The sequence below is a fragment of the Dipodomys spectabilis genome, unplaced genomic scaffold (genome assembly GCF_019054845.1).
Source record: "Dipodomys spectabilis isolate Male_0828 unplaced genomic scaffold, ASM1905484v1 ptg000367l, whole genome shotgun sequence".
NCBI lineage: Eukaryota > Metazoa > Chordata > Mammalia > Rodentia > Heteromyidae > Dipodomys > Dipodomys spectabilis.
The window spans coordinates 9,839-81,927 of NW_024871044.1; the positions used below are offsets into that span (position 1 = coordinate 9,839).

Genomic DNA, 72,089 nt, shown 5'->3' on the forward strand with positions numbered 1-72,089 from the left:
TCAAGCTATCTCTCTCCCCAGTGCTCTGTTTTGACAGGAAGCCTTCATTTGTACCACCTCTCGTGGCCAGCCAAGTTACCTGCACTCATCCTGTCTTTGTTACACTATGTTCCAATGTGGAAACAAACTGCTACAATTAATTCAAGAGTCCTTCTGGCAGACAACTAGGGGCTGAACCTAATGAAAAGATTCCTAATTGGCAACAGTACCTCCCTAGGTTTCTGGAAGTTTGCTAAATCTAAACACTTGTGCAAAATCACAATGCTTCCTGTTTTCTAGGGCTGGTGAAGCTCAACAGATTTTGGAACCTTTGACCTCTCCTAGTTGGGCCCTGGGTGGCTAGGTTTTGGGGTTGAACACAAGGCCAGGGTAACGATCAAGAGCTCAGAGCTAAAGTCCAGTGCTTCACCATTTTGTGTCCCATCTTCACTTCTGTGTGTGTGTGTGTGTGTGTGTGTGTGTGTGTGTGTGTGCATACACCAGTCCTCGATCTTGAACTCAGGACCTGAACATAGTACCTGAGTTTCTTCTGTACAAGGATAGCACTCTACCACTTGAGCCACAGAGCCACTTCAGGCTTTTTTTCTAGGGATGTGGTACTAAGAAGTCAAACCCAGGGTTTCCTACATGCAAAGCACTCTACCCATAAGATACATTCCCAGCACTCGACTTCAGGTTTCCTTCTTTCTTTTTTTGTAAGTTGGAGGAGTTGAAGTCTGGGCCAAGTGCTGTCTCGGAGCTCTTCAGCTCAACTCTAGCGCACTACCACTTGAGCTACAGCGCCACTTCAGGCTTTCTAGTGGTTTATTGGACATAAGCATCTCAAGGAATCTCCTGCCCAGGCTGGCTTTGGATCTTGATCCTCAGCTTTCAGGCTGAGTAGCAAGGATGACAGGCATGAGTCACTGGTGCCTAGCTTCCACTTCAAGATTCTAAGTGGTAAAGAGGAGATAATAGTCTCATGGGACCTTTTGTATCTGGGATAGTTTGGAACCCAGATTCTCAGATCTCAGCTTCATGAGTAGGCAGAGAGACAGACCTCAGCTACAGATGCCTAGATCATAGCACTCTGTTTCAACAGGGTCCTTGGCTCCACGTGGTAGGGTGCTAGCCATGAGCCCAACAGGAAAGGGTCAGTGCTGAGACCCTGAATTCAAGAAAAATAAATCAAAACAATTGTCTGCAGGAGACAACTCACTAGAGTTCAGTATATACATCATTTTGGCCCTGACATGGGGACATATCTGAACCTCAACTTTCTCATCTGCACCATCATCTTACTTGTGGAGCTGTTACAAGGACCAGATGAAAGAATGAACCCCGTGAAGGACTCAGCACACAACACCTCATGAAGGACTCATCACAAAGCTGTATCCCACACACTGTCATTAGAATTAAGGTGCTTTTATCAGTATCACCATTCTTTCAGAAAAACATCACAAACTGCACAAAATTCACATCTAATGATTTAGAGGGGTGTTTTTTTGGGGGGTGGGGAGTCAGCCATAGCAAATGCACTGAAAGGTTAGGGGTACTGTTGTAAGATCTTTTCCTCAAGGCTAGAGCTCTACCACTGTGAGCCACAACTCAGAGTTTCGTAGACTTCTTGCCTGGGCTGGGTTGTAAGCCCACCAGTGTCAGATCTCAGCCCCCGAGTATCTTAGATGTCAGGGGTAAGCGAGCCAACAGCATCTGGTTCTGTGGAGCTGGGTTGCAATGGTTTACCTCTGGCTAAGTCAGGTTAGATGGCAGCTGTCAGCACCAAACACCCAGCTTGCTCTGTGATGAGGTATTTTCAGCCCTATCCTTATATAGTTGCATTCAGAACATTCTACCTTTTTAGTTTTTTTGGTGCCAGTCTCGGGCCTTGAGTAAGTTCTAGACACAGTCCCTAAGCTTTTATGCTCAAAGTTAGTGCTCAACTGCTTGAGCAACAGCACAACTTCTGGATTTTTCTGTGTTCATGTTAATGAGGAATCGAACCCAGGGCTTTGTATGTACTAGGCGAGCACTCTACCATTGAGCCCCAGGAGTGACAAGTGAATGAACAGATAAATGTGTAGAGTGATAGATAGATAAATAGATGTATATGTATAAAACAAGAGAGAAATGTCTGTATACTATGAAATTGCATATACAATATTACTACCGATTATTGGCAATTAAATTATTCCTTCATTTTAATTATCATGTTTGAATACATAATAAGATATTAATTGAAAATTAGTCAATGTAGTATAATTGTTGTGTATAATTTTATAATATAATCCTACACTAACTACTAATTTAATTGTTACTATTATAACATTCCATTCGTAGGGAGGTATATGGGAATGGGTTTCTTAGAATTTCTTTCCATTCATAAGTGGCAGTCCCGGGATTCCACCTTCAGGCCTAAGTTGCTGATTTTGGCTATGGCTTCCCTAATAGTCCTCCAAACATCAGCAGTGGAAGGTCATGTACACTTTCTGGGCCTTTTCATTTACACCCAGGATGGTCACAATATAAAGGAAAAAAAAAGTAAAACTACCTCCTTGAATTTCTTATTTTTATGCTTCTTCTTTTCATTGTTTTAATATTTATGCCTCCTCGGAGATTGGAATTCAGATACGAGGATTCAAGGGTCGGCTGTGGCATAGATGCCAAGAACTCAGTGTAAGCCCTGTGCTTGGCTAATAATAATAATAATAAGCCTCTGGCTTACAATTTGCACCATTTTTGTGGCAGACCTAGGATTTGAATTCGGGTCTGTGTAACTCTGTGGCACTGGGGATGAAAGGAAAAGGTCATCGTCCTTGAAGACAAGAAATGCAGACCAGGTCCTAGGGCCTGAATTGAAGCCCCAGCACTGGAAAAAATAATATACATATACGAGATCTATTTACATACATGGGTTTACTGCATATGACATTTATTACTCTCATTTATTTAGTATTACTATACATATAACATTTCTTTTATTACATCATATCACATAGTATATATTAGCATATGGATTATACATCATGCTGATACCAAGGACTTTAGCAAAGAAGGAAAAAAATCTGTCAAAATTGGCTTCTTACACCTCAGATAAATTTTTGGCCATCCCAGGATTTCAACTCATGGCCTACAATGACCAATCCATAAATGTGGTCACAGTCTGAGCAGTCCAACCTCCGGCAAACTGAGCAGGAAATTCTGAGGACCTGTGATGAAGTGAGGGACTGTGAAGTTATTCAATTATATATATATATATATATATATATATATATATAAAACCAATGATTAGTTATTAAATTATGCCTCCATTTAATGTAGTATCCTGGTTGAATATTTATAAAAGCATTAATTAAATAGTAATCAATATCCTTAATCATACCATGGTGCTAGAATGACCAATCATACCATGGTGTTAAAATGACCAATCTATAAGTGGGGTCACAGTCTGAGCAGACCAGCCTCAGGCAACTGAGCAGGAAGTTCTGAGGACCTGTGATCAAGAGAGGGACTGTGAGGATACTAAATCATATATACATATACATATATATATACTCATATATTACCAATTATTAGTTATTAAATTATGTCTCCATTTAATGAAGTATCCTGGTTGAATACTTACAAAAGCATTAATTAAATAGTAATTAATATCCTTAATCAAAACATGGTGCTAGAATGGAAGACAAAAATCCAATCATTTTTGTGTGGTATTCTAAAATAGAATCATGAATCAACTGCATATTTAATCATTACTTTTATAACATTCCATTAGGATTCACACAAATAGAAATGAGTTTGTCAGGATCTCCCTCCATTTGTGGGTGGCAGTCCTAGAATTGCAACTCCAGGCCTGGGTAGTTTAATTCGAATACAAATCATTGGAATGACACTGTGAAGATTTCAGTTTGTTACAATTTTAAAAAAAGAACAAGAAGAAAGCAAGGTGCCAGTGGCTCCTGCCTATATCCTAGCTCCTCAGGAGGCCTCAGCCTCCTGATGTAGAGCATGGCAATTTGAATTCATCCAGGGTGGGAAAGTCTGCTACACTCTTCTTTCTAAGAGATCACAGGAAAAAAAATACACATATGGGTCTGTGGCTCAAGGGCAGAGCACTACCCTTGAACAAAAGGAGCTCAGGGCCTAAGCTCATAGTACAACCCCAGACCTGCCAACAAATAAAAAGGAGGCAATAAATCCATGTATCTGTGTATGGATGATAGGCATTCAGCAGGTTGCCCATGCCCAGCCCCCCAACCTGGGCAGCCTGGCACAAGCCCTCAGAGAGTACTAAGTCTGAGCCAGCAGCTTGACCAAAGGCTCCTTCTCTGCCATTTAAGAACTGAAGCCTTATGTCCTGGCTGAGGTGTCCCATCAGGACACCTAGCAACCAGCCACTGCCTCCAGGGAGACTACAGTTCCTAGACTGTAGGAGTTGTGGAAGGCTCTGGCTCCATAGTCTCTATACCTCTGTAGGATGTGAGCCTAGACCTCTGGGGCCTGGTGGCTATCACTCATTTATCATTCCTCATTGCCGAATCACAGGGTGGTCCCAAATCTTGGCAAAGATATGAAATTTTCAGTAATTTCTATGCCAAAAGGGGTAAGCCAATAAACCTCACCCTCATAACTTCCATTAGAAGTGAGCCTTGAGCTGTGAATGTGGCTTATTGGTAGAATGCTTACATAGCACGCATGCATGAAGCCCTTGGTTCAATTCCTCAGTACAACAGAAACAGAAATTGCCAAATGTGGCACTGTAGCTTAAGTGATAGAATGCTACCCTTTAGCAAAAGAAGATCAGGAACATGCCCAGACCCTGAGTTCAAGCCCCAAGACTGGCAAAAAAAAAGTCAACCTGGTGAGATATATTGTTCTGGGAATCAGAGGACTGAGGTTATAGATAAGAGGTAGGGTAGCGGGAAGATGCAGGTGGTTCACCCATGTAATCTTAGCTACTTAGGAGGCTGAGATCTGAGGATCACAATTGCAAACAGGAAAGTCTATATGAGACATTTTTCTCCAATTAAACACGCAAAACGACAGAAGTAGAGCTGTGGTTCAAGTAGTAGAGTGCTAGCCTTGAGCACAAAAGTTTAGGGATAGGTTAGCATACACGCCATGAATTCAAACGCCAGGACTGGCCCACACATGCACACACACACACACACACACACACAGACCAATATAGAGTATTTACCAGTCAGCCTGCACAAGTTCCATCTCTAGCAACTCAATATAAAAAAAGAGGGAGAAAGGAAGGAAAGACTTGCTCCAGGAGGTGATATAACCAGTGCCAAAATTCCACAGGAGTTCTAAGATGTGGCTACAAGACAGAGAGCCTCAGGCAGAAGGAACACAGCATGTGCAAAGGTCCTGAGGTGTGGTCTAGTGAAGGTGGTGTGGGTGGAATTAAGGTTCTGTGCCTTCAGACAAGTCTGGGGCAACATTCAAGGCTGGGTCAAGGTTTGTACTTGAGTCACAGGTAGGGCTGAGGGTAGGGTCCTAGAATGGGGCGCAGGAGAAGATTAGTTTGTCTTTTCATCATGGACCCCAGCCATTTCCTGTGGCTGGAAGCCTGTTTTTCACAGCTGCTGACCCGGCCTCCTTTGCATGGAGGAATCAGGGAAAATGCAGTGAAGAATTCTTGCTTAAGAAAAGCTTCTACCCAATGCCACCAGTGGCTCAACCCCTGTAAATCCTAGATACTCAGGAGACTGAGATCAGAGAGCATGGGTCAAAGCCAGCTCAGGGTGGAGGAAAGTTAATTAGACTCCTTTGCCAATGAACGACCAAAAGCCAGAAATGAATATGTGGCTTAAGTGGTAGAGTGCCAGCCTTGAGGGAAAGTTAAGAGACCAGAGCCCAGAACCTGAGTCCAGGCCCCCGTACTCAGAGAGAAAAAATAAAGAAAAGGTTTCAGGAGCTCCCAGTCCACTGTGGAGAAAGGCCATTATCAGCTGGGCGCCGGTGGCTCAGGCCTGTCATCCTAGCTACTAAAGGCTGAGATCTGAGGATCGATTAAGTTTCAAAGCTACCTGGGCAGACTCTTATCTCCAATGAATCACCAAAAAGATGTGAAGTGGAGCTACTGTAGTTCAAGTGGTACAGCACCAACCTTGTGCAAACAAGCTAAAGGATAGCACCTAGGCTCTCAGTTCAAGTCCCAGTAAACACACACACACACACACACACACACACACACACACACACACACACACACACACACACACACACACACACACAAACATCCTTAGCAGGTGCCAGTGGTCCATCCTAGCAATCCTATCTTCTCAAGAAGCTGAGATCTCAGCATGGCAGCTTGAAGCCAGCCCAGGCAGGAAAGTACATGAGACTCTTATCTCCACTAACCTACTAAAAATATGAAAGTTATTCTTTTTATGCTTAATAAACTATTAATATGAATCAGCATCCTAGGATTATTGCAACCAATTTTAGACTAGACCAATGCAAGAACTACTATTTCAATTGGTATTCCTATGCATAGGAACGAGTCTCTTGTGATCTTCTGCCATTGGGAGGTGTCAGGATCGGGATTTCAACCCGATGTTGACAGGTTGACCTATGGTTTCCCTAATAGCCACCAGCCTTCAGCAATAGAAGGTCAGGTCTACTTGCAGCTGCGTCATTCTGACCCAGGATGGTCACCATGCAAAAAAGGCCCAAGTTACTCGACCTGATATGAAACTTTGGCAAAGTAGCAGGATACAACTGTAACATTATTATGGATGTTGTCTCTGGCATGGAATTCATTTCCTCTTTGATCTGACAAATGAATATGTGAAAGAACATAATTTCTTCAACTAAATATCAAGACCTAACTAAACATATAGTCAGAAAACCATCATGCAAGCCGTATTGCAAACTGGCATATAAGAAAAATCAGTCATGGGGCTGGGAAGTTGCCACAGTGGTAGCATGCTTACCTTGCATGCCTGAGGCCCTGGATTCAATTCCTCAGCACCATATAAGCAAAAAGAAAAAAACCAGAAGTGGTGCTGTGGCTCAAATGGTAGAGCTCTAGCATTGAGCTGAAGAGCTGAGGGACAGCGCCCAGGCCCAGAGTTCAGGCCCCACGACCGGACCCCCCCTAAAAAAAAGTAGAAAAATCAGTCATACAGATTCTGTACTTATTATAAAAGATGTTTCAATAATTTATTTCCTTCAGCTTGCATTTTTAAAACACTTTGTTAGATGGTGTATATCTTGGTAACTAAATTTGGATGACTCCTTAAATTTTGTCTTTCTAAATGAGCAAAACCTATTTCTCCTTTTACTTTATCTGGGAAAAACTGAACAAAAAGGGGAAATTAACATATGAACCTATAACAACTAGAGTGAATTTTTGTCTTTTTATTAGCTAATATTAATTTCACAAAGTATTTTATTATGTTATATACATATGTCCATATAATTTAGTTTGCTAAATTTTATTCATTTTATTAATTTCATTATCCTATTTTTATACTTTTATTATGCCATCATACTAAGTTATAAAGTATTTGAACATATATACTCCAAAATATTTCTCTTCATCTCCTCTCTTATTTTATACAAACTTAATCAGTTCCATCTTTTATACCGTGGTCATTCATTTTATTTTCTGGGTCTACAGTCTGCATGTGAGAAATCTAGAATTTATTTTTCACATTATGACATATTGCTTTATGCTGAATTTATGTGAGATATAGGATTCAAATAAAGGTTTTAGACCGTTAAGTTGGTAAATTGTTGTATATGTCCAGTTCGTGGAGTGTGATTTCAAGATCACATTTTGGTAGGTTTTATAACAAGTAAGTAGATGTTTCTAATCCAAAATCATAAGTAATGAAACAGCTACTCTGTTTCATAATCATTCAATCTTAGTACTCCAGACATTGTAATAAGTGGAAAAAATAATTGAAAATATGATGGGTCAGTAGTAAGTCTTTAGAAACTCCACATTTTCCACAAAATCTTCAGATGTACTCTTTGGATATTAATTACAAATATATTTATAAACATCAGATATAATATGATCTTATATATGTAAATATATTATACATTTAGTATATTTATGTATATCATAAATATTCATTTATATTTAAATGTAATTCATTGCATCATATATATGTGTGTGTGTGTGTATATATATATATATATATATTTTTTTTTTTTTTTTTTTTTTTTTTTTGGTCAGTAGTGGGGCTTGGACTCTGGGCATGGGTGCTGTCCCTGTGCTATTCAGCTCAAGACCAGCACTCTTCCGCTTGAGACATAGTGCCACTTCCAGTTTTCTGGTGGTTTATTGGAGATAAGAATCTCATGGAATTTCCTGCTCAGGCTGGTATTGAACTGTGAAGCTCAGATCTCAGCCTCCTGAGTAGCTCGGATTTCAGGCATGAACTACCGGTGCCTGGCTAAATATAATATCTGAGATTTGTTAGTGGAACAAAGGGTACAGAAATTATTATTCTTATCATAAAAGGACTTCAAATTCACAGGCATAATTACAAGAAGTAAAACGATTCACAGTGGCACAAAAATCCCTTAGGTGCCTAGCAAGACAACACGTTTTTCCAGACACCGCATGTGGTGTGAGCAGTTGGCAAACAAAGCTGCCATAGAATATATTGGAACCTAAACAAAACTGACAAGTGCATAAACTCAGCACTCTATGACAGATTTAGCAAGGCCTATCTTGGAGATTATTGTTAGGGACATGATGAAAAATTTAAAGTTTAGTTGTGATTACAGAACTCTTTTACACCTATCACTCACCCATTAACTATATTTAACATAGTTCCATTTGCTCTAACTTATATTATTTTGGCTCAGGAAACTCTTTTTTTGTGAAAATTTGGCTGTTCACAACATAGACATGGGTTTTTAAACCTTTTGAAATTGCTGTTCACATAGAGTTCTATGAGGTGAGCTTCTTTTTGACATATCATAGGAATAAACTTAACTCTGATTCAAACATGGACAGCAGCTAGCTTGTTCTCTCTCCTAGAAAACCATCTGTATAGACTTCTTTACATGTAAACAGATCCTGATTTACTTGTAAATGTCTGTCAGTGAGTGAAATCTAACTCACCCAAGTGAGGTGAATTCCTCTCCCATGCTTCCATTAAATTAAAAATAGTAAGAACTGTTCAACAATGTGCATACTTTTTAATGTGAAGAGTGACTCCTATTTTCATAATGTGAATCAAGCATAAGAATAAGGTTAAGATGTGAAAAAGCCTTTCAAAGAGTCTTTGGCCTTGAAAATAGTCCTGGGTATGAATTTTTGGGAAATATCCATTTTCAAAGACAAAGGACTCATTTTTTTTGGGGGGGGGGGTCTGGTCCTCGTGCCTGACTTCTGGGCTTGGACACTGTCCTCAGCTCTTCAGCTCAAGGCTAGCACTTTACCACTTGAGACACAGAGCCACTTCCGACTTTTTTCTTTTTGCTTATGTGGTGCTGAGGAATCGAACCCAGGGCCTCATGCATGCAAGGCAAGCGCTCTACCACTGAGCTACCTTCCCAGCCCTCATTTGTTTTTATATTGCGCTGGTACTGGGGTTTGAACTCCTGGCCTTGAGCTCTATCTGTGTAAGATCTACTCCTGGATGGCAAGCAGACTCTACCCTCCTCACAGCAAAGTCTCTGCCCAGTACCTGTGTTTCTTAGGCAACTGGCATACCTAGAAGAGGTCACATCTGCATCTGCTGACGTCACAACTGAATTTGATGGGGCTACACATTTCTCCACCCATACCCTAGATAAGGCCTAGCCCAGGACCAGATGATCTCTTTCCCAGGTCTTTCCCAGGCCTTTCCCAGATGCGTGGAGGGCCAACATGGCCTGGTGCCAGCCATAAAGATGAATAAACCTACCCCTTACCTCAATACCACGTGCATGGTGTGGCTTTTACTCGGCAACTTCTTTTTAAAAACCTAACATAAATGGTGCCGGTTGAACCCGGGAAGGGCTTAAAGTCAGGATAGGCAGTGGGATTCCTCTCATTTTTTTTCTTTGTTTTGTTTGTTTTTCCTTTTTTTTGCTCAGAGGAATACCACAGTTCTGATGGCCTTTTGGGAACCGGTCTGTCTGCTGTAGTCAGAGTGCATCAATTCTACTGCTGGCCTCTGTATCCACCATGCTTCTACACATTGGTGAGTGTACTACTCTCTAAGGCTTCTCTGTTGCTCAGTCTCTCTCCAGATATGGTACCACACCGGAGAACCTGCTAAGCCTTTAACTGAAAGGCTGGTCACCTCTGGAGCCAAGGACACTTGACTCTGATTGCTTGGCCACTCCTCCTAGAGGGCTAAATGGTAAGTTGGGGTGCCACTTCCATCTGATAAGCCCACCTTCACTCACTGATTTTCTTTCTCTCCTACGCCTTTAATGGAGAGCTGTGTGTCACTCCAGTGCTTTGAAACCACTCTGAAATGCCTCCTGCGCTCCCTGGAAAGACAGAGCACCTAATTTTTTATGCTCTTCTCAGTTTTAGACTATTTTTGCCTTTGCAATAGTAAATGGTCAGAAGTCTATTCACTTTCAGGTTCTTTTTGCTCTCTACTAATCATGTCCAACTTTCTCTATCTTTCCATTTCTTTTCAAGAACTTTTTTGATTGTGCCCTAATGTGTGTGAAGCAGCCTGGGTCCCAGGGACTACCTCTAGGTTTCCTACCAAAGGCTAGCCAAACTAGGCTTGATCTATTTGTTCAGGCTTTCTTGCATTTTTCAGAAATTCGACATCTTGAGTTTGCCATATTGACCTTAACCCACATGGTGGGTTAAGGGTTTGGCCCCATCTGACCCATACCCTTCCACCAAGTTTAATACTACTCCATCATCTGTTCTAACGCACCTTGCTAACAAGTTGCTCTTTTCACAGACCCTGGTAACTGAGGCCCAACCATCTGATGTGCTTTGTTAGCAAAGATGTCTAAACATTATTGTAAAAAATTTTAGGTTTTGAGTTTTGCCTTTTTTGTTTTATGTTGTATATTCTAATGCTGAGCACGTGATTCTAAAATATTGGGCATATCAATGCTAAAATTCTCACATCTAATGAGTTTTGTCATTACAGAATATTTCTTGGTCAATTCTTGATAACGACCAAGTAAGCTCTAACGACCAAGTAAGCTCTAATTATTCTATTTGATCTCCTTGTTGTTTAATTGGAAATAATATAATGTTTTTGTGACAAAGATTGCAATTCAAAGTCAGCCTGGGTTGAAAAATCCCTAAGACTTCACTCCCAACTAAACTGCAAAGAGTCAGGCTGGAAGCATGGCTCAAGACTCTTAACTCTAAGCAGTCAAACACTGGAAGTGGCACTGTAACTCAAAGTGGTAGAGCACCAGCCTTGAGCAGAAGTGCTCAGGGACAGTGCCTAGACCTTGAGTTTAAATCTCTATGAATACTAAATAATACAAGCATCCTAGCAATGAGCACCTAGACTCAGCCAGTCTGGGGAACAAGGGACCATGGAGAGAAGTAAGAGGAGATGATGTAATATCAGCCACATTATGCCTGCCCTTTCAAAATTAACCAGAGCCGGGAGGTCAATATATTAAGAAGCCTGCCCATCTAATGTCCATACTTGTCTACCTTTTAACTGGAAAACAATTTACATTCTTACCTGGAAAAGAATTTACATTCTTACCTTTGTTACCTGAATTCTCCTCTACCTAGTCACCAGATAGGGACATTTCTACCAACATTTTTCAGCCCCAAATCCTTCCTCTTGCCATTTATTTGCTCTCTAATATTTTTTCCAGACCCTCAATGCCTCATGAGACTTTCTCCAGACTTCATCCAAGAGACTTGTCTCCTCCAGACTTCATCTATGGACTCACGCCCACCAAGGGACAGCTGCAGCTCACTGCCTTCTCTGGGAGGGAACAAAATTCTAGCCTTTTACTCCTAATTTCCCACCCCTTGTTAGCAGGAAGTAGCCAGAGAGAATCCATGCCCTATTTCATGATTACTAAAAGGCTGGAATGTAAGGTCTGCTCCTGGATGGCAAGCAGACTCTACCCTCCTTGCAGCAAAGTCTCTACCTAGTACCTGCATTACCTAGGCAACTGGCACACCTGGAAGAGGTCACATCTGAATTTGATGTCACCATATCTTTTCCACCCATACCCTAGATAAGGCCTACCCCAGGCGTAGTTCCTTTCTTTCCCAGGTCTTGCCCAGGCCTTTCCCAGCTGTATGGAGGGCCAACATGGCTTGGTGCCAGCCGAAATGATGAATAAACCTAACCCTTACCTGAATACCACGTGCATGGTGTGGTTCTTACTCAAACTCTCTTTACAAACCTAACAATCTGGGCGTTAATTTTGAATGTTTACTCTATACCACCTAAGCCACACCTTCACTTCTTCCTTTTACTACAAGTGAAGAATCTCTTAGGTTTATCTACTTGGGATAGCGTCGAATTGCAATTGTCAAATTTGAACCTACCTAGTATCTAGCTGTAAGCCACTGGTGCTCTGCTAGAACTCACTTCTTAAGAATAAATATTCACAAAAAGAGGAGAAAACATATTTTTTCAATTACTTACGTGTTGTCAGATAAACCAAATCACTTGCTACTGGAAGAGAAAAAGAGAGAAGATAGGGATGAATATGGAGGAGAGACCCTCAAAGAAAGAAGAAGGGAGGGTAAATGAGGGGAGAGGAGGGGAAGGATGAAGAGGAAAGGAGGGGGGAGCTGAGTAGAATTTTCTACTCCTCACTAAGGTATTGTTGAACAATCAGTGCCTTTATATAAAATATATAATATGTAAAATACCAATTTACATGTAATAAAATACCAATTTACATGTATAAATTGGTATAAAATACCAATTTACATATAATAACCTGTTAGTGTGCTTACTCCTGCACGAAGGAAGCCACAGTTAGGTTTCTGTTACAGAGAAGGCAAGAGTACACAATTTAAGTGATTCTCAGAAACAATAACTGATATGCCAGGAATGCTACCTTACCCAAGCATTACTCTTGTTCCCTGCTCCAGTCTTCCTCTCAACAAGAATAGCAGAAACAGAAGAGGAAGGAGATATCTGAGTAACGATCATCTTTCTGTTTACCCTCATCAATTTACCCTCATCCTCTCAAACACTAAAGCCAAAGGAGACTTAACCTGAAGTAGTGAGGGAAATTGGAAGGGGGAAAGTTCATTCTAAATGTGAAAGAGTTTAAATAATTGCGACAGCATTCCAAATATTGAAATAAAACCTTTTCAATTATTAATAAAAAGTAATTCTAAATTTATTGAAAATTTAGAAGACTACAGGGCTCACTACATAGTGGAATCTGCATAATTTAAACTGACTCCTGCTTCTATCATCAAAAATTGAAAATCATCCCTAAACTTCCAATGCTAGGTAAATTACACTTAAACGATGTGGATATAATGCAAAAACATGACTTTAAATTTAGACTGTTGAAGTGATAAGTGATGGAAATTAATGATGGATAGCATAGTGTTGAGAGCATGGAAATTATTTTCCTTCCATCTACAGTGTGTAGAGAAGAAAAAAGCTCTATTGGATGGTCCTGAAGGTCCAATTCTAAATTTAGGACAGAAGGTGAATAGTAAAGGAGACCTGTCTCAGCCATTCATAGATTAGAAATATAGAGAAATATCCTCATTTATGTAGTTCAAACATGGAAGTGAGGATGTGGCAAGCACAAAGCCCAATGCCAAAGGCAGAGATATTTAACAAAATACCATGAAGTTGAAATAAGTCTTAAATAAGGAGCTGGGCTTAAAGGGAGTAGAGCAGAAGAATGGAGAAGGAAATGGTGGACTCATATACTCATATCACTCAATGTACATATGTGAGAATATAAGTAGGAAACTTGAAGGGATAGGTGGGGTTGGGGTAACGGAAGGAAGAAAATTGGAAAGATTGTCAATGATCCAGATGTATTGTACATTGAAATGTACATACCCTCTATTCCACACTGACATGATGGATCAAAGCCCATTTGCACAACTAGCTAAAGAGTAAAAAATTTTTGGTTTTAATATTAAGAGAACAGAAGCATAAACATTTAGAGATAAATAAAAGGATATCATTGACATATTGTTGAGGCTAGTGCACTTTTCAATATACAAATTGTCAAGCCTGCTGAAAATGAAATTTTCATTTTGCCAATTCTTTTTGCAAATTGCTTAAAATATAGAGAACCAAATTCCAACATCCCTTCACTTTCAATAAAAGTGTTATAGACCTTTAGGTTTCTCGGTTGTTTCTAAATTTCTTAATGTAATGCATTGGAACTAATTTCATTCCACATTTAAATTTAAATTTTAAATCACTGAAGTCTTTTTAAATCCTCACACTCAGGCACAAGTATGGATAGATAACTGATGTGTGCAGAATCAGAATTATTCAGAAGGCTGTAAATGGATACTTACCTAGTTTTTTCTCTGCTGTATCATAGAATACAGACTGTTCTAATTGGAAAAAGTTAGCTGTCCCAGGTTTTGTGCATATAAACACTCCATCAACATTTTGTTATTAGAGGATTATTCAAGTTTAGCTATATGTTGATTAGATAATGACTGAGAATGACAGAAAGGTGAGGGAAAACCATTTACACTTCAGTGAGGTGCTGACTTGTGTTTCACAAAGTGTTATGAAAGCTCTCCATGAGGAATCTAGCAGCTGCATTTCTAAAAAGTCCTTGGGTTGTTACACTTTCTGATGATGTATCAATTCAAGTACTTCTCGTTGGAGTTCCAAACTATTCAATGATGCTGAATTAGTTCTTTGTTACATTTTGCAGACCGGTCTTGGTGATGAAATGTGTGCTTTTCAATATTGCTCTCCCAATCCCATTCACAAAACACAGACAAAAACTATGTGAAAAAAGTTGTATTTGTTGACAGTGCATATGCTTTTATTTTTATTACAAACATAGAATATAGTAAAAATTTTCATAGCAATTACACTGCACTAGGTTGTGGGCAGATTCTAATGTTAGTAATATACTGTGTTCACTTGGAGAATTTGAGTATCCAAAGTTTTAATATGCCTGTGGTCCTAAAAGCAATACCTTACTGATATTGAGTGACAAATACAACTTCCTATAAGTACAGAAGTTTTCCTTGTATCTTTTTAATATACAGATGGGTTACAGTTACATAAGTAATGAGTACACTTCTTTTTTTTTCTTTATTGTCGGTCGTGGGGCTTGAACTCTGGGCCTCAGTGCTGTCTCTCAGCTCTTCAGCTCAAGGCTAGTGCTCTACTATTTGAGCTACAGCACCACTTCCGTTTTTCTGGTGGTTTATTGGAGATAAGAGTTTCACGGACGTTCTTGCCCGGGGTGGCTTTGAACTGCGACCCTCAGATCTCAGCCTCCTGAGTAGCTAGGATTACAGGCTTGAGCCACCGGCGCCTGGAATAAGTAAATTTCTAATTGAGCGTTTTTACCCCCTCCTTTGTTTTCCCCTTACTATCCCTTCTCTTCAGAACACCCCAACTCATCCCTCCACTCCCTCTCTGATAAAGTGTCTTGTACATCTCATTGTTACAAGGAGTCAAATTGTATCCTTTCCTTGTATCTTAAATGAAGAAATGCTAGCTTGATTTATACTGATTCTACTTGTGTAGACACACCTAAAATCACTCGCTAAGTTCAAGAGCATATAAATGAAATGCACATCATTTATTGTCAGTCGGTATAGTTGTGTTCTACACATTTATTGAGAGGTAACAAATTATTCTCAAACTTTACTACATTAAAAATATTTTCTTCATTTCTTATTTCCTTGGCCAGGAAATCAGCAAGATCTCAGTCAGCATTTCTCTCATAGGAGTTTTCACACAGGTTGGTGAAATGTTGACCTGAGCTCCAGTCTTCTGAGGACTCACTCATCTGCTGAGGAATTGATGCTGGCTGTTGGAAAAGAGTTCAAGGAAGGATGCCTTAAAGTCTTAATATTTTATTCTTTACCTGTCTTTAAGAGCAAGCATTCTGTGGGGAGCAGGGAGACACCATATGATTTTTACATACTGAGATTTCTGAGTGACTTGATATCCCTTGTACTGCATTTTGCAATTCGAATCTACCAGAACCTACCAGTTTTAAGAGATAAGAGGAGTGGTAAAGGAACTCTTAGAGACAAATGTATCTTCAACATAATTTGTTCCGAGCGTTCCATCTAAGGCATATTCGACAAATAGTGAAACTTGTGTTGCCTGTAACTATGTATCTTTCTTTATGTGTGCATGTATACATATGTTTACATATGTGTGTATTTCTGTGTATAGTAACATACATGTGTACATATATAAGGGCAAATGAAGACATATATGCATATATAAATATACATATATAAATATATGTACAAGAATATATATATATATATATATGTATATATATATATATATATATATATATATATATATATATATAAAGTGTTCAGTGATTTAATCTATAGTTCCCAGCACATTGTCATTCTCACAAAGTGTACATGATAAACTGCTCTGAGGATCTGTGCTCTATGATGGGCATCCTTTGTACTCACTTCCCCCATTACCTTGTTTTTCATCCCTGTGAACAACTTTGGTCTACTTTCCATAGGATAGCTTTGTTTTCATTACATGTAGTTACTTTTGCAGTCTCAACTCTCTAATAATGCTGCTTCAGCCTAGGGCTAAGATTTTAGGTGTGGACACTTAATATCCCTCCTGATTCAGACTGTACTTGATGTTTTCTTTAAATAAATATTTTGTTCTTCAATGAAAAAGGTTGTTTGTCAAAGAAAAAGAACTTTTAGGTCACAAGTTAAAATATCTTATCCATCCCAATGATTCTTATGAGATAAAATTTGTAATAGTATTAAAAATGAACAGGAATTCCAGATCTGTTGTTTTGCCATTTAGAATGGCAAAGAATAACATCACATCACTCTTATAATTCTTCAAGAATGCAAGGGAAACTGTTGGTCCCTATATGTTCCCACAAATTCAGTAGATCCTGAAGGATAATAGTAGACAGCAGAAATTCTAAGTAGCAGAGATGGAGAATGAAAGAGAAAGAGAGGAATGAGAGATTGTGAAAGAGAGAGAGAAATATCATAATACTGAAAGTACATAACAGATAAACAAGAGATGTATGAGAATATTCATACTGCTATCTTTAGATTCTACATGTATATTTGAAAGTATTTCATGTATGATAACCCATCAATATAAAATATAAAATGATTTTGATAAAAAAATAAAAATGATGCAGAAGATATTATAAATGCAAAAACAATCTTCACAGAAGCAAACTCTAAGAAATATCTCAAAACTTTGAAAAGGATAAAGTGGCTGAAAGTAGAATAAATTTAGAAGTATAACAATTCAAAAAAATATAAAAGATATCCATATATTTCAGTATATAACCCAAAGCAGAAAGCAAATGTTGTTTAGCTGATTTTTTTAAAACACAGTCTCTCAGGTGCTGGGAAGGTGGCTCAGTGGTACAGTGCTTGCCTTGCATGCATGAGGCCCTGAGTTTGATTCCTCAGCACCATGTAAGTAGAAAAAGACAGAAGTGGTGCTGTGGCTCAAGTGGTAGCGCTCTCCTTGAGCTCAGGGACAGCACTCAGGCCCCAGTGTTCAAGCCCCATGACCAACAAAATCAAAATAAAAAACAAACCAAAACAAAACACTGTTTCTCACTTTTGTGGCCTCAACTCTGTAATGATGCTGCTTCAGCTTAGGGCTAAGATTTTATGTGTGGATATTTAATATCCCTCCTGATTCAGACTGTACTTGATATGTTTTTAAATAAATATTTTGTTCTTCATTTTCTTTTTTGTAAATTCACATGCACCTATAAAAAATGATTTGGCCATCCCAGTAACCTTCTCTGTACCCCCTGATGACGACTTACAAAAAGTTGTATTATATTACAAGGGAAACAATGCTACAAGTAAGAAAAACAATATCTAAATATTAATGATTAATAAAATTAAAAAACCAAACAGTTACCAGTGTTTTCAGTATTTGAAGTGTACTACATAGCAGATTTTACTATTTTCTCATATTCCTGTACATTTAAAACTGGATAAGATTATGATGTTTAACAAGAGTTTTATAGGCTATAAATAGTCTTTAAAGTTATCCACTAAGATTATTTTATATGACTCATCTCAGCATTTGTATGTGGCTTATATCACCATTTGTTTCTCACTAACATATAAAGTAAGGAAGCCCTAAATTTAACAGAAACTGTGTAATTAACAAAGTTTTAACTCTTCACTCTGCTTCTTTACACAAATACTTTGCAACTTCTCATTAGTAATATTTCTTTTTTTGTTTGTTTGTTTGTTTTTGTTTTTGTTTGGTCCAGTCGTGGGGCCTGAACTCTGGGCCTGGGCGCTGTTCCTCAGCTCTTCAGCTCAAGGCTAGCGTTCTACCACTTGAGCCACAGCGCCACTTCCGGCTTTTTTCTTTTTGCTTATGTGGTGCTGAGGAATCGAACCCAGGGCCTCATGCATGCAAGGCAAGCGCTCTACCACTGAGACCACCTTCCCAGCCCTCAGTAGTAATATTTCTATAAACTGAAATGGACATACTTAGTTGCATATGTCTGCTACTATAAATCTTAAATACTTTATAGAAAAGTTTTATGACCTGCCAAACAGTCCTAATTTTGGCATATATAAGCAAATTCCCAAAATTAAATACTCTAAAACATTAAAACTTTTTAACAAACCTTAACACTTGCTGCAGTGTTCATTGTGACAGGTGCCTTGTATAGAATAATTGAATTCCTCCTCCTACACATCTCTTGAACAACAAATATCTGGAATTATTTTGTTTTTGACATGTGAATCTTGACTATTCTTAAATGTGTGCTTATGTAAGAAATACATTGTTCTAAAATTTCACAAGAATTCTTTTGAATTTACTTCTTTTGAAGTTTAAGAAAATCAGTTTAAGAAAATCAGTTCCAGTTTACATATAAAAATGTACTATGCTCAATTCAGCAGCACATTAAAAAAATGGAACAATACAGAGAAGATTAGCATGGCCTCTGCACAAGGTCGACATGCAAATTCGTGAAGCTTTTCATATTTTTACAACATCAGACGCTGGAGAGGATGTGGCCACAAGGGGACCCTATGGCATTCTTGGTGGGAGTGTAAACTTGTTCTACCATTTTGGAAAGCAGTATGGAGGCTCCTCAAAAGACTCCATATAAAGCTCCTCTGTGACCCAGCAATCCCACTTTTGGGGATTTACAAACAAGACCATACTAAAACTACCAGCACAACTATGTTTACTGCAGCATTATTTACCATAGCTAAGATATGGAGCCCACCCCGTTGGCCCTCCGTAAATAAATGGATCATGAAAATGTGGTATATATACACAATGGAATTCTATGCCTCCATCAGAAAGAATGACATGGCCCAATTTGTTAGGAATTGGAACGACTTGGAAAAAAAATTAAGTGAAGTAAATCAAGTCCAAAGAAACATACGTCCCATGGTTTCCCTTATTTTCAATACCTAATATATGTCTGGGATAAGCAGAAAAGATCAAAAGCTATGTGCATATGACCAGATAAGATGCTATTAAGTGAAATGAACCCCAAGATAGCGACACAAGTGTTTTTATTTTCTTTCTTGCTCTTGTTTCTAACATACTTATAATGTGAGATGTGATTTTACTGTTTCTCTTTATGTTCCCCCCCCTCACGCTATACCCCTGTTTTCACTGTATTTGGAGTTGGTACACCTACATCCTGTGTATACGTTTCTCTAATTTGGTGAGAGGAAGGGAAATACAAAATGCTTAAATAGGGTTACAGGTTGACCCCTTGTAACAATGAGATGTACAAGACACTCTGTTAAAAAATGAACTTAACAATTTAGGCAGGGGACGGGGGAGGGTAGTGTATTGTGGAGTTTGGAGGGAAGGGATGGTGGGGGAAAACAAAGGAGGAGGTAACAATGCTTGTTAGGAAATGTATTCATTATTTGCTCATGCAAATGTCCTCTGTACAGTATTTTTACAATAAAAAGTATGAAAACGTTCTTAGATGGAAGAGTTTATTTTCTCTATTTTACCCATATAATATCGTTAACAAAGAAATTAATGCAGAACACTGATATGAAGGTATTTTGAATAAATGTGCTGCTTGTGGAATTAAGTTATCTCAGAACAGCCACAAGGCACCACTGGGATGCAGAAGCTTGCTAAGTTTTGAGGCTAAGAGCAGGGCTAGGTCTCATCCCATTTACTACCAGCATTGATAACACACTCAGATTTACATTTACTTTGCCCTGATTGGCTTCCAACGGTTATCCACAGATCTCAGGCTCCTGAATAGATATCCAAAGTAGATAGGATTACAGGTGTGGCCAGCCAGCACAAGGCTTTCAGAATAAATTTAAAAGTAGAAGAAAATTTACTTTATCTTCTTTTGAAGCATTTTGGAGTGATTATATGTGAATTTATTTCGTTTGGGGATTCTTAAATGACATTATGTGAGGGTATTTAAAAGTTTTAGTACTTTTTTAAAAAAGGATACTGGAGCTGTGGGACAGAAGCCCCCTTTTAAAACCAAGAGTCCAGAGTCATTTTTGGAAAACAAGGTAAAATAGATAAAATAATTATTTTTTTTAAAAAAGCATAAAAACAGGTTTGCAAGTGTGGAGATTGCATCTGTCAGAGATAGTTACAAGACTAAGCCTTTTGTGTCTGTTTACAAAAATATCCCGTTAGTTAAAAAAAAAAAAAAGTAATTTTGGTAAATTGTCCTGGGCTAATGTCTAAACAGTCTTAAAATCCAAGGGTCCGAAGCCTGCCAAACCTATGCAATGTATCCTTAACCAGTCTGTGTAGGAATTTGCAGCCCAGCATGAGGTGAGACACTCCCTTGGACCCACTGAGAGATTCTGCTGCTGCTGCTGCTGCACACCCTAATGGGTAAAGTTTAAAGACAGCCTGACAGTCACCTGGAGGAAATCTACATTGTCACATAGACCACCCCCACCATGGTAAAAGAAGACTGACCTCCTGCCTGGCTCCATCACCTGAGACTGCATGCCAGTGGAAAACTCAGATCTTGTGGGACCTTCATTTTGGTGAAATCCAAAAACCCTCTCTATTCAGACAGTGGATATTGGGGGCAAAGATATCACTGTCTTGCTTGCCTCAGGCACTTCAGTGCATAGTGACTGGAAATCCACTCTATAGTCACAGCCTTGTTTGGCTCTGGCTTGGTAATACTCTGAGTGTGTTATCAATGCTGGTAGTAAAAGGAATGAGACCCAGCCCTGCTCTTAGCCTCAAAATCTAGCAAGCTTCTGCATCCCAGTGGTGCCTTGTGGCTGTTCTGAGATAACTTAGTTCCACAAGCAACAGGAAAAAATGGTCAGTGTTAAACTCTAGCCACAAACAAGCTCAAGGAATTGTAAAAAAGAGGAGGGTAATAAAGAAAGCTTTAGAAACAACTGGGAAAAATTGGTATCCTCTGGATTAAAAAAAATGTACGGGCCTTTCGTACTGTTAATTTTATTACTCATAATTGGATCTTGTAAAAAGAGATCAGGACAGTCCATTTTTGGTTCTGAGATCCCAATACCAAACCGTAAATATAAAAGACTGTGCCAATTAGGGGACCAAGATTGGTCCCCGATGCTCTAGAAGAGGAGGGAATGAAGAGCTAAAGTGACTCCATTTTAAGATTAACCCCACCAACTTGTAGCTGTGCTGCCCTCAGAATAACCCTGAATGAGGAACAGTTCTCAAAAAAAAAGCAGGTTACCATCAACCCTGCCCACCCTTAAGGAACAGAACAGTTGCCTAATTGTTCCATCATAAAAAGTTAAGTAGGATCAACCCACTGAACTTGTGAACTTGCTTGTGTGGAAACCCCCTAGACTTGTTTGTTTGATACCATAAAAGCTGTGCTACTTTTGTCCTAGGGGCCTCTTAGAGTCACCGGTTACAGAGTGCGTGGAGGACCAAGCTCAAGCTTTTAATAAACGTCTTTGCTGTTTGCATTGATTGTGATCTCTAGTGGTCTGTGAGAGGGCAACTGAAATCGGGTACTTCATTTCCACTGGAATTTCTTGAATGTCTTCACACTTTTTAAGGAATATTTTCTTATGTATAAAGTATGTAGCTAAAGGATTTTATTTATTTCCTGTTATCAATTTTTATATTTTTTATTTAACCTTTTCTACAATCTCGTTATTGCCTCTTGTTGCTAAAACCTCATGAGTTTCTCACTATTTGAAAGACCTATTTTGTTCTCTGGGTAAATTTCCATTTTATTTGATTTCTGAGCTGCCCAAATAATACTTTTTAAAGTTCATGACATATACTTCTGGCTGCTTTGTCATGTACACTTTTCCATTACAGTCACAGTCCTGTTTGAATTGTGGTAATAAAATGCTTGTGGCTGGATAAATGATGAAACAAAGAAGGATATTCAGCTCACATCATGGTGAATATATAGTCCAAACCACATGGTTCTATCAAGGTAGGTGGCAAAAATAGGGATCAGCCATGTTCACAAAAGGGAAATGGGCTGGGCACCAGTAGCTTATTCCTGTAAATCTAGCCCTGTGAGAAGCTGAAATCCATAAGATCACATATCAAGGCTAGCCTGCACAAATTTTTGCTTGCTTTTTAATCTTGTGCATCGTTCTAGTAATTTAACAAATGTTCTGACAGGAAGGAGGCAAGAGGGAAATTAAAATTTAATGGACTTCATTCTAAGGTATGGTTCCATTAACAAGTTTCTTTTGTTGTTGTTTGTATTGCTTTTTAATTATTTTTAATAGTTGTACAAAGGAGTTCCATTTAACAAAGCAGTTTATGAATACAATAAATTTTTGATCAGTGTCACAGCTTTGAACATTCTCACTTATCCCTTCACTACTCACTCCTTCCCGTACTCTTCTTAATTTATGAGGATATATAGTGGAAACTTGACTGTCTTCTCCCCCTCTTCTCCTCTTCATTAGTAGAACCTCTTCTTCTCACTTCCCTTCCCCACCCACTTGAGTATCACTTCCTGGCATTTATTTTGTTGAAATTTAAATTAGCCTTTCAAAGGAACTATATTTTGTGAGATCTCTCATGAATCTACCATACATGTAGAATTTTTATATGTATTTTTGATTTATGAAAACAAAATTATCATTTGTACTATCTTCTGTCATAGACAAAGAAAAAAGTTACTGTTTTGTATGGTAATGTCCTTGCAACATTGTTTTTCTTTTCTTTTTTGGGTACAATTTTTATTGTAAAAATGCTGTACAGAAGGATTACAGTTACATAAGCAAAGTAAGTACATTTCTTATTGATCATTGTTGCCTCCTCCTTTGTTTTCCCCCTATCATCCCTTTCATCCCACCTGAATAACTAATACTGAACCCCTCCAGGCTGAAGTTGTAAAATTAGTTTTCAACATAGTGTTTTTTACATCTCATTGTTACAAGAGGTCAACCTGTATCCTTATTTAACCATTAGGGACACAAATATCTTTTTTACTTTCTAATATATTGTAATGTACCATGTGATTTTTTGTTGTCGCTTTGTATGTTCCTTCCCCATGTTATACTTCCTATTTTCACTCTATTTGATGTCAGTGTCCTGCATCATGTATATATGCTTCTCTAATTCAGGGAGGGGAAGAGAAAATACAACATTTTTTATCTTTTGTAATTTTTCATGTGCTTGTTTAAGTTTATATTTTTAAGGTTTTTAAATTTTTAATTGTAAAAGTGATGTACAGAGGAGTTACAGTTACATGAGTAAGGTAATGGGTGCATTCATTTTTTTTTTACTTTTTTATTGTAAAGTTACTATAGAGAGGGATTACAGTTACATGAATAAGGTAATGAGTACACTTCATATTGATCATTGTTGTCCTCTCCTTTGTTTTCCCCTGCTATCCCTTCTCGCCCCACCTCCCCAACTCCTCCCTCCCCCAATACCAAAGTTGTAAAGTTTGTTTTCAACATAGTGTCTTGTACATCCCATTGTTACAATAGGTCAACCTGTCTCCTTGTTTCAGCATTTTGTTATTTCCCTTCCCCTTCCCAAATTAGAAAGATGTATTTATAAGAAACAGGGCACTAGAATCAAATACGAGTTATATCATGGGGGAAGAACATACAAAAGAAACCAAAAAATCACATAATACATTGTAAGTACATTAAAAACAACCGCAACAAAGATGAAAACCTCTTGTGTCTCAATTATGGCAACTCTTTTGTTTAACTATTTAAAGATAAAAATATTTTTAAAAAGTCAGAATCATAGCCAGGTGTCAATGGCTCACGTATGTAATCCTAGCTACTCAGGAGGCTGAGATCTGAAGATCACTGTTCAATGCCAGCCTTGGCAGGAACATCCATGAGACTCTTATCTCCAATTAATCACCAGAAAATCAAAAGTGGTGCTGTGACTCAATTGGTAGAGTCCTTGCCTTGAGCTAAGAGCTCAGGGACAACACCCAGGTCCAGTGTTCAAACCCTATGAACAACAACATCAGCAATGACAACAAAGAAGTATCATGATACTTGCAAATAATAGGAACTTAAACATGTATAACCTGTCACACAATAATGAAAACTTTGCATTATACTGTTCAATAATTTTACACACACACACACACACACACACACACACACACACATGGTTCTACGTGTAACCCAAAAGCTAATCAAATACCTTAAACATTAATTATTGTTGAGGTACATTTTATCTCAGATATCCTTTATACAAAAACAGCTGTGCCTTTCAAATTCTAATGAAAATATTTTTGAGGAATAAATACTACAAAAGGCTTTCATATATTCCTGATTATTAATGTCCTTATTAAACTACTTAAATGTGACAAGTTAAAACTTTTTATAATATTTCCTTCATTTTTTATTTACCATAGAAAATGACTTTAAAATAATGATTTTTAAAGTACAGTATTTAATGTTCTCTCTTTAATTGTGATAAGAACACAACATAAAATCTATTCTCAGCATTTTTTTTCAATGTGCAGTATCATATTGTACATTAGAAGCAAAATATTAGACCACTGGTTTCTAGAACTTTTTATCTTATGTAACTTAAACTTTATTCTCCTTTCTCAACTTTGTTTGACTTGTGTCTAAAAATATCTGTATGTAACTTAACCTTTTCTTGCTTTAATTATTACTTACTTGCTATATGGGAGGAAGTAGAGAAGTTTGGAGCCATTCCTGTGTTTTTTAAACTTCTGTCTGTAACTTGATCTTTGAGAAGATAGAATGACAAAGTATTTAAAGAGAGTGCATTTTTATGAAAACATTCTTCGGATTTTTAAAACTTTCTTACCCTAGTTTTGAGTTTTATGTTTTCTTTTTGCTATTACTGGGGTTTGAACTTAGCGCTATATATTCATTTGGTTTGCTTATTTGACTGATACTTCATCCCCTGATCTATACCTCCAGCATAGATTTTGTTGGTTGTTTTGGAGATGGAGAACTGAAAGATGTGTCATCAGGGTCTCAAATAGCAATCCTCTCAGTTGTAGCATCTAAGAAGGGATTATGATATGAACTACAAGTGACTCTCCAAATTTTCGATTTTGTGCTCAGGTAAATTTAATAATGTCCAGTTTCAAAGCATATGTTTATTTAAATAGATGCTGTTTTTGAATTGACAGATGAAATTATATTCCATAAAATATCCTATTGGGAATGTCTGTTTCATATTAATTGTATTAACTCTGTCTACTTTTAACATTTCTGACATTTTATTTCCTTGGGAAAAAGTTGATTAAAAAGTAACTTGAAATTAACAACATTCTTAACCTGGTCCCAAAGCCTTAATCAGACTGTGTATTTCCTTGACTATACTATGGGCACCAATGTTGACAGAACCTTTTTTTCTGAAACAGAAGATAGATATATGTGATCCGTCTTCAACATTTTCTTGATGCCCTTCCCCCCAGTCCCATCAAGCACAATATTTGAAGCAAAAGAATCCTTGCTCTGGGGTTATCCCCTGGGCCAACTGGATAAAATGAGCAACAAAGGCAAAGCTGATTGGTGACACTGTTGAGGTTTGGAAAGAAGGCAATCTTGGATGATAAAATTTGACAAATGCAAGAGACTAGTCTAGGAAGAAGACTTCAAAGGAACATTATCCCACTTCTCAGGTAACTGTCAAGCCAAGGCCACGTCCACTGATACAATTATGTCATCTGCTGGATTAATAAATGATTGCATTGAAGATAGGTGTTAATTTATAAACCTGGTCTTCAACCAGAGTGCCAAGAACAAGGAAATCTGTATCTCTTCAACAATTTTTGCTGGGAAGGTTGGATATCCATTTGATAAAAAAATAAAATTTGATCCTATCACCTATCATAAACACAAGTCAACTCAAAATAAAAACTAACCAAACACAAAACCTGTAAACTCTTAGAGAAAAGCCACATGGAGGAAAAGCTCATTATCATCAATGCTGACAGTGATTTCTTTTGTATGACACTTAAAGCAGAGACAAAAGCAAAATAGTCAGGTGGGACTAAGTGGAACTAATGTAACTTCTGCACATCTAAGGCAGCAATCAACATGAAAAATACGACTTACGCAATGATAAAAATATGTATAATTATTTAACACATAATATACATTCATGTCCAATACACATAAACGACTCCTACAACCCAATAGCAAAAAGAATGAAATAATTTGATTAAAAATTACAGATAATACATTTGAACATAATTTCTTACAAGGAGACATTCAAATGCACATTACATATGCAAAACTATTCCTACCATCACTAATCATCATATTAACAAAAATGGGGTTGGGTTTGCAAAATTAAATTTGCAAAAGGAAATTCAGTCAAGTGCATGAAAGCATAATATTGGGAAATGTTAGGATGTTACATTAGAAAAGCAGTATAAGAATCATAAAACATGATAAAGCATTTGTAAAAAAACTATAAAGTACATGCATAGACAATAAACATACATGAATTTTCTAGGAAAATATTCGCTTTCTTCTTTCTTCTTAAAAATAGTGTTCAATATATTGAATCTATGTCAGGTGTAATAAAAACTGAAACACTGAATTTTAAAGAGTAAGAATTTTAAGTGGATAAGTATTAATGAGAGACAAATTAACCAAGAAAATTAACTAGGAAATTAAAAACAACGCACACAGATCCTTGTGGTGTCAAGGTGAAAATTCTGTACCATTCTGTGTACTTCCTAGAAATGTCATAGTTGGCCCATATTTTGTAGGTAATCACTAGATTTTTTTTTATTAATTCTGTTTAGTACCAAGAAATCATCCTTATTGTCCAAGAGGTCCAGGACCTAGACTGAAGTAAAGTCTTAGTATACATCACTTGTTTTAATAAATAAGCAAAACAATGAGCAATTTTCCTCAATAATTTGAGATTAATAATCTATATTCAAGTCATTGTGAGGGGAAGGGCTTTAGTCAAGAGACTTTAGACTTTCTTTAAGGCTTCTTTGTTGAAGAATCTTAAGAAAAACAGTTGAACATAGATGCCATTAAGAAACACCTGAAGCAGACACCCTGAAAACATTACAGAAAGGAATAGGAGAAACTCTAGACCTCCTTGGCACAAGCCAAAGAATTTTCTTAGTAAAGACCCAGAAACACAAGTCAATGAAAAATCGAACAATGAGATTGTATTAAATTGCAGAGCTTTTGTATGGCAAAGGACATAGTTAGCAAGATCAGTAGAAAGCCAATGGACTAGGAGAAGATCTTCACTTTCCATACAACAGACAAGGGTCTAATATCTAAAATATACTTGGAACTCAAAAATTTAAATCCCCTCAAAACAAATCCTCAACGAAACAACCACCACAGTAATAAGTGGGCAAATACTTAAAGAGAGACTTAGCTGAAGAAGAAATAAGAATAGACAATAGACACATGAAAAAATGCTAAATTTCTCTGGCCATAGAAGAAATGCAAATCCAAACAAAATTGAGATTCCACCTCATCCCAGTTAAAATGACTATAATCAAAAATCTCCTAACAACAGATGCTGGAGGGGATGTGGCTAAAAGGGAGCCCTACTGCATTGTTGGTGGGAGTGTAAAGTTGTTCAACCAAGTTGGAAAGTAGTATGGAGTTTCCTCAAAAGACTACACATAGAGCTCCCTTATGATCAGCAATCCCACTCTTGGGCATTTACTCAAATGATCACAAACAAGGCCATACTAAATCTACCATCACAACTATATTTATCACAACATTATTAACCATAGCTAAGATATGGAACCAACACAGATGCCCCTCAGTAGATGAATGGATCAAGAAAATGTGGTATATATATATATATACAATGGAATTCTATGCTTCCATCAGAAAGAATGACACTGGAAAAAAAGAGACTTAGAAAAAAAGCATAGTAAGTGAAATTAGCCAGGCCCAAAGAAATATAGAATCCCTTAACATTATTCTCGATGCTCTTTAGAAAGCAAATATATTTCTGTTCCTGAATAAAACAGAGAATTAAAGATTTAGATAAATTACACTGAATGCTGCCAGTGGTGTCTCCTCCAGTGAATGTAAAAATACATTTAGCATGAAAACTAAGACCAGATGTTACCTTAACAATCATCTTTCAAGTGTATCCAGTGAGCTGCCCTGCTCCCCAATGCTCTTTTGACTTCTCATAATGAAGATGGTTTTCTTATGGCTATGAAAGCATAGAAAAGGTGTGACTGGCAGTGGTGATTTAAGACATAATCATGTTATGAACTTCCTTTGTGAAATTGGATAGCAATTCACCAACATACAAAGAAGCTGGAGAATCCTGCAGTAGTAGATTTCTTCTATTCACCCTGTCGCACAGAGATAGGGGAATTTTCTTGCCATGTATTAGGCAAGAGGAAAACAAGGGACATAAAGAGTGCTTGTGATTCCATTCTACTCCATTTAAAATAAGCAACGAGGCAGAGAATTCTAGGGGGAACACAAGCTCTGGTGACAGGATTTCATCTATAGTTGAAGTGTTAAGGAACCACTCCACTGGGAAGAGTGTCATTCTACAGGACAGACCTGAGGGTCTAATGGATGACTTCATCCTGTCAAGTCAGCCCAGACAAATGGAATTAAAGTGTTTTCACTGATGGAATCCAAATAGTGCAGGTTCACAAGATAGCACCCTTCCAGGACTCAAGCATCAACCAACACAGATAAAAGAAAGAGCTTTGAACCAATCGAATACTACATAGGTGAAGGATTCTGTGTGGACACAATTAATATGGATTTGCTTTCTGAATCAAATTTGCCTCCCTTATATAGTAAACAAAAATATGCTGTCAATTTTAAAATAAGGGGAAAAACTTTTTTAATGAACCACGTTTGCGACATAATCAGGCTAAAATGTGAGTTATAATAGGAGTTTGACTTCAGAAATATCCATGATTTAATGTCTCATCCAAGAATTTAACATAAAATTATGTTGAATTCGATGTGTGCTTCCTTGTTGCTCTTTGAATCTTCTCCGCCTTCTCATTTAGAATCTGCTGATATCAACTTCTTCGCAATCTTCCAGATATTTTCTTCAGACTAAAATATATTTCCTACCCTCTGGTTCAAGTGTCCATTTCTAGATTACTCTAGAAATCTAGAGATACTTCTCTTCAGGAAACCTGTGGATGGGACATCCTTCCAGAACCAGAAATGTCCTGCTGCCTATCACCCACGTCCTTCATGACTAAAACCAATAACAATGGTTTCCTCCCATCACCTCAAAATTAATTGTGTGATGATGAGTGAATGAATGAAGTGCAGATTGAAAATAATTCTTATTCCAAGTCCTTTCAAAAGTGTTCATTCGGGGCTGGGAAGGGGGCTCAGTGGTAGGTTGCTTGACTTGCATGCCTGAGGCCTTGGTTTCGATTCATCAGCACTACATAAGCAAAAAGAAAAAAGCCGGAAGTGGCGTTGTGGCTCAAATGGTACAGTGATAGCCTTGAGCTGAAGAGCTGAGGGACAGCGCCCAGACCCGGAGTTCAGTCCCCACTACCGGACCGAAAAAAGAAGTGTTCATTCAAAGTAAGAGGGAATGTATACATTTTTCTTTAAAACAAAAATTACAGCCATTGTTTTTTTCAGCACCTCATGAATACAGCACTGAAGGAATCTGCTGAGGTTAAGTCAATAATTTTGGTGTCACACACACCTGGTGTCCCAGTGACCAGGCTATGTGTTAAAAAAAATCTACATTGTGTGTCAGCAATTAAAGTTGAAAACTGCAGAAGGGACTGTAATTCAGGGGAAGAATTTAGATTTCCTAAAATAGCGAAATTTCACATGCAGAAAACAAAAACAGATTTTAAAAACTCCCCAAGAGCAGCAAGAATAGGATATGTGATGGGGGAGGAGAGAAGGATTTTACTAAAATTCTGTCCAGAAGTGACTACATAATGTCACAAAATGAACAAGTCTTCACACATCAATACATACAGAAGTCTGTACCCCCATCTATGATGTGGCTCAGGACTTACATTGCTTTGCCATTACTATTGCACTGAAAGTGCATTTCTTTTACTGCCTATTAGGTATGCAGGAGAACAACTTAACTTCCTTATTACTTCCACCCTAGCTGGAGGAGCATTTAGAAGAAACATTGAGAAGCTATTCATTGATCTACTTAGTTTTGAATTTACTGTGTGGTTTTGTTGGCAAAAGTGAACATACTTTTATACAAAAATGTATGAACCCATAGGAAAATGAAAACCACCTTTTTGCCCCCTATCAGCACTCTGACCACTAGCTGTCATGTCCCCACAGGACGGCTAGTGTTATTTAAAAGACTCAAATATTTAGATAATACAATTTTCTCTACTTTAACAATATCCAGTGGCTTTCTGAGGAGCATTATGTTCTATTTTTCTTCCTTGTTAACTCTTCTTCCTTTAATGGCAAGCCCTTTTTTGCCACATACCTCCAGAGCAAGGCTTTTGCGAAGACAGAGAATTTTTTTTTGCCTTTGCTGTTATCCTCAATTTGGATTTTCTCTCCAACATAGGTTGGCTTATCTCCCTTCATTTCCCAACTTAACTAGCACTTCTTCTGGGAGTCCCTTTCTTGAACATTTTTTCTGAATATGTAACCATCCATTTTAGTCTCATGTAGGATTGTCCAATTTAATTTCTATCATTAAAAGTTTTTTTCCTCAAATTATTTGCTGAGTTCACTTAAGACTTCCATTCTTAAGTAACTGAAATTCTAAGAATAAAACCATGCACATAATAACTATTTTTAAAAACGAGTTAATAAGCCCCTAAATATACCCTAGAATTTACAAATATTTTGTTATTTACTTCAGGTAGTTCTGTTCTAGATTTCCCATGGAACAAAAAAATCTACGATCTACCAAGAGCCAAACTGGCATCAACTCTCATCTCTCTTCTTTACCACTAATGGTCCAATCACTCAGATATAAGGCGGAAGGATTCAGGCAGCTGTTTTAAGAAGGTGATTAAGGCCACATTAACATCAACAATATGATGGCTTAAGAGGCAACATTTAATATTTGTAGAAACGATTACGTATAATGGTAACACTCTTAGTCAAAAACACCAGAAATTTTGTGAGAGGAATGAGAACACCACAATAAAAATGTAGACTGAAACAGAAAACAGCATGAAAGTTGAACATTCGTGTTGCCAGATTTCTCTTTATTGACTCATCTTTGATAAAAGTGTAAACAATGCTTTCGTTTGTACCAATTTCTTATAGGTCTCTTAAGTAAATTTCACTCTAGTACCACTAAAACTAACATTTACTTCATGAATACAGAATGTGTTCATTGTGTCCGTACTAAGTAATTATTATGTAATTTAACATTTTCAACAGCTTGTCAAGCTGCAAAGTAGATCCTCATGGAAGATTGTAGCCTCAGAGAACCTGAAATCTCCCAGTTGCTATCTGGTAAAGCCAGTATTTAATCCCTGGTTAATTTGTCGCCTGATCCCATGGTTAACTAATTTAATTGTTTTATTTACTCTCAAGCTGAAAAATAAATTATGATATGTAAATGGAAAATTGGGCTGTTATCATGTAGAATTAAGTGACAATTCCACTTGTACCTTATATTATTTTCAACCTAAAAATACAATAAAAATTTTCACATTTTGAGCATCTATTAGCCCATAGTACATTATTAATTATATTGTATGTAATCTATTGGCTCATTATGCATGGGCATTCATTTTGATATGTCCATATATGCATAGAGTGTACCTTGTTTAGCTTTCTCCTTTCCATTTTTTTCCTTCATCCATTCTCCCAGCTTTACAAACAAACCTCAATAAGCTTCATTGTTTCATTTTCATACATGTAGGAAAAGAATATCTACCATATTTATTTAAAATAAATTTCAGACTTACTATGTTGCTATATCCTTGTCTGATTTCTTGGTTGACTGCAACTTTGTTAATGCCTAAACCATTTAGCTTGCATTAGTTTTCAATATAGCTTCTACTTTATGGAGGTAGGAGTGGTAAAGATTTCAGAAAAGCATGTAATTTGCACAAAGTGAGCTATCTACTGATTTTTCAAGGTTATAAGAATAATATGTAAATTGGAGAACAAAATTGGTCTTAACATGTACTTGTCTACAGAAAAGCATGAACAGAAAAGCATAGAAGATCAAGTGATTGGAGTCATTCCTTCTAAAGTTATAGATTTAAGTAAGAGACTCAAGAATAATATGTACACAATTTTTAATTACAGGTTAGTGTAGGAATATTTTTAATCAAAATGATCTGATAGAAAAATGAAAATATCTCCAATGTTTGTATAAAAACAGTTTTATAAATTTTGGGGGTTAAATTGATCCATATTCGCATCTTGACAAAGATATAATCACCAAGCATGGCACTGGTGACTCACACCTGCAGCTATTCATGAGGCTGATATCTGAGGATCTCATTTCAAAGAGTGTGGGGTGGAAAAGTCTGTGAGACTCTATTCTCCAATAAACCACTCAGTAAAAGCCAGAAATGGAACTGTGCCTCACGTGCTAGCTTTAAGCACAAAGATGCGCTGTGACAGCACCCAGCCCCTGAGTTCAACCCGAGGGTCAGGAAGATAGATAGATAGATAGATAGATAGATAGATAGATAGATAGATAGATAGATAGATAGATAGATAGATAGATAGATAGATAGATAGATGGATGGATGGATGGATAGATACATCACCATTGAGTGATTTATCCTCCTGTTAATATTATTGTGATCTTGCTTCATTCTGACATCATGGTGTACTAAAATACCAGATTTCTTTCTGTATGGATGTGATAAGATTGCTTTGCTTGGGCCTGGGGTACATCTCAATGGTATGGTGCTTGCTTAGCATGTCTGAGGCCCTGGATTTGAGCACTAGCTTTACAAAAAAAAACAGAGAAAAAAAGAAACAGCAAGGGTGGTCAGGCAGGGTAGCTCAAGTCATGGAATGCTTGCTTAGCAAGTGGAAGACCCTGAGTTTATAACCCACTTCTGCCAAAGTGAAACAAATCAATGATGACAAAAATCCTCTAAATAATTTTGTGATGAACATATTTGACAATGTGAGCAAATTTCTTAACACTGTTTGCGGCCTATAGTAATACAAAACATTTTTCCTTAAGTCACCTTCATTCTGAATCTAATATATAAGAAGCTAAATTCAATTTTCTCTAAGATGTAAAAGTAAATAATTCTATAATTTTAAGATAACCAATGAGGAAGACAAACTAGCCAGAAGAAATATTATGGAGTTACTCCACTCTAAAAAATGAATATTTTGGGAAGGGAAAAAACAAATCATTTAAATAAGGATACAGGTAGACCCATTGCAACAATGAGATGTACAAGTCGTTATGTTGAAAAATGAATTTACAACTTTGGGGGGGGATAGGGTGTGTGGAGGTGGGGGGAGTATGGGAAGGGATGGGAAAGGGAAACGATACTCTCATACACACATGTAATGTATCCCAATTAAGCCCACTCTCTCCATTTCTTTAACTCACAACCCCTCCAAACAGCCTCTATCCATAACCAAAAGGAAAACTTTAAAAAATGATCTCACTACAGGAATCTGGCTTGCCTATAAAAAAAAAAGTGAACCCTAATAGGCTTGAAGGAGGAAATTAAATATTCCTGGCACTGAGGGGGGTTTTGCCTTTGTTAAACTGAGCACAGTGACACACGATTGGATGTGAAGAGTTGCTTTGTAGGTAAGCAAGCTAAATTTAGTATGATTCATTTCTAGTACTGTGTTCGATTTATAATCTTGCAAAAATCAATAAGCCAGTTATCTTTTTCATTCCCTCCTGAATATCTGCCTCATGCCATTAATCTGAGTTTTGTGGGCACAGTAGCTTAAATGGATGCTATCTTTAAAGCAACAAGGTGGCTCTTCCTTTAACTAATCTCTTTGCTTGGGAAACATCAGAACTTCTTCTTTCTTGAGACATCATGAAGACATAGGTAATGCCTAGTGTCTTATGGCCCAGATTTTCTCTATGGTCTGCAGAAAGATGTCATGCCAACTCTGCTTTTGTTCTTCAGGGAAGTAATAACATTTGTGGAAATGCAGAGGGAATATGGAAACTCCTAGCTACTGGTGTTAGAGATGAAGATGAAACAATTAAGAAATAAGCTACTTATAAGCCAAGTTTCATTGTGCCATCCACTGTTTATTATAGTGTTTATCATATGTCAGAATCAAAATTAAACATGCATGCACTAACATTTTTACATCTTGCATTTTATTTTAACTCTATATTTCATAACAAAAATGTAATTACATTACAAAGACAAATAAGAACAGCATAAGTTATTTGCTTCAGTTGAGAAGGGTTCTCTGGTATAGAGAGTTCCCAACACATAGGAAGTCTCTTTACTAGCTGGTCACAGGTGGCTCATGTCTGTAATCCTAGCTACTCAGAATGCTGAGATCTGAGACTCACAGTTCAAAGCCAGCCCTGTCAGGAAAGTCCGAGAGGCCCTGATCTCCAATAAACCACTAGAAAACCAGAAATGACTCTGTGCCTCAAGCGGTAGAGCACTCACTTTGAGCGGAAGAGCTCAGGGATAGTGCCCAGGCCCAGAATTCAATCTCCACAACCAAGAAAAAAAAAGAAAGAAAAAAAAGGAAATAAAAGCTCTTTACTTATGATTATGGGTTACCAGGAGAAAAAACAAGGCTTGACAGGATACTGGAAGGAGTTAGTCGGGTATCTCCAGATAAAGGAATTCTTAGTAGCATTCACAAAACTCACACTTCCATTTTCGAGATCAAGAAACACACCAATGCGGCCCACTGGTCTCTCTATAAAGTGAGGAAACAATGGAGCGGTGGTAAAGATACTATAATGAATGTTCCCCTTGCCAGAGAAAAGAAGAAAAATGTCCTCAGATTCATTCAGAATAAGGTTGCTCCCTATTGCTGAATTTCTGAAGACGCCCACAGCCCAGGTGGAGAAGCCTTGGACAGTGAGCTCCCAGTAATGTTTCCCAGAGCTGAACTCTTGGATTCCTGAAAGAGCAACATAGTTGGATTCTTCATGATTCTGAATCAAATGACAATAGGTGATCTTCACTCGATAATGGTTGAGGTTATCCATCAATCTAGGAATGGGAGGAGGGCTGAGCTCTGGCTTCTTCAGCTGGGGCATGAAGAGCAAGGCACTCTCGCATCTTTCCAGGGTGTCTTCTAAATGCCGCAGGAGTTCCAGGTCTAGCTTTTGGTAGGTTTTCATCAGCTCCTGATATATGTTTCTGAGGTTACTACTTTTCTGAAGCATTTGGGTTTCCATTGTCCTGAGTTGCAGAAAGATGACTCTTCCTTTCTCTTTGAGTATCTCCGAAAGTCGTATTTCCTCCTCCCGGAGACCCAGATGCAGTGCTGAATAAAAATCTTTGGTCATCTCCCTGTGTAGATTCATGTACCAAACCCACTGGTTGATGATGTTCCTCTTCTCGTATATATTGCTCTGGTTTTCTTGTATCTTCTCCCATATAGTGTCCATTTCCTTTAAAATAATCTTCCGTTTGTCTGCAGCAATACAGTCGACAGGTTGGTGTCTGTGAGCCTTATGTTCCCGAGACGGGGAGCAGTGAGGACACAGCAGGCTCTTGTCCACTTCACAAAACATCTGCTTGGTCTCCTTGTGTGTGCAGCATGTATGCTCCTCGGAGCTCAGGAATTGTCGGAGGATGATTTGTCGGCTGATGGACACCAGACTCTGTAGGGCAATGTTGGTTTTGAGCTCTTCTTGCTGAGAGGGTTGCCTGCACACAGGGCACCTGGCTGGAGTCTCAGCTTCTTCCCAGAGGAGGCGCAGACACGGTCGACACAAACTGTGCCCACAGTGGATGGTGACTGGGTCGATAAAGGTTTCCATGCAGATGGGGCATCTCAACTCTTCCTGGAAGGCTTGGGCAATGTCCCACTCCATCTTTCCAAACAAAGAGGATGGAGAGAGCTGATTCTCCTGCTCTGGTCCTCACCACTGGCAAGCTCTCTCCAAGTGCTGTCCATGGCAAGGCGGTGGGATGTGCGGAATAGCTTGATTCCCTAGTTCCATTCTTTTTATACTTGGGGTGGGCGGGCTTAGAGAAGGGTGTGTAGAGAAGGGTGTGCAATTCATTTCCATATCAATTGGAATTGAGATTCAAAACAAGGCCCCACCCTTTTACTGTTGCTTTCAGTGAATTTCTGGTACAAGTTGTGTTTGTCCTTGTTATAACTATGCTCCGAACAACCATTGGAGTATCAAAGTTTATCTGATTTGGAAAAGGGAAGTGGAATCATAGATCAACCAAGGGGGAAGCAATGCAACAGTGATACTCACTAGACACTGTGTTAGAAATGAGCTTTACAACATGGGAGGGGGCAGTCACGAGAACCGAAAGCAGGAGAAAGGGAGGGGATAACACCTTAGGAAAAGAAATATACTTGGTACCTTTTGTTTGTTACTATAACCTTTCTGTGCATCACCTCTATAATAAAATAAAATAATGGTAAGAAAAGACAAAGAAAAAGAAAGGAAGAAAAAGAAAGAAATAAAGGACAGGAGAAAGAAAGAAAAAAGAAAAAGAAAGAAAAGAAAGAAAGAGAATAAAGAATTGTCTCAGCAAGGCAGAAAATATTTCTAGGTGTACCATCAGCCAAAAATCGTCAAGCAAACACATAGAACAGGCAGGCTGCTCCCCTATTTATCCTGACTGCCGCAGGCCCTGCCCCTCTGCTCAGATTGGCCAAGCTCAGGTTCACAATTTGCTCAATATTGGCTAGTTTAAATAGGGTAAAATATATTTACATAAGGTGACTTTGAAATGTGGTGAAGGGTACACAAGAAATCTCAAAATATACCCACACCCTCTGCTATTTCTGGAAGAGTCTAGGGTGTGTCTTAATCCCATCATGTAAAGAAACCAATTTAAGACCAAAGCAGTTCCTCTTTTACTCAACAGGAGCCAAACCACCAGACCAAAGCAGGAAATTTTTAGCAAGGTTCTCTGACAATTCTCTTCTCTCTCTCTCTTTTTTTTTTTTTTTACTATTTTTTTCTTTTAACTATTTTAATACTAGTCTCCATGTGATTTAATTCACAACACCCAATTAAAAATATTTTCCAATCCCAAGAATGAGAGATTTTAGAACTGATATCTGCACTCTTGCATAGCAAGAAAGCCACTTCTGAACTTTTAATTTGTGGTCCTATACAACGTAGTATTTTTCGAGGTGAAATTACAAGCTTTTTAGAACACATGCTCTTCCCCCCTTTTCCTGCTAGAATAATATCAGGAGCGGTCCAATTTTCCCATGCCATCTTGCTAAATGAATTCAAATGTCCTTGGCCTTAATGTCACCAGGAACTCCTCCTTGAATCCTGAAGACATCTATGTAAACCTGGAGTTCCACTTGAAGAGTTCCTACTTTTTGAAATACTAGGGTGAAAGGATTGAAGACACCTTTTTCTCCCAGGTCAAGCAAAACACCAGGTGAGTGCTCTCGTGCTTGACTGTGAGTCATTCCAACCTGGTCTTATCAGAAAAGTTCCCTGCCGGACGCAGAGCGTTCTATTCTGAGCCTGACCAAGAGCACATGCCCTTGGCCCCTCTGGGCCCCCAAGAGACCATATTATGCTTCGTATTTTCTGTTTGCTTGTTAAGACCAAGATAAACCTGACCCCTACTCCACCAACTTGCACAATATTCTATCCTGCTGGACGGTTTGTCTGCCCCTCCTATGTTGAAGACCAAGTTGGGCCTGTCGGTATTTTCTTTTTCCTAACACAGGTTCAGCTCCATTTGTTCAGAAAAGCCTGAAGAAAATGTGCCCCACAATACTACTGGATATCAGCTGTAGCAATTCTGAGAGGTGGAACTTTCACATCTCCTCAAATGCCTGGCTTTCACTCTACCCAGATATATTTCCCAGGGACTCGACTTCTCCTACCCTGCCTAGCAAGGCATGGGGTGAAGTTAACATTATGGGACAGGAACTTAACCAACTGATGTAGCTTTAATTGATCATGGGAGACAACAGTGAGACTGTGCTTCAGGACTTGTTACGCTAAGACATCTTGCCTTGGAAGCAGAGTTTCAGGCACACTGTACTGACAGGATGTGTGGTCCATCATGGAGACAAGGGGGACAATATGAGTTCTTGCCCTACCTGTATTTAAAGGGTAATTAGAATATTTTATGCATTGCAACCAGGCATTTGTTTGACCAGACCCATTTTCAACAGTTATTTTTAGGAAACTGAGTTATGAGGGAGTCAGAATAAAGAAAGAACAGACAAGTAACTCAACACACTAGATGAACTTTAATGGAAAGTTGAAGAGTAATGCCATGGTCACACACACACACACACACACACACACACACACACACGTATAAATATATTAAGAAACTTACAACATCGTGATTTTCTCCTAAGACTATCCTCTTTTAGGCTCCCTATATTTGAGTGTCTAGAATCCTGTATCATTTGTCATATCCCATTCTGCTTTTGTTTGTTTTTTTTGGGGGGTACGGTTGTGGGGCCTGAACTCTGGACCTGGGCACTGTCCCTCAGCTCTTCAGCTCAAGGCTAGCACTCTACCATTTTAGCCACAGCTCCTATTCCAGCTTTTTTCTTTTTGCTTATGTGGTGCTGAGGAATCGAACCCAGGGCCTCATACATGCAAAGCAAACGCTCTACCACTGAGACACCTTCCCAGCCCCCCATTCTGTTTTAAGTCTATCTTTCATATATCACGGAGAATATGTGGCATTTCTCTCTCTAATCTTGGCTTTCTTCACTTAATATGATTTGTTCTAGTTCCACGCCATTCCTGATGGATGAGGCTGTGTAAAATTCCATTGCATAGAGCTACCACATTTTTTTTTGCATCCATTCATCTATTTTGGGGCATCTGCATTGTTTCCGTATCCTGGCTCTTTTGAATAGTGTGGCAATGAACATGGGTGTACAGGAGTATTTATCATATTGGGGTTCATGATGCTTAGGGTAGATGCCTAGGAATAGGGTGGCTGGGTCATACAGAAGGTCTGTGTTGAGATTTTGGGGAACCTACTGACTGCTTTCCACAGTGGTTGTATTAATTTACATTCCCATCAACAGTGAAGTAGGGTTCCTTCTCTATCTCCCTGCCAGCATTTGTTGTGGTCAGAGTTCAAAGTATTCGCCAGTCTAACTGGGGTAAGATGATATCTCAGGGTTCTTTTGATTTGTATTTCCTTTTTGGCCAGGGATGATGAATATTTCGTTATGTGTTTTGTTTTTGTTTGTTTTTTGTTTTTATTTTTTTGGCCACACTCACCCCTTCTGAAACCTCTCTCCTTAACTCCATTGCCCATTTAGTGATTTGTTTATTAGGTTTGGGAGGGGTTATTTCTTGAGCAAAATGTATTTGTTGAGTAGTAGGCCTTTGATATATTGCTGGTAATGATGTTTTCCCAATTGGTTGGCTGTCTTTCTAGATTGTTAGCTATGTCCTTAGCTGGTCAGAAACCTTTTTTTCAATGTAGTCCCACTTGTTGAGTCACTCTCCTATCCATTGTGCCCCTGGGACTCTATTCAGGAAGTTCCTGCCTGTCTGTACCTATGAGTTTTCATGTCAATTTACAGTACTTTAGAGTTTTGGGTCTGACGTAATCCACTTTGAATTGATCTTAGTGTGTGGTGACAATTAGGGATAAACTTTTAGTTTTCTGCATATGACTGTCATGTTTTCCCAACACCAATAAGAGGCTATTTTTTTTAACTGTTTGCCTTTGGCTCCTTTGTTGAATATGACTATAAATATGTGGTTTTATGGCTGCATCTTCTAATCTGTTCCTTTGAGCTATTGAGATAATCATGCGATTTTTGACCATGGCTCTATTGATGTGATGAATTACATATATTGATTTAGCTATGTTAAATCTGAAAGGAATCCTTCAGATCCATCCCAGGGGAGGATGTGGAGGCTGGAGGCAAGCAGACACAGGAGAAAGATTATTATAAGGTTATTAGAGGGGGCATATTTCCAAGGAGAGGAAGCACAAGGCATCAGTTCCACTCCAGGTAGCTGGAGTGTCTGGGGGCAGGAAGTGAGGTAGGTGCATGCTCAGGTGAATCTGGAAAGAGAGAGGGAGTGGCCAGCTGTTTGGCCAGAACTCCAGGGCAGGGCGGTGCTTAGGTATGTGTGGTGCTGAGGACAAAATATGGGGATAATACTAACAAAATCAGCCTTCATCTTTGAGATGAAGGCTACTTAGTCATAATGTAAGATGTTTTTTAGCAGTTTCTAGATTTTTTTGGCTAATATTTTATTGAGGAGATCTGCATTAGTGCTCATCAGAGAAATTAGTCAATTGTTGTCTCTTTTTTTTTTTTTTCAGAGCCTTACCTTATTTTGGGATGAGTATGATATTGCCTTCATAGAATTAGTTTGGGATTACTCCCTCTACATCTATTTCCCGGAAAAGCTTGGGGAGTATTGATATTAGTTCACCTTTAAAAGTCTCACAGAATGCAGTGGTTAGTCCATTGGGCCTCGGCTTTTCCTTGTTGGAAGACTTCTGATTACTTCATCAATCTCCTTGTATGCTATTTGTTTGTTTAGTTGTGTAGTTGGTTCAGTTTAGGCAGTTAGTATGTTTCTAGAAATTCTGCTTGGTTTTCCTTCTTTAGTGAGTGTAGATTTTGAGTGTAGTCCTTTATAATTATTTGGATTTCTTGGGTGTTTGTCATAATATTACCTGTGGTGTCTCTGATCTTGTTTATATAAATTTCCTCTCTTCTTTTTATCATTAATCTCACAATTAGTCTGTCAATTTTATTAATTTGTTTTCCAAAATATTCCCAGCTTTTTGTTTCATTGATTTTTTTCTTTTTGGGTCTGGTCATGGGGCCTGAACTCTGGGCCTGGGTGCTGTCCCTCAAATCTTCACCTCAAGGCTAGCACTCTACCACGAGCCACTGTGCCACTTCTGGCTTCTTTTCTGCTTATGTGGTGCTGAGGAATCAAACACAGGGCCTCAAGCATGCAAGGCAAGTGCTGTACCACTGAGCCACCTTCCCAGCCCTTGTTTCATTGATTTTTATGGATAGTTTTTTTTTAGTTTCTGTTTTGTTGATTTCTGCCCTAATTTTTGCTATGTATCTCCAGTTAGTCACTTTAGATTTGAGTTTTTCTTGTTTTTCTAGCAGTTACAATTGCATCAGGAGGTTATTTACTTTAATGTTTCCATTTTTTTCATATGTACAATTAGTGCTATGACCTTTCTTTACAACATTGCCTTTGTTCTATCCCAGAGGTTCCATTGTGATGTGTTTACATTTTCATTGAGTTGTAAGAATATTATAATTTCTTCCTGAATTTTTTCTGTGACCTGGGTGTTAGTCAGTACTGTGCTGTTCAATCTCCACGTTTTTGAGTAATTTCTAAAGTATGATTTGCTCTTAATAATTTGATTGATTCCACTGTGTTTGGATATAATGGTAGGATTTATGCCAATCTCCTTGTATTTGCTGAGGTTCTTTGCATGTGTGATCTATGTTTGAGAATGTTCCATAGGCTGCTGAGAAGAAGGTGTATTAGGTCATTGTTGGGTAGAAAACTAGATGTCTGCTAAGTCCATTTTTATTATTGTGTCATTTAGTTCAGAGGCTTCTTTGTTTATATTTGTTTGGTTGATGTATCCTCTGAGGAGAGTAAGGTGTTAAAATCTCCCAATATTATTGCATTTGAGTCTATTTTGTTCGGTAAGGCTGAGAGTATTTGTTTAACCTGTTTAAGCACTCCATTGCTTGGTGCATAGATATTGACCACTCTGATTTCCTCTTCATGCATCAATCACTTTATTAGTATGTAATGTCCTTACTTGTCTCTGTATTTATTTTAGTAAGTCTACTTATCAGATAGCAATATGGCTACTCCTGTTTTCTTGCAGGGTACATTTGAATGGAAGATCTCTTTCCAACGCTTTGCTCACAGTTGGTTTTTATCTTTGGCTGTGAGATTGGTCTCTTAGCAAAATCAAATGAATAGATCTTTTACTTTTGATCCAATCTGCTTTTCGTTTTCTTTCGTTGGGGAATTGAGTCTGTTAATGTTTAGGGTTATTATAGAAATGTGTCAATTTTCTTGCCATTTACTTATTTTCCTGTATTTTGTTTCTTTTCTTTTCCCGTGCTTACTAAATTTGTCTTGTGGTGGTTTCTGTCTGATATGTTTCTTTCATTTTCTTTGTTTTTTTTTCAGATTGTATTCCTCCCTTTAGAATTGTTTGTAATGCCAGTTTGATGTTCATGACTTCCTTTAATCTTTGTCATGGAAAGTTTTTGTTTCTCTGTCAAATATAAATGATTGCTTCAATGGGTCACAGTTTGGTTTGGCAGTTGTTGATTTTCAGGATTTAGATAATATCATTCCAGGCTCTCCTTGCATTGAGGGACAGTGTAGAGAAGTTCGCAGTGATTCTCATTTTATTTCCATTGTAATATATGTCCTTCTTTGATTTTAGAGCAATTAAAGCCAATTCCTTGCTATTCAAGTCTAATATTTTTACTATGATGTGTCTAGAAATATTTCTCCTTGTATCCTGTCTGCTAAGGGTTCTATATGCTTCTGTTTGTGGGTGAGATTTTCTCTCTTAAGATGGGGAACTACTCTGTTATTATACCAAATAGGTTTTCCATGCCTCTATTAAATTATGCTCCTTCGTTGATTCTAATTATGCATAGATTTAATTTCTTGGCTGCTTTGGCCAAATCTTGGATTTCCCTTTGGAATGTTCTAAGTGTTTTTTTTTTTTTAATTGTGAAAATATCATACAGAGGGGTTACAATTACATGGGCAAGATAGTGAGTACATTTCTTATCAAGCATTGTTGCCTCCTCCTTTGTTTCCCCTTTTATCCCTACTCCTCTCCATCCCCCCATCCCATGGCAAAGTTGTAAAAAGTTAGTTTTTTGACATAACGTCTGCCTTTGACTTTCTGTTCCAGTTCTTCTGATTTATTCTTGACTCCTGATATGCTATTTTCCATTTCACTTATTCTGTTAACTATGACTTCTACTGGTGTTTGCATTGTGGAAAATGAGCCCTTTATGCTATTAATATCAGTTCTCCAAGTATTAATTTCATCTGTTAATGAAGGGTTTACTGTGTTTTTTATTTTCTTTGTCGGTCGTGGGGCTTGAACTCTGGGCCTGAGTGCTTTCTCTCAGCTGTTCAGCTCATGGCGAGTGCTCTACTACTTGAGCTACAGCACCACTTTCAGTTTTCTGGTGGTTTATTGGAGATAAAATTTCAAGGACTTCCTGCCCGGTCTGGCTTTGAACCATGATCCTCAGATCTCAGCTTCTTGAGTAGCTAGGATTACAGGCAAGATCTGTTGGTGCCTGGCTTAAGAAATCTTGGAATTCCTTTGTCATGTGTTCTTTCTTTTTCTTTTTTAAAATTTTTTACCAGGGGAGAGCACGAATGTCATTGCCCACTACTGCAAATTATGCAATTGAGTTTCCCACTTTGGGGAAATCACAAGGCTCAGCACATCTGTAGTGCAATGGATAATCCTCACCCTGGGAAAACCACCTTCGTGATCATGGTATCTCCCCTACCAGGTAAATATTCATGTCTTCCTTCTCCTATTGATACTTTCACATTTCCCCCTTTATTTCTTTGGCCAATTCCATCATCATTTCTTTAATGGTTCTTTTGTCCTCCATCTCTTCTTCACTTTCACTGGGGTCCTTCCCTGGGTTGTTGTTAGATTTGGGATTTGGTTTGTTGTCCTGATAGTCCATGAATCATGTCTTCTTTCATTGTGATTTACACATTTGGGTCCTGGGATTGTGGGGGTCGTGACCTGAGCTTGGCCTGCTCACACCAGAATGATGTAACAGCCCTCACTTGCCCCGGGCTAGTTGACACTGGGTAGGCCAGCCCATGCCAACAAGCACATGTGCATGCGCTGTCTCCAGCTGGCTGAGAGGAGCTTGGTCCCGTCTGCAGTGGGGGATGGCAAGGTTAGAATCGGGACTTCAGGAGGGTTGGGCTACCCACATGGGCACAAGATTTGTTTGTGCCTTGGCCCTGGGTTGGTTCTGTCCCCACAAGTGGTCTATGCTTGGCCTCCTATGGCTGGTGGGCATATGTGCATGCTTGATGTATCTGAGGATGAGATCTACCAGAAATTGTTCCATTGGAAATGTCTGCTGCACAATTATGGAAACAGTAGATTCAAGACTCTGAGAGACAGGCATGAGGTTTGTGGAGAGGCAGGCACCCTAGAGGGGAACTCTCTGCTAGCAGCTACAGCGTGATTCCTGGGCTTCTGGTAGGGGCCTGTGAATGCATGAGTTTGGGCTCCTGATGGGGGATTGCTCTACCAGCGCCAGCAGGTGCTCACGATAGGGGGTTGCTTCTCCTGTAGCTGGCACTCATGTTCACTTAGCAACTGCAGCTGATGAAATGCTTCTCCTGCAGCTGCCATTCAGAAGCATTTCATGGTTCCTGAAGGGAGAGGCTCTGTGGGTGCGGGGACGTTTGTTTTCAGACCAGCATTGTTATCCCCTGATAGCCAGGACTGTTGAGGACACCGAGTCCTGGCGCCCAGCACGTGTGAGTCCCTAGGACCTCCTGCTGGAATCCAACATGTGGGATGTGGGCAGTGAGGAAGGGCTCGGACTTCTTTGACATCTTCAAGTGTAATGTTCCTTCATGGGTTGGAGGGAGAGGGGTCCGTGTCACGATCTGTGGGTAACCACCAGCTCTGATCTCCTGTGGGACGGGAGGGCTTCACCCCAGCAGAGAACTGGTTGTGAGGATGACCAGCAGTGCTGGCAGACCTCTGTGTCTTTGCGAGGAACTCTCAGGTTGGCTCCCATATCCTGGACAGACATGGAGCTGCTCCTGCAGCTCTTCTGTGTTAGTTGTGGGCTGAGCCATGGTGACAGGGGAGCTCTCTGGGTATGGGTGTTGTGGGGCCTCACCTCTGGTCTCTTCTGGGTATGGCGTTGTGGGAGTATTCTGTGTTTGGATTCTGCAGTCTGCTGTTAGTTATGGAGACAGGGTAGCCACATGTTGTTTTCCTAAACTTCTGTATTCACCCTTGTTTTATAATGAAGTAGGGATATTAGGTCAAAGTAACATTGTTTTGTCCTCACCGTCATCATGGAGTCTGGATGGGTCTTGGAGGCTTTTTACCCAGCTCTAAAAAGCCTAGAGGGAAAACAGGCCATTCTGGGAATATTGGTGTCATGCTGCTGGGTCCCTAGAGAGCTCTGCTACATAGAATGCTCGACCCTGATTGCTCCCCTAGATGGTTTGTTTTTGTTGTGCTTGGGTCTTTACCCCAAACATGTGATTATTTTGTCTTTACAAGCTTTGTGCAAGCTACATTATAGTCTGCAGGTCTTTGAGACATGAGTCCTTCTGCAGTCACCTGCTTTCTAATAAAGATTCTCAATTTGAGCTCTCAAAGTCTGGCTTGTCTGTTTCTCATGAACCAATTCCCATATAAAAATTTTAATGACTATTTCCAGTTGAACATTCCACATCAGTCTTAACCATAGCAGGTCAGATACTCTCTTTCTCGGGCTTTGTCTTGAAGAGAATGCTGTTTTAAATTCCTCTGTCTCTCTGTCATCACAGAGAGCAAGTAGCTTTTTAACCAGGCTTTTAAAAGCAATTTCTTACCTCCAGATCTAGAAGACACAGACCACTGTCTTCCCTCAGAAGCTCTGGTGACCCAAGTGTAGCAAATCCATCCTTTTCTGTGGTATGAAGTGTCTTATCAGTGAATAGCACTAGATCAGCTGGAATTTCATCTTCTTTTAACTCTTGATCAGGATGCAATCTTTAGGCTTACATTAGTATTTGGAAACTCAAGATGTGGAGTCAGCAGTCCTTGTTGCCTTGAGGGATGAAAAGGCTGAGGAAATACTGAACACATGTTTTTAGAGGAATTGAGAGAGACCAAAAGACCAGCAGTACAGATAAGGAAGACCATCAATTTGAATCCTGGGTTTTCCTTCCCTGAGATGATCCTTTAAGGCCTAAAATCCCTTGGCACACATATGTTCTGATAATATCACACATACCTGTGTCTCCCAATGGCTCTGGCCTATGTTCCGTAGTGGAGCTTCTATCTGAGAGATAAAGGCAAGAGCTAGCCATATGGCATGCGTTGGCATCTTCAGGCAAATATTACCCTGTTTCTCTGCACTCAATCTCTTGTGAAAATCTGTTCCACTTACCACAAACCCACTGGAGATTTCTTGCACGATCCAAGGTTGATTTACCAATATTTTAACAGACTCCTCTCATTAATAAGCTGAAACATGAGCTATCATGATTTCATCAGGAGAATAAGCATTGTTTAAATTAATCTCTCAGCCCACATTTCCCAAAGATATATATCACATTGAATGCATATATATAGTCCATATACATTGTTCCCTTTTTTCTTTTAATATCTTTAAAGTCTGGTTCAGGGCAAACAATTCACAAGTCTGTGTAAAGTAGTTATTATGCAATCTCTCCAATTTAACTCTTAATTTAACAGAGGGAGGATAGACTAGGAAAGATAAGGTGAGTGGCAGCCAGGGATTTAGAAACAGGGTATTTAGAAAGATAGCACTATCTCCGTTGTTTTAAACCTTATACTCCTTAATCAGGTGTAGTTTTTACACCAGGGGAAACAAAATAACAAGAGCTTCTTTCTACATATGACCTTGCCTGCTGTCCCCAATTGGTGTGCTCTAAAAGCTGAGAATGGACATCATAGAAAAAAGACGTATCCTGGAGAAGGAAACACTTGGAAAAATGGCTCCTCCTGGCAAAAAAAAAATTGCTTATCATGAAATATGGCTACTGGGCCTAAGTAATGCCATCTTGTCCTCATTACTGTTAGGAAAATGAAGGAGAATGAAAAAGGATTAGAGTGGATTCTCAACAGGCTAAAACTGTTTATTGCCAGTGAGAAGCACAGATCTTCCAGTGATTGTGTGGATTTGGGGTTTGGTTATATGGGCCTTAACAAAGAAGCCGAAGACAAAAAAAAAAAAAAAAGGTTATGGTCTCTTGGGTGTTCAGGGCAGTGTCCTTGGCCAGGCCTGGAATAGATACTGCTTGGGTTGGAGACAAGGACAAATTGTAGGCTATGGTCTCTTGGGGGTCAAGACTTGGACAGACACAGAATGGAATGCTCTGCCTAGGGTAAGTGGGCTTTCAGCTAAGCCAAGGTTGGAGTGGCCTGCTTGCAGATGGGCACATGAGTGCCCACTTGGTGTTTTGCTTGACCTGGGGAAATATGGCAGGAGTCAATCCTTCAGTTGCATCTTGACACCTTAGTAGGTAATAGGGAACTTTCACTTCGAAGAACTATAGATTGGGCATAGGCCATTCTGAAACCTTTGGGTATATCACGGATTGTTAGGCTCTGGGAAGTCTCTACTCCTGTTTATTACCCCTAGATAACCATTATAACCACCTTGAACATGCTCTAACTGCTCCCTTACTCCCTAACTGACCTGTTTTTCTTCTGTAAACACACTTTATTAATCCCCATACCATACAGCATTTGCCCTGATGTGGTTTTTGTCTTTATAAGTTTTATGCTAGCTACAAAACTGCAAGTTTTGGTGGGGGAGGGGATGAGTCTGCTTGCAGTTGCTGGCTTTCTAATAAAGACTCCTGATTTGACCCCTCAAACTGTGGCTTCTCTGTATCTCACCATATAAGACTTAGAAGCCACAGCCAAATCCCAGTGCCAAGGGGCTACTTAGGTTCCTTGAAGCCACTGGTGGACAGGAACTGCACACAGGAGATAACTTTTGAGATATCCCAGGGCCCCATGGACTTTCCACTGCTCAGAAAGCCAGACTCTGGATTCCTCCCACACCACTAAATCTTTTTGGAATCATTCAGCCGATCTCCAGAGGTGAGTATGATTCTGCTTCCGATTCTGAAGATCCATCTATCTGGACTAGGTGGAAGTGGATCGCTTGTAGTCACACCCTCCTCCCCCTACCTCCAACAGCCTCTCTAAGGCTGAAATGTCAGAAAAGAGTTTTGGATTTTTCAGGAACTGGTACCAGTCTGCTGTATAAACTCTTATCTTCTGTGACTTTGTTCTTTGTTTTGTGCCTGTTGGTGAATTTTCTTCACTCCTATTTTTCCTTGCCAGACCTTTGGTGAGTTAATTCCTTTCACTTGTCCTTTGGTGAGTTAACTTGTTTGGTTTGCCTGAATTTGGTTTTGGGGGACTATTCTTTGTCAGATGGTCTGGGCCTGACAAGAACATTCATTCGATCTCGCAAGACATGTGAGGTCCTTTTGTCTGTCTGTTCCATGCATCCACTGTTCTTGCATCTCAGTCTCTAGAGATATAGTTTGTCCCATAGTAAGACTACTGTCCCCCAATGTCTGCTTAAAGACTTAATAAAAGACAGTTTAAGAAGAAAAAGTTAACCTCTCTGTGTAATATAATGTGGCTTTAATATAAGTTGATATAAAAAGTGCTCTAGTCTAAAAAATGTGGTGAAACACAGACTAAGGCCATTGTTTAAAATACCTGGTTAAAATTGTGGAGACTATAAAAATAGCTCCTAGCAAATTCAGAATCCTTTGTGAGTCAAAATGCCCACTTTGGGTGTAGGATGTGGGTCATTAGACCCATCTTAAGCTTCTATAATATTTATAAAATAATTTGGGAGAAGTGTCTGTCTCTCCCCTGAGGAATCCCAGTAGGGCACTTTCCCTCCCCTAGTAATTTTTGCAGGCCCTCAAGATTAAGGACCTTCTAGGAAGTATTACAAAGTCAGTTCATATGCGAGTGTGTCTCATTACCAAAATTGTTTTAAAAGTTTTCTATTCTTTGTAATCTGTTTAAGACTAGAGATTGTGTTGAATTCTGTTTGTGGTTGGTTATTGGAAAAAGTTCATCTTTGTTTTCTAGCTGACCATATGGTTCTATATTGCTAGCAGCCTAATGACAGAACTTAGAACACAATCAGCTCAGAAATTTATTGCAATAAAGACTAAAAAATCCTATGCCACAGAGAGTGGAAATATCAAGAGGCCAACAAGAAACACAAGATCTACTAAGAACAAAATATTAAGAAAGACAACAATAAGAACTCAACTTTACATTAGCATGCTGTATTTAACACTTTTTCCCAAGGGACTAATAGGGAAATGACCAAAGGAGCCTTCTTAACTCAGTCTTTGTTGCCTTGCTCTCTGTTCTATTTCCATTTTTGGCAGGTTTCTAGGCCTAAGATTTCTGGTGCACTCAACCTTCTTTACTGTAGTTTTCTTGAACACCTTCCCTACTCTAGGTTTCTTGAAAAACCTTACACCTAATCTTCCTTATTGGAGGTTTACTATACAACAAAACCTGGAGATTACCTTGCAAACTAGATGCTCAATCTCCCAAAGCTAGACATGCCTCACAAACTAGATGCCAAATCTCCCAAAGCTGGAGTCATGTTGTAAATTAGATGCTTAAGTTCCTAGATCCCCAAGGAATACTGTACCAATCAAGGGTGTTGGTGTTTCTTGCCTTGCTTCATGCACGATTTTGCTTTGTTGCCATGGCACTTGCTAGAGTTCCCTTTTCCTGAGAAGTCAGGCCTGGAACTCTTTAATGCTTTGCTTGCTGTTAAACTTAGGTATAAGTTAGACCTATTTATCATAACCCTCAAACTGTGCTGTCCATTCAGTCACACCTTCCACCACTGTCTTCTTGCCCAGGTGATCCCATTTTCACTCTCCAAGTTCTTCCCCTTTAGGGATTATTTGTCCACTTCCCACTGATCAGAAAACTTTCTAAGTGTTTACCATCAATTCTCAGGAAGGCCAAGTACTTTTCCTTTCTTGGGTATTCTTCTTAAACTTAGATCAGAGTTTGATGCCAATAAACCTCATTATAAATTGTATTACACTAACTAAAATGATTCCTTTGATTATTATATTTTGGCAAGACTGGGATTAAACCCTGAGCTTCATACTTACTAGGCAAGAATTCTATAATTAATCCATGACTACAGCACTTTTGTGCATTGATTATTTTCAGATAGGTCTTAATCTTTGACCAGGTCTCTATAACATCTATAAATCTCCCACTTTACATTTTTTGTCTTAGATGAGACAACTCCCACGCCCAGATTCTTCCATTGAGATACTGTCTCACAGTCTTTTATGTTTTCTGGTCTGGAATTATGAACTTTCTATCTAAGCCTCCTTCATAGCTGGAATATCAAGTGTGTGCTACCACATCGGGCTGTTGATTGAAAGAAGGACTCATGAAAATTTTGCCTCAGTTGTCCTTAAACCATGATCCTCTCGATCCCACAGTAGCTGGGATTTCAGGTCTAACCCACTCCACTAACATCTCATTCAAAAAAAGTCATTCTGAATGTCCTTACACAAGTGCATTCTTTCCTTTAAGTCCAATTCTGTCTGAATCAGGGTTGTGCCCCAGTATTTGTGTATTTTGAGTAGAAATTCTATTATATCTTCACTTCCTCGTTTCTGATAATGAACAAGGTTGGAACAAATGAATATTTACATATCAATTTAAACTTATCTAATGAATTTTCACAAAATTAAAAATTATATATATTTAAACTTATATTTAGGTGTGTTATAGTGTAAATATATTACTATTAGTATATAATTATATATTGTATACATATTATATACATATTTAATTACACACTGCACAAATTTCTATATATACATTTGCATTAAAATAATGAAATCCATTCTAAGATGTTTTATATTTGGACTATGATTTATAACTCTCTAAAAAATCATTGTCTCAATATTTTAACAACTATTCTTTGGTTATATGAAAACAAATATATCTATATCTTTGTTTTACATTTTTGATGGTAATAGTATTTGAATTTAGGGCCTCATGGTTGCTAAACCAGCATTTTATCCCCTCACCCTCCTTCCACCTTTTTTTGGTGCCTGTCCTGGGGCTAACCTCAGGACCCAGGCACTGTCCTTGAGCTTTATTCTCAAGTCTAGCGTTCTACCACTTCAACTCCACTGCTGGCTTTGTGGTGTTTGATTGGAGATAAGAGTCTCACAGGCTTTCTTGCTTGGATTGGATTTGTACCTCAATCCTCAGCCCTCAGTTTCCTGAATTGCACAGATTAATCATGAGCCACCAGTACCTAGCTTCTCCCAGTTTTTTGAGCCCAGCCTCTAGCTCTTTTTTGCTTTAGGTATTTTGTAGGTAGATTTTGCATTTTTTTCCCAGGACCAACCTCAGATTAGGATTCTCCTACTTTAGGTCTCCCAGGAAGAAGTCCATGCTACCCCACTTGGCTTGGTTATTGAAATGGGGGCCACACTACACTCTCTTAGCCCAGCTTCAAAATTCACCTCTTCAATCTCTGTCTCCCTTGTAGCTGAGATTACAGGTATAAACCACTTCTCCATTACTAAAAATAAATCCTTCCTTTTGATTTAATTAGACTAATTCAACTTCTTTTATAAGTTTTGTTCAAATAGTTGACCTTTAGGCCAGCTGTGCAACAATAAGCCTCATAATTCATGTTTTTAAATTTTCATCTTATGTAGTTTATTAGGCTGGCTCTGTATCTAATAGTTTTCTCTGGGGTTTCTGAATTGTTTTACCAAGTATATACCCACAGGAATATTTTCACAAAAGATACATGCAGGGAAAACTTTCTGAATAGAATTCTGACAAGAAATTTTTTCTTTCTCCCACTTGAATTTAATAAACCATGAAATTCTAGAGAAAATTATCTTCTTTCCTCAGGGAGTTTTAGTATTAAATAAGACTGACAAGCTATGTAGACGAGAATGACTTTTCCTAAATATTTTAAGGATTCCTTCTCTTAATTTTGGATGGGAAGCAGAATAGAGCATATCTGGCTTTGTATCTTTTCCTCAGTCATCAAGGCTTTTCAATGTGAAGATGTCTTTTTTGTTTCCCCTAGTTGGAAAATATTTTCCAAATTCTGGATAATAATAATTTTCGATATATGTCCTATGTCTTTTCATTTGCTAACGTGATTCAGACTGATAGCTGTCATTCTGAGTTCTGAATTGCTCTTCAGTCTCTTTGCTTTCTTACTGTGTCTTTAAATTCTGTTATTTTACCATAGACAATTTCATTTTATAAAGTGTTTTAATTTTTAATGGTCAATAATGTTTCTTCTTAGCATGGTGTCAATGCCTGATGCCTGTAATCCTAGCTACTCAGGAAGCTGAGATCTGTGAATTGTAGTTTGAAATCAGCCCAGACAGAAAAATCTGTGAGAGTCTTATTGACCATTAACCAGCAAAAACCTAGAAGCTGAACGAATGTTTAAGTGGTAGAGTACAAGCCTTGAGGACAAAAGTTAAGCAATACTTTCAGGTCCTGCGTTCAATTTCCATTATCAACATCACAGAAAATTTAATGCTGCTTCTTTGAACACCAACAACCAATCTGTTCTTATTTTATATATTTCTTTCCAAGAACTAACATTTTTTACAGTCACTTTTTCCTCTTCCAGGATACTTTTTTTCCATGGCTTATTACTTTTGATGAATTTAAGTTATTTCAATTTTGCATTTATAATGAATAATTGGTTTGACTAACATAGGTAGCTTTCTGATTTTACTTGCCATCCATTGCCTTTTTAACTCATGTGAGTCTCTGGGTAGATTATTTCCCACATCTTTTAAAGTAGACTGGTACTCAGTTCAGTCTTCTCCAGTTGTCCAAGAGTGGAAGGGGTTGTCTGCCATTAAATCTCGATGTCAAGTCTAAGAATTTCCAGGACAATTATTTCAGTATGCTAATGAATATTTTTCTATCTCCACATTTTTATGGGGGCGGGGCTGGTCCTGGGCTTGAACTCAGGGCCTTGGCTCTGTCCCTGAGCTTGTCTGTACTCAAGGCTAGAGTCTACAATTGAGCCACGGTGCATTTCCAGCTTTTTCTGAGTAGTTTTTTGGAGAGTCTCATAGACTTTCCTTCCTGAGCTGGCTTCAAACTGTGATCCTCATATCTCAGCCTCTTCAATAGCTAGAATTACAGACGTGAGCCATCGGTACCCATGTAAATAACACTTTTAAGTTCTCTTTGGACTTAGAGACTTTGCATGACTATAGGACTTTCAACTCATCACTAGATGTGGAAAGGCGTCCATGTGTAATGCTTAGGGAAGAACACTTCAAGAAAGAGCAATAGGTAGCACAGAACCCAAATTAGCCAAATCTAGAATCCAAACTAGGAACAAAATTGTCTGAATAACGATAAAATCTTTGAGCCCCTTTGTGCTGAGTAGCTTGTTTAGGAATCCCTTGGTATTTGGATGTTTTTCTCTTCCTGAAGGTAATAGTCCAGGAAGAAAAGTTTTCATATATTAAAGACAAGTAGTTGTCTAAGGTAACACATACTCTTTCCTTGAACACAGTGATCTAGGGAAGAACCAGAGAGATTTAAATCTCCCGTTTGAATAGTTTTATTGTCAATACATCTTGGAAAATAGTCTGTGGAATGTTGATTTTTGTTTTGCATTGCAAATGAAAATAGTTGCATTATTAGGTGTCTAGTCATGTGAAAACAAAATTAAAAATTCGATATTATATGTAAAGACATTGAAAATATTGTTTAAGGTAGCTTCGGAGAAGTCCTGTGCAGAAATTCAGGGAGAATTTAATGAATGGAAAGACCTCCGTCTTCTCTCTGCCATGCTCTGGCCACATGGACTTCAGGGCCTCATTTCTTTCTACTCAATGAGCTTTCGAGTCTGCTTCATAAAATGGGGTTCCTGATGCTCAACTCACAGAATTATTGGGGAAAGAAAGGGAAATGAGAAATGGAAAATACTCAGTAGGATCATCGTATATTATTAGGGTTTCTTTATTCTGCATTTTCCACTTTAATTCTTCCTAACATGCAATCTAATTGATAAATCATTTTAAGTTTCTTAAATTATTAATTGCTTCAAATTTGTTAGCAAGTTTTACAATTTTGTGATAATTATTCTATTAACGCAGATGGTCTATGGTGGATCATGCCTATAACCTTGGTACTCAAGAGACATAGATCTGAGTATCACAGTTGGAAGCCAGCCTGAGCAAAGAAGTCCCACTGATACTCTTATTTCCAATTAACTAATCAAAAACTGGTAGTAGTGCTGTGGTTGAAGTTGTAGGGTACTAGCTTTGAGCACAAAGAGGCTTTGGGACAGCACCAGACCCTGAGTTCAATCCCCACAACTGACAAAAAAGTAATGAAAAACTATTTAAGCATGAACAAATTTCATGGACAAACTGAACCTAAAGATTAGAAAATCTATGATGGAATTGAAATTAGTCACTGTGGGAGAAAGCTGTGTTATTTCAGTCCACAGTTAAAATCAATGGAGAAACAGTGAGTTGAAGCCATCCTGACCTTTGTTCAGCAAAATTTCCAACATGGACTGTGAGGTTCATTGCTTTACAACTCAACAGAAAAGAGACAGCCTGGTGTAGGGGATTTGGTGCTTTCTGTGTGGACAGAAATCATGATTGATTTCAGGCCATCAGTGTGATGTTACTTGGTCCAAAGAAATCTTGCCATTAGCAGCATGTGGAAAAGCTACGAGCCAAAGATAGCCTAGCTCAGTCTTTTGTTAAATGCAAAAACGTGAGCAAGTCCATTGGAAGCCATAAAAGGAGCTGCCTTTTCAACTCACATAAAAACACACTATAAAAGTCATTGTTTGAAGCTAAATATTAAGTTAATCAGTCAAGCAGTTAATGAAACGGACAATAAAAATAAATTGATATGTTGTGGTCTCAATCTTAAGACTAAAAATTATGTTTAGTAAACAAAGAAATACAGTTGGTAATATATGACCTTTTCTCCAAAATAGATGGCAAAAATTTGTGTGTGCATGTGTGCTGTGTGTGTGTGTGTGTGTGTGTGTGTGTGTGTGTGTGTGTGTGTGTGTGTGTGTGTGTGTGTGTGTGTGTGTGTGCTGATCCTGGGGCTTGAATTCAGGACCTGGGTACTGTTCTCAAGCTTTTGTATTCAAGGCAAGTGCTCTACCACTTGAGCCATACCTTCACTTCTAGCTTTTTGGTAGTTAGAGATAAGAGTCTCATAAACTTTTCTTTCCTGTGCTGGCTCCAAAGTGAGATCCTCAGATCTCAGCCTCCTCAGTAGCTAAGATTACGGATGTGAGCCACTGGCACTAGGCTCTGATAAAGATATTTCTATGTCGGAGAAATCCATGAGAGTCACAGCTTCTCTGGATTTTGTACTACCATGAAATAATTTTCAAAAAGAAATGCATGAGAGATGATTTGCAGATCTGTTGTCTCACTTGATTTCTAGCACCAATTCTCCAAGTAACAGTGATACCTCTTTATGTAAGCAAAATAATGGGCTCATCAACAAGATAAATAAAAAGTCCATGGATTGGGAGAAGATCTTCACTAGCCATACAACAGACAAGAGTCACATATCTAAAATATACATAGAGTTCAATTAATTATATCTCCTACATAAAACCTTCAAATAAACAACCACCCCATTACTGATTGGGCTAAATAATTAGAAAGAGACTTCTCTGGAGAGAAAATAAGAATAGAAAACAGATATATGAAGAAATGTTCAACATCTCTTGCCATAAAAGAAACGCAAATCAAAATCACCTTGACTTCCACCTCACCCCAGTTAGAATGGCCATTATCAAGAAAACAAATAATAATAGATGCTGGTGAGAATGTGGCCAAAAGGGAACGTTACTATGCTGTTGATGGAATTGTAAAGTGGCTCAACCACTCTGGAAAGCATCATGGAGGTTCCTCAAAAGATTAAACATATAAATCCCCTATGATTCAGCAATCCCACTCCAGGAATTTATCCAAATTATCACAAGCAAGGCCACACTAAAACTAACATAACATTGCAGTATTATTGACCATAGCTAAGGTATGGAACCAACCCAGATGCCTTTCAATAGATGAATGGATCAAGAAAATGAGGAATATATGCACACTGGAATTCTAGACTTCCATCAGAAAGAATGAAATTGTCCTATTTGTAAAGAAATGGAAAGACTTGGAAAAAATCATTTTAAGTGAAGTGAGCCAGACTCCCAAAACATAGGCTCCATGGTTTCCCTCATTTGTAACAATTAGATTATGTCTAGGATAGTTCCTAGCACAGGAACACACTAGCTGAGTAGCTATGGACAGAGGACCTTATAAAATGATGCCTATCAAAATGAACTCCAAGATATAGAAACAAGAGATCTATTTTTTGTGTTGACTTTGCTGATATCAATGTATTATATCAAGTTTTTCTTCTTCTTTTCTTTTTTTTTTCCCTTTGGTTTTTTTAAATTTAATTTAATTTTATTTGTGAACATACTGTACAGAGGGGTTACAATTACATGGGCAGGATAACGCATACATTTCTTACCAACCATTGCAGTCTCTTCCTTTGTTTACCCTTCACATCCCTGCCCAACCTCCCCCCTCCCCCTCATCCCAATCCTTCCCCTTCCCCCCTGCTCCACACAGACATTGTAAAGATCGTTTTGGACATGACAACTTGTACTTCTCATTGTTGCAACAGGTCCACCTGAATCCTTAAACGAATTGCTTTTCCCCATCTCCTCCACAAGTTATACTGCCATCAAATATAGTGAAAGCAGGGGTTATACTGTGCGGAAAGGACATACAAAGCAACAAAGAAATAATCTTATAAATGCGTTAGAAACACATGCATGAAAGAAAAAACATTAAAATACAGATCTAAGGGTTCATTTTCCTAACATCACATAATCTGAGCTTTTCCGCTTGACTCATACATATACTAGATATTGCAAATAAGAGAAACCATGGGACCTATGTTTCTTTGGGCCTGGCTTACTTCACTTAATATAATTTTTTCCAAGTTTTTCCATTTCCTAACAAATGTGGAAATGTCATTCTTTCTGATGGAGGCATAGAATTCCATTGTGTATATATATCACATTTTCTTGATCCATTCATCTACTGAGGGGCATCTTGGTTGGTTCCATATCTTAGCTATGGTAAATAATGCTGCAATAAACATAGTTGTGCTGGTAGCTTTAGTGTGGTCTTGTTTGTAAACATTTGGGTAAATGCCCAAATGTGGGATTGCTGGGTCATAAGGGAGCTCTTTGTGAAGTCTTTTGAGGAACCTCCATACTGCTTTCCAAAGTGGTTGAACAAGTTTACATTCCCACCAACAATGAAGTAAGGTTCCCTTCTGTCCACATCCCCTACAGCATCTGTTGTTAGAGTTCTTGATTGTAGCCATTCTAACTGGAGTGAGGTGGTATCTCAATGTTGTTTTGATTTGCACTTCTTTTATGGCTAGGGATGTTGAGCATTTCTTCATGTGTCTATTGGCCATCCTTCTTTCTTCTTCAGGGAAGTTTCTCTTTAAGTCTTTCGCCCACTTATTTATTGGGCAGTTGATTCTTTGAGGATTTGTTGTTGGGGGATTTAATTTTTTGAGTTCCAAGTACATTTTAGATATGAGACCCTTGTCCGTTGTATTGCTAGTGAAGATCTTTTCCCAATCCATGGGCTTTCTATTGATCTTGCTAGCTATGTCCTTTGCCATGCAGAAGCTCTGCAACTTTATGCAATCCCATTTGTCCAACCTTTGTTTGATTTGTTGTGTTTCCGGGTCTCTATTCAGAAAATTTCGGCCTGAGCCAAGGAGACCTAGGGTTTCTCCTATTCCATCCTGTAATGTTTTCAGAGTGTCTGCTTTGACTTCGAGGTCTTTGATCCATTTGGAGTGGATTCTGCTGCAGGTTGATATATAAGGATCTAGCTTTAGTTTTCTACAAATAGTTAACCAATTTTGCCAGCACCGTTTACTGAAGAGGCCATCTTTCTTCCATTCTATTGTTTTAGCTCCCTTATCGAAGATTAGATGGCTATAGGTCTGTAGGTTCATTTCTGGGTTTTCAATTCTTTTCCATTGGTCCTGAGGTCTGTTCTTATGCCAATACCAAGCTGTTTTGATTACTATGGCTTTATAGTAGAGTTTGAAATTTGATATTGATATTCCTCCAGCAGTGTTCTTTCCATTGAGGAGCGTTTTTGCTATTCGGAGTCTTTTATTGTTCCATATGAATTTTTGGATTGCCTCTTCTATTTCCTTGAAGAATGAGGTTGGAATTTTGATAGGTATCACGTTGAATTTGTAGATAGCCTTTGGAAGTATTGCCATTTTCACAATGTTAACCTTTCCAATCCAGGAGCATGGGATGTTTTGCCATGTTTTAAGTTCTGTATTGATTTCCTCTTTCAAGATTTTAAAGTTTTCATCATAGAGGTCCTTCTCTTCTTTGGTTAAGTTAATTCCTAGGTATTTTAATTTTTGTGATGCTAGTACAAATGGAGATGCTTTCCTAATTTCATCCACACTTTTCTCTTTGTTGGCATACAGAAAAGCTATTGATTTTGGGGGGTTAATTTTATAACCTGCTACTTTGCCAAAGTTTTGAATCAGCTTGAGTAATTTGGGAGTGGAGTCTATGGGATTCTTTAAATACAAGATCATGTCGTGTGCAAAGAGGGAGAGTTTTATTTCTTCTTTCCCTATTTGGATCCCCTTTATGTCTGCATCTTGTCTTATTGCTGTAGCTAGGCATTCTAATACTAGATTGAAGAGAAGTGGAGATAGTGGACATCCTTGTCTTGTTCCTGAGTTAAGTGGAAATGGCTTTAGTTTTTCAACATTAAGTATAATGCTGGCTGTAGGTTTGTCATATACAGACTTTATTGTATTGAGGAATGTTCCATGGATTCCTAATTTTTCCAAAACCTTCATCATAAAGGGGTTTTGGATCTTGTCGAATGCTTTTTCTGCATCTATTGAGATAACCATGTGGTTCTTATCTTTGCTCCTGTTGATGTGATGCATAATATTAATTGATTTGCATATATTGAACCAGCTTTGCATCCCTGAAATGAATCCTGTTTGATTGTGGTGTATGATTTTTTGGATGAATTGCTGAAGTCGGTTGACAAAAATTTTGTTGAGAAGTTTTGCATCAATGTTCATCAAAGAATGGGTCTATAGTTCTCTTTTTTGATGAGTCCCTGCCTGGTTTTGGGATGAGGGTTATGATGGCTTCATAGAATGTGTTCTGTAGTGAAATTTCTCTTTCAATTTCATTGAAGAGTTGGAGGAGTATTGGTGTGAGCTCTGCTTTGAAGGCCTTGTAGAATTCCGCTGTAAAACCATCCGGTCCTGGACTTTTCTTAGCTGGGAGGTCTCTTATTGCTGTTTCTATTTCAATGCTTGATATGGGTCTGTTAAGGTGGTTTAACTCATCTTGGTTTAGTTTTGGCATGTCAATATTTGCTAGGAAAAGGTCAATTTCTGTCAAGTTCTCAAACTTATTAGCATAAAGTTTTGAGAAGTATTCCCTTATAATATTCTGAATCTTGGTTGTTTCCGTGGTGATGTTTCCATTCTCGTCTCTGAGTTTATTTATTTGGGTGTGTTCTCTCATTTTTTTGATAAGATTTGCTAAGGGTCTGTCAATTTTGTTAATTTTTTTGAAGAACCAACTCTTTGTTTTGTTGATTCTTTCTATAGTTTTTTTGGATTCTAATTCATTTAATTCTGATTTAATTTTAATTATTTCTTTCCATCTACTGGATTGGGGTTTATCTTGTTGCTCTTTTTCAAGGAGGTGTAGATGTGTAATTAAATTGTTGGTTCAGATTTCTCCAATTTGTTGATGTAGGAGGGCAGTGCTATAAACTTGCCTCTGAGTACTGCCTTTGCTGTGTCCCAGAGGAGCTGGTAATTTGGTGTTCATTTATGTTGAATAGCATGAACATTTGAATTTCCTTTCTAATATGTTCCATGACCCACTCGTGATTCAGCAGTATGTTCAGCCTCCATATGTTTCTGGACTTTCTTTGGTGGCTTTTGGTGTTGAGTTCTCATTTTATTCCCTTGTGGTCAGTGCGAATGCAAGGTCTAACTTCAATGTTTCTGGATTTAGACAAGTTTGCTTTGTGGCCTAAAATGTGGTCTATTTTAGAAAATGTTCCATGTGCTGCTGAGAAAAACGTGTATTCTGATGCTGCCGGGTGAAATGTTCGGTAGATATGTGTTAAATCTAGTTGATCTATGCAGCTGTTTAAATCTGTAGTTTCTCTGTTGAGTTTTTGCCGAGTTGATCTATCTAGTGGGGAGAGTGGTGTGTTAAAATCCCCAACAATTAATGTCTTTGGATTTATATAGGATTTGAGGGAAAGTAATGTTTCTTGGATGAATTTGGGTGCTCCATTGTTTGGCGAGTGGATATTTAGAATTTTAATATCCTTCTGAAGTAGAGATCCCTTAATTAGTATGTAGCGACCTTCTTTATCTCTTCTCACGAATCTTAATTTGAAGTCTATTTTATCTGATATAGGATTGCAACTCCTGCCTGTTTAAGCAGCCGTTTGCTTGCTAGATTTTGTTCCAACCTTTAACATTGAAAATGTGTTTGTTTTTACGGGCAAGATGTGACTCCTGAAGGCAGCAGATAGAAGGGTCTTGTTTTTTAATCCAACTAGACAGTCTATGTCGCTTAATTGGAGAGTTCAGTCCGTTAACGTTAACAGAAAGGACTGAGAGGTATTTGGGAATTCCCGCCATGTTATCCACCTTCTTGGGGCTGCGAAAACTGGGTTCTTCCTATGGTTCTTGGATTCTCAGTTTGGATGCATTCCAGGCTCTTCTTGCTTTGATTGTCTCTGCTGAGAAATCTGAGGTGATTCTAATTGGTTTCCCTTTATAGGTGATTATCCTTTTCTCCTTGAGGGCTTTAAGGATGTTTACCTTGGTCTGAGTTGATCCTGTGTAGATTATAATGTAACGGTGGGATGTCCTATTCTGGTCTGGTATGTTTGGAGTTCTAAAAGCTTCTTGTATCTGAATAGGCCTATCTTTTTGCATGTTTGGGAAGTTCTTTGCTGTTAAACAAATTTCCTAGACCATTAACTTCTGTTTCAAGGTGCTCCTCTACACTCATTATCCTTAGATTGGCCTTCTGATGGTGATTTCCAAGTGTTGGATAGATCTATCATATTTCTTAGACTTGTCTTGGATGGTTGTATGTTCTTTCTCTATAATATCTAGGCTGTCTTCAATCCCTGAGATTCCATCCTCTGCATGGTCTAACCTGATGTCAAGGCTTTCTACATTGTTTTTTATCTCTTTTCCTTCTAGTTGTTCAGCTTTGATGGCTTCAAATTCTTTGTTGAAGCTTTGTTTTAGATCTTGTATGAACTTCTTTACTTCCTTAATTTGATGTTCAGTGTTTATTCTCAAATCATTTATTTGATTGATTATGGTTTCCTTGGACTCCCATTCCTTCTGTTGGGTTCCATTCAGCATTCCCTTTGTGGTCTCCCTTACTTCCTTTAGCTCTTTTTTAATGGATTTCATGAATGCCTTTAGTGATCTTTTTGTATCCTCTTTCTGCTCTCTCAATTCCTGTATTACTCTTTGGTTAGCGTCTTCCTGTTCGTGGGATTCCTCTAGTTCTCTTTGAGTGTTCTCAGCCTGCTCACGCCATTCTTGCCTTTCTCTTTGAGTATTCTCAAGCTGCTCATGCATATCCTGTATCAGTTTTTGAGTAGCTTCCTCACGCTTATGATATTCCTGTATAAACTTCTGGGATGCCTCCTCTCTCTCCCTATCACGCTCATACAGAGTCCTTTGTATGCTTTCAATCTTTTCATTTATCATGTTTGCCAGCAGTGTTTGTAGAGCTATTTGGGAATTCTCCTCTGGATTATTCATTATCTGTTCTGTCCCCTGATTATCAAGATTGGGAATTGAAATACCCGGATTTGCCATTTTTTCTTGTGTTTTTCCAGCTTACTCTGCCCATTTGAGATGAAAATAGCACCAGTTTTGTGGTAGAACACTATCTTAAGGCAATCATCGACCCAAGTCTGAATTTGCACAGTCAATAGTCTACAGTCTACAGATACAATCTAGTTCAACAGATACATCTATTCAACATCAAACAACTATACGTTAATGGGCTATGTACTGCAAAGAAGAATTTGGAAGACCAGGAATTATTAGGGTTAGGGAGCGATGTGGGTAAAAAATAGGAATAGATTGATGTGGGGAGGCTCAAGAGAGTTAACTATGTCCTTATCTCAAAGCAGGAAATAGGTTGGGTAATATGAAAGTAGAGAGAGAGAAAAAAAGAAGAAAGGGAATGGGAAAAGAAAAGAGACCAGAAAAATAGAAAGGTAAAAATTAATAAAATTATGTAGAATCGATAACAACCTATTTAGATAAAAACGTGAATTTATTGACAGAAGGGGAGGGATATAAAGGAGATGTGAAAAACTTAAAAATAAAAATGCTTAAAATATTATATAGGTATAAAGAGGTAGTACTGCTATTAAGGAATTTAAGTCCCCGAGGTTTTCAATTGAGTAATAAATTTGTGGATTAAGTGTGTACACACTGGGGGATTGGGTCTAATATTCAACTATGGGTTTATCTGAGGATATGCAGGACAAGAATTAAGTCACATAAAGAAGAACGAAAGAGAAGAGAAGGTGAAAAAGATAAGAAAGGAAGAAGAAAAAGATGAGAAGTTCAGTAGAGCTAAACAGAAAACAAAAAGATAATTCAAAAAGAAAAAAAAGAGAAAGAAAACCAAAAAAGAAAGAGAAATGCACACTCCCGTATCCCCAAAACAAAAATTATAAGAGGAAAAAAAAGTTTCTGGAAAACAATTTTTTTTTCAAAAAAGGCAAAAATTAAAGATTAAAAAAAGTTTTAGAAAAGAAAAAAATTTTTTATATAAGGTACCAACAATAAAAAAAAGCAGAAGAAGAAGAAAAAAAAAGTTCTTTGATTTTTTTGGGAGGAGTGGGAAAAATCCTGTATCTCCCTTGTGTCCGTAACCAGCCTCTTGTTGGAATCTCTGGTCTGCTTGTGGTCCTGTGGCTTGGTTGGTTTCTTAAGTCAGTTTGTTCGAACAGGCAGAAAAATGCTCTGCTTTACCCAGGATTTGGCGATCCTTCTCCCAGGCTAGTTCATTGGGAGGGAGATCTGATTTGAGTATCACAAAAGAGGGGGATGCAGTGATGAGGCCAGGTTCTTGGTAGAGTTGAGACCTTTCAACAGACAGTAGCTTTTCCGGGGCTAGTTTGTGAAAACCTTACAGAGCCCAGCCTGGAGCCATTCTCAGGGTTTCTGTTTACTGATTTTCAATTGATTTTCCAGGTTGCTAGTGGGAGGGGCAGCCTCTGGCTCTGATTACCCACTGGAGAAAGCCACTCCTAGGGCTGGCACCCGAACTGGATGACTTTTCCCTGGGTGGAGCTGAGTCTGGCAGGTCATGCCGTTAAGCTCTTGTGACCTGCTAAATGACCCTAGTTTTATTCCAAGGCCTGAGTTGGAGCTAGCCGCTCAGCGGAGCTTTGTCGGTGTCCAAGATGGAGATCTCCGGTACTGGGGCGGGAGGGGTGGCCTTCCCTCTTCGGCTCCCTGAGAAGGAGTGAGGTCATCAGGCTTCTACTCACGCCAAGTCTTGGTTCCTGGGTTGTCTCTGGTCTGTGAACAGCAGTATGAAGATGTCTGCTCCTTGTCGGTTCTTGCTGTTGTTGAGTAGAATCCGCTTGTCCACTGTGTCTGGCTCCTTCGTCCCAGACTCTCTGTGGCTTAGGTATGGCTTGCCTGCCACCGCCACAGCTGCCACCGCCGCGGCGGCTGCTGGCAAGAGCTCAGAAGTGTCTCCTTGCCTGGGTTTCCCCTCTCTGGCCTAACTCTCTGTCCTGTGATGGCACACTTGGTGTGATTCTCTGGCTTAGGACTGTTCACTGCAACTCTAAAACTGCTTTCTATGCGAGAGCTTACTTACACTCCAGCTTCTCCTCCGCCAACTTCCCGGAACCCCCTTCCCTTTGGTTTATCCCTGGTCGCCACTGATTTTTATTCTGGTACACCTGCATCTGGTATATACATTTATCTGATTTGGGGAAGGGAAGGGAAATAACAAAATGGTGAACCAAGGACAAAGGGTGAACCAATGCAACAATGATACTCACAAGACACTATGTTGGAAATGAACTTTACAACTTCAAGGGGTAGGGGATGGGACAGAAAGTAGGAGAAAAATGAGGGGGGGGGTAACAATGTTTGATAAGAAATGTACTCATTACCTTACTTATGTAACTGTAACCCCTCTCTGCAACACCTTTGCAACAAAATTAAATTAAATTTTAAAAAATGGGCTCATAATGTTTGTGTAATTTTCCTAATTGGGAATTAAGAGAGAAGACAGTAGACTAGTTTTATTCTGAAGGTCCAAAACATACTCTTCCATTCTACCTTACTGTCTACTAATTGATGTATTTTAAAAACATAAAAATGTGTTTTAAACAAGAACTATCCTTTCACTAAGCCCCTATGGATGCTTCCTCTACTATCCTTAGGTATCCTTCTGGTTCATCCTTTGAGATAAGTCCCTAGGAGCTACTGCTAACCCGCTTTTTATTATGATTTTATTTGTTATTAATGAGGAATTGTATATTGAAGAGTTCACGATTGGTGAGAACCTGTGGGAGTTTAGCATGCAGTTAAAACTATCAGCCTCACATTTTGGAAAGCTCTGCATATTGATAATAACTGCCCCAGGCATTTTTTAGCAGTAAAGCACAGCACTTAGCTTATAATGATAGCTAATAGAAATATTCCCCAATAAATAAGATGTAGAACAGCGATTTTTCTCTCCGGGAGCTTGTGGGCAATCAAGCAAAGCGTTTGGATAGACTTAACGCCTATAGCATTATGGATTTCTTTTCCTAATGAGGATGAAGAGCTTTTAAAAACTATGTTCAGAATGCATCTATTACTAGGGCAAACTTAAGTTAATAAATACTCATGGCTTTTGCAGCAAGTAAAAGTCAGTTGACTGTAACCAGAGGTGCTAGAGTTGTGGCGGAGGGACTGCTGGCTAAGAATGTAATAGGATACAGCACCATGAGGAGTGGGATTAATTCATCTCTAGTAACTATTAAAGCAGATGATCTTTATTTCAATGGGATCATGTGGAGATTGAATGCCCATCTTTGTGAAAATAATGGTGAAGTAGGTTTTCAATCACTGGAGTTTGATTCCTTGCGCGTAAAACTTGGCATTCTAACTACACATGGGTCTGAGAACAGAGGATTGCAGTTTGAAGCCATCCAGGGACAGGAAAGACTGTGAGACTCTTCAACAAACTACCTAAAAAGCTGTTGCTCATGGGGTAAAACATTAACCTTGAGCAGAAAAGCTCAGAGACAGAGCCTAGAAACTGAATTCAAACCCCAGGGCCTACACACACACACACACACACACACACACACACACACATGCACGCAAAAGTAACTCAGCCAACATCATTGGGAATGAAGGGAACAGTGTCAAAGATTTTGAAGTATTGAATAATTCTTTCCTGAGAGAATTTATATAGAATTTTTACCCAGGGCTGGTTTAGACCATGGGAATGTACAGAGATTGGCAAAGAAAAGGGAATACACAATACAACAAACAAACAACAACAACAAAAAGCACCATACCTTTTATACAGCTACAGTGCTGCAGATTTGACCTTTAGTTGTCAATCCGAAGCCATAAGAAATGTTACGTTGCGTCCACAAGGTGGCGCTCCTGTTACCAGCGTAGGATGTAGAAATGTCTTTGGAAAGGTCACAATAAAAACATGTAATAAAGATGTATGCCAAGAATGACAGAAATGATATAGAACTAAAATGTCCAAATTTTCATGCCAGAATTAATATTTTCCTTCCATGATATTTTCTGTTAGGTTTCAGCAGTAAAAGAATAATTCCTTTCACAAATATATACATATGAACATAAAATCATGCATAAACTAAAAACTAACCTTGAAAATATCCTGTCACCTTAGCTTTACCTTAATTATTTTCAAATAAAATCTCACATTTTTTCCCAGCCCACAATTCGCAATTATGTTGATGGCCTCCTGCATGGCTAGGATTAAAGATGGGTTGAGATGTAATCTGGCTCCTTTCTTATAGCAAGTCTTAAACGATGTTAATACTGACCTCTGCCTCCTGAAAAATTGGGATAGCAGGCATGTGCTACCAAAGTTGGACTGATTAACTTTTCCACAAAAACATGTTCTACATAGATAAAATATTTCTGAAACCAGACATTAGGTAAATGAAGCCTGATATCCTATTAATGATATCATTAGTGTAGTCTAACTTGGTTGGTGAATAGATCCCAATATTTATAAAGAATGAAGTACACTTGATGTGTAATGTTTTTGGCCCTATATTTGCAGAGACCAGGTTAAATGCATTGTGGTTCAATAAGTTAGGATTCAGACTCTGGGGTCTCTACCAATTTCAAATATGGCTTCTCTGGACTCTTCCATTTAATTAAGGGAAATAAAGATCATTCTAGAAATCATCTTTATTCTAGCTCCTAAGTAAAAGGAAGTGAGTGTAAGAAAAATTTCTCAGATGAGAATTTTACAGGCCATATTTTCAGAGTATTGAGCCAGGGGTGTTGAATCAAGGATATTGAAAACACAAGGAAATAGTGTCATTTTCAACAAATATCTCAAAAAACAGACTTGGAAATTAAAATCAGGCAGTGTACTGAAAAAGCAGACAAGCTTTCCCTCATTTAATGTTAAATTACAAGATTAGGAAATCATCTGTCCTCTTTCAAAACATAGGGACTATCTAAAATACATCTTTTCTAAAAAGGTAAAAAATCTTGTGGGGTGCCAATGGCTCATGCCTGTAATCCCAGCTACTCAGGATGCTGAGATCTGAGGACAAAACTTAAAGCCAGCCCGGGTAGAAAAATACATGAGAATATTATCTCAACAACACCACCAAGAACAACAACAAAAATAGTCATGACTTTTAAGAAACTAAATTTCTATTTCCCTACAAAGCAATGATTTAGATTTACTAATCTAGCATTACTAGTAAGTTTAGAGAACATAATTGGCATGAAAAACAGCTAACTGTACATCTTGTTTCTTGAATGAGTGATGTTTTAAACATTGTCTTTTATTCAAATGAATACTCAGGTTTACTTTTCAAAGTAAATGCAATTGTATCTCCTTTCAGAACAAGTACTTTCCTGCAATTAAGTGTATTAGTATATTCAGGTATTTAAAAGCTAAATGTTTGTTATGTAGCTCTACATATTCAGAATGACATGTTTTTTCTATTTGTAAATGTGTAAACTCTGGGATTTTTGCTTCATTAATATAAATTATTTCATAAAGTTGTTGTGAAGTTTCAAGTAAAAGGTATTGGCAAAAATATTTCCTGAATTCTAAATTTTAAATCTAATAATTTTAGCCTTTGATTATATCATTCAATGTCTCTTTAGAGCAATTAAACTAAAATAAATACTACTTTTAAAACATTTCACTCACATTGTAAATAACATTAACATAGCTGACATAGAGATTAATTATTTCAAATTCACCATATTTGATGAACTTAGTGTGAAGAATGTAGAGAGTAAAAGGTCATAATACTAAATAATATTTTTGGTTAAATTAAATCAAATCATACATCTGGAGTTCTAATTTGGAGGTTAATCACTTGGAAACAGGAAAATAATTTAAAAAAAGATTATTTTGCAACCATTTTCTTAAAATTATGCAGCAAAAATATCTCTAAGAAATATATTTTTAATAAAATATTTGAAGCCTTAGGTAAAATGCATTATACTTTAACATAAAGTTTATCTCAAAATAGAAATTCCGCAAATAATCTAATGTATATTTTCAGGAACAAAATGCTGTGACTTCTAATCTTGTTATGTGATTTTAATTATATTTTTAGTTGTAACATGAGTCCTATATACACTTAATACTAACTTCTGTAATCAGAAAAATCATGCCTGTACACACTAACTTACATAAGATAATATTCAAACAAAATTATCTGTTTTCCTGTCTCCCACAGTAAAGAGTGAGATGCTGGAGTATATTAAATGAAATCACTCTAAAAGAGAGTCTTTATGAAATGGAAATTTGTAACGTGAGGATGGGATTATGAGCACTTTCTACTTGGATGAACAGGAATTCTCGTTTCTACAATACTTTCTAACCTTTAATCACTCAGGGAAATCCACAAAATTTGAAGTTCATATGAAGTAATTACATTCCTAAAAGATGTGGTAACCCTGCTCAAAAGTTCTGTCTCATCCCTATTTCTTTGTGCTTGCTGGCTGATCTATTTCTCTATTGTATGTTTCATATTATTAAGCATATTAGTAATTCAGCTGTGAGTACATAGCAGGAGACTCCTGAAATCACAGCTATTGCTGGGTAATATTCAGCAGAGAGGAAAAAGGTTATATTAATCCCCAATTCCTCTCTTTGGCCTTCAATATACCAATTAATTGTCAAAACAATCATGAACTATGTTAGTTTATCTTTCTCTTTTTAACTAGGATTAAGCAAGTGTTTTTCGCAGTAAAAAGTAGTATCAGACAGTAGTATCAGAGCTCTGATATGAGCACCCTATCCCTAACAAGTAATGCTCTATGGGCTGTAAATAAGGAAGCCATACTAAAATTCTCTCTTTCTCTCTACACACACACACAGACACACACACAGACACATACACATACACACACACACACACACACACACACACAAACACAGCTGCGACTCAGACACATCAGAGATCAGTTCAATTCCTTTGTAATGATAGTTGATTGATGTTTGCTCCATTGGTCTTTCTTTTCTTGAGGATCTTGCCTGGACCTGCATCTTTCTCTGAAATCAAGTCCCTTGCTCTTAGTGTAATGTGTGTCTATGGATTCATAGTATGTTTGTAGCTGCTTCAGGCCAATTAACAGTACCGTTAATACGGTATACTCACACTTGTCATTCAAGTCAAACTTCATGAATTCATACTACTATTCCAAAGTACTAAAGTTTATTCAATCTAGAAACCAAAAATATACCCACCTCGATACTTTAGTAGCAATTGACAACATGAAAGTAGAAGAATATTGATCAGGAACTGAGGTAAGTGGACAGGAGTATGTAGGAAAATGTAGAATACTGGATGAGTGTTAGAGATATAAAATCATCTTCTATAGGCTAATTTATTATAAACTTGTGATCGTATATTGAAATCTCAATTTAAATATACTGTTTTCCAGTTTCTTTGCTTACCTATCACTTCTTTTTTTTTGGGGGGGGGGTCCGGTCATGGGGCCTGAATTCTGGGCCTGGGCGCTGTCCCTCAGCTCTTGAGCTCAAGGCTAGCGCTCTACCACTTGAGCTACCTCGCCACTTCCTTATCTATCACTTCTGATCACACATCCTCTTAATAGATTTTTATAGTATCTTTGAATAAATCACATGATTTGCAAGGACTGTCATCTTAAGTAAAGACAGTCTGCTTCTACATCTTTCGTTCTATGTGACAAACCCTTATTTTGTGTTTCTCTGTTTGCTGAATAAATGTATTCCTGGAAACACGATACTGACAGCAAATCTGGGTGTAATTTTCATTTTTAAAATTTGAAATATGATATAAACTTTGTTGAGACTAATCATTTTATAAAAATGAGTGATATCCATGAACACTAATATTTTAGTGGCTTTAATTAAATTGAGACTATATGTGGTACAGTAGTTCTTGGGTCTAATTGATTAACAATTAGATTATTCATGTATAAACATGTGCATTGCACATTTATATTTTTATATATAAAATAGTCCCCAAGGAAATACTTAAAGTGATAAAGGGGGGGTTGTCTTCATATTCCATACTTTGCATTTATTTCAATAAAAATACTAGAAGTACATAATGTTTACTGGAGCAATATAAAAGATGAGGACATATTTCTAAAGAGCATGGATTTATTGACTAAAACAGAAAAGAGTAAAATAGGTTTTTTGCTTGAGACTGCATAAATTTTATATGAATGTAGCTCAAGATGAGACTCAAATATAAAGTCATATCAATATTACTGAGATTTTCATCACAATATAAGCAATATAGGTATTTTAAGGAATTGGTACAAATTCAATGCAATATCTATTAATATTCCAACCTCATTCTTCAAGGAAATAGAAGAGGCAATCCAAAACTTCATATGGAACAGCAAATGACCCCAAATAGCAAAAATGATCCTCAACACAAGGAACAGTACTGTAGGAATATCAATACCAAATTTAAAACTACTACAAAGCCATGGTACTCAAACCAGGTTGGTACTGGCACAAGAACAGACCTCAGGGCCAATGGAATAGAATTGAAAACCCAGAAATGAACCGACAGACCTATAGCCATTTAAGCTTCGATAAGGGAGCTAAAAAAAATAGAATGGAAGAAAGCCTCTTCAGTAAATGATGCTGGCAAAATTGGTTAACTACTTGCAGAAAACTAAACCTAGTCCTTATACATCACCCTGCACCAGAATCAACTCCAAATGAATCAAAGACCTTGGAGTCAAAGCAGACACTCTAAATATATTACAGCATGGAGTAGGAACAATCCTAGGACTCCTTGACACAGGCTAAAATTTTCTTAATAGAGACCCATAAACACAACAAATCAAAGAAAGGTTGGACAAATAAGATTGCATTAAATTGCAGAGCTTCTGCTTGGCAAAGTACATAGCTAGCAAGATTAATAGAAAGACATGGATTTGGAGAAGATCTCCATTAGCCATATAACGGAAAAGGGACTCATATCAAAAATATACCTGGAACTCAAAAAATTAAATCCCCCAAAAACAAATCTTCAAAGAAACAACTGCCCAATAAATAAGAGGGCTAAAGACTTAAAAAGAAACTTCTCTGAAGAAGAAAGAAAGAGGGCCAATAGACACATGAAGAAATGCTCAACCTCTCTAGCCATAAAAGAAATGCAAATCAAAACAATATTGAGAGACCACCTCACTCCAGATAGAATGGCTATAATCAATAACTCTAATAACAACAGATGCTGGAGGGGATGTGGACAGAAGGAAACCTTACTGCGTTGTAGGTGGGAGTGAAAATTTGTACAACCACTTTGGAAAACAGTATGGAGTTTCCTCCAAAGACTCCACATAGAGCTCCCCTATGACCCAGCAATCCCACATTTGGGCATTTACCCAAATGTTCACAAACAAAACCACACTAAAGCTACCAGCATGACTATGTTTATTGCAGCATTATTTGCCATAGCTAAGATATTTAACCAACCCAGATGCCCCTCAGTAGCTGAATGGATCAAGAAAATGTCGTATATATACAGAATGGAATTCTGTATTTCCATTAGAAAGAATGACATTGCCCCATTTGTTAGGAAATGGACAGACTTGGAAAAATTATCTTAAGTGAAGTAAGACAGGCTCAAAGTTACATAGGACCCATAGTTTTCTTTATTTGCAATAACTAGTATAAGTCTGAGTCAAGCAGAAAAGGATAGATAAGTTGATGTTAGGGAAATGAACCCTAAGATACATAGTCAAATGGTTTTTTTTTCTTTCATGCGATTGTTTCTAACACATTT

General features: G+C 38.1%; 1 protein-coding gene and 2 non-coding genes across 3 annotated transcripts; 1 reads left to right on the plus strand and 2 right to left on the minus strand.

Moving 5' to 3' along the window:
* The first annotated feature begins 18,977 nt into the window (after positions 1 to 18,977).
* Positions 18,978 to 19,080, plus strand: LOC122096332. Its single transcript, XR_006145276.1, has one exon. It is a non-coding gene; the product is annotated as a U6 spliceosomal RNA (small nuclear RNA).
* Positions 19,081 to 35,186: 16,106 nt separating this feature from the next.
* On the minus strand, positions 35,187 to 36,461 carry LOC122096330 (tripartite motif-containing protein 43-like). Its single transcript, XM_042666886.1, has one exon. The coding sequence runs from the start codon at positions 36,459 to 36,461 to the stop codon at positions 35,187 to 35,189; it is 1,275 nt and encodes a 424-aa protein (XP_042522820.1).
* A 7,516-nt stretch (positions 36,462 to 43,977) lies between these two features.
* On the minus strand, positions 43,978 to 44,139 carry LOC122096331. Its single transcript, XR_006145275.1, has one exon. It is a non-coding gene; the product is annotated as a U1 spliceosomal RNA (small nuclear RNA).
* Positions 44,140 to 72,089: the final 27,950 nt, after the last annotated feature.

Excerpts from the sequence above, each read along its gene's own strand:
- LOC122096330 (XM_042666886.1), bottom strand. The coding sequence starts at position 36,461 with ATGGAGTGGGACATTGCCCAAGCCTTCCAGGAAGAGTTGAGATGCCCC.